This window comes from Lemur catta, chromosome 9, assembly GCF_020740605.2.
Source record: "Lemur catta isolate mLemCat1 chromosome 9, mLemCat1.pri, whole genome shotgun sequence".
In the NCBI taxonomy this organism is placed as follows: domain Eukaryota; kingdom Metazoa; phylum Chordata; class Mammalia; order Primates; family Lemuridae; genus Lemur; species Lemur catta.
In genome coordinates this window covers 263051-331912 of record NC_059136.1, presented here as the reverse complement: position 1 = coordinate 331912, position 68862 = coordinate 263051, and the positions used below count along the sequence as shown (strand labels likewise).

Sequence of the window (68862 nt, the reverse complement as noted above, 5' to 3'; positions counted from 1 at the left end):
CCACTGTGCCCGGCTCAGGGAGGTTTTTCTTGATAATCAGTCATATCGATCTCCCCAGCTCCATTATGCTTACAGAAATTATTACACAAACCACATATTTCTGGCCCTGGGCCACACCCAAATTAGTATTTTATATACAGATGTCCCCTGCCCTTCATTTACTATGAAGAGGGGCCAGACCTCTCTCAGAATCAAAAAATTTGCAGACATTTGATATTTACCTTCCAATGCTGAATACTACAGACAAATACGGTCTCTCTCCAACATTTCTTTTTCAAAATTCTTGCAATTCTTTGATTATATCAGGTGCTAAGCTATTTTTAAAGTCTTAACACTCTAGTTTCTTAAATCAATGGAAAACTGTCCCTGCTGTATCTGCAGCAAGAGTCACAGTGCTTGAATATGGTGGATGCTCAAAATATTTGCTAAATACGTGGACACTGCAAATCTCCCTTCGACCATGAAATAAGAGCGTCATCCCCCCCACACACACACACAGCAGGAGGGGACAAGGGCTTGGAGCGTTCGTTTAGCCAACAAGTATACACTGAGCATCTAACAGGTGCCTGGCATTCTTCTAAGGACTAAAACTACGGTGGTAAACTTATACAAAGAAAAATCTCTGCCCTTATGGAGTTTCTCCTCTAGCTGAACACAACATCAGATGCTCAAAGACGAGAGCAGGAAACAAAACCATCTTGAACCTCCTGTCGGCTCAGGGCTTCCCGTGCTGCCTGGTGGGTTACTGCTTATCGGATTATCTCAAAAACTGCAGCCTCCAGGGACCCTCTCAGCTTCTCGCCCCTGGGAAGGCCTCACACATACAAGTGCGGGGTGTTTACCGCGCTACGCAGAGGATTTGACAGAACACTAGCTAGAAGCACCACTTTCTCCAGTTCACCATTTCCATAGTGCGTTCACTCCGTGAAGGCAAACAAAACCTAGCTGAGGACTGCTCTGATAGGATTTAGGCAAACACCCACTCGAAATGTCCCTACCGCATAAATTCTCTCTACTATCAGAACCAAAATTTCCTAATCAAAACTCCTTCCCCTCCCCCAATCTGAGTCATTCCTATAATATCAGAGTTCTTTTCCTTCTTTGAGGGGGAAGAGGTCCCTGTTTCTATTCTGCTCTGACTGGAGGTGGGCAGTCCGCAGCCCAGGGGCCGATGGGAAAGGCGTCTGACTGCAGGGGCCTGTCCACCCCCCTCAAGAGCCTCAGGGAGGGGCGGGTTGGTGCATCTCCACCCCGAATGCACCTGACCCCTCCCTCCGTTTCTCCGGAAATACAACAGTCACCCCCACAGGGGAAGGAAACCGTCCGTGCTCACAGGAGGAAAGCCAGTGCAGCACGGGGTAAGTCAACAAGGTTAAGGCAGCCGTAAGGTAAGGCCGGGCGCGGCGGCTCACGCCTGTAATCCCAGCACTCTGGGAGGCAGAGGTGGGAGGTCTTGAGGTCAGGCGTCCCAGACCAGCCAGAGCAAGAGTGAGACCCTGTTTCTATAAAAAAATAGAAAAATTAGCCGGGCATGGTGGCGTTTGCCTGTAGTCCCAGCTACTCGGGAGGATGAGGCAGGAGGATCGCTTGAGCCCAGGAACTTGAGGTTGCTGTGAGCTCGGCTGACTCCACGGCACTCTTGGCCAGATGACAGAGCAAGACTTCGTCTCAAATAAACTAAGGTAGCCATCAGGAATGCTTCAGGAAAGGAAGTCCACCAGGGTGAGGCAGGCCCCGGCCACACACAACCCCCAGAGCCAGCTTCAAAGACCAAAGCACGGCCCACTCAGAAACAATGGTGCTCCAGAAGCAACTGGCTGAGATATCTTCAACTTTGCACTCATCTTATTTTTAGACCTGTTTGCAGGTACGCAACATATAAATGCTTCAACCCTTCATGCGCACGCAAGACAATCCTCCCACATAGTTAAATGAAAATACTAGGCAAGACCAAACCATCGGCGCTGTGGTCCGAATGTTGTGTGTCCTGCCAAAATTCATACGTTCAAACCTAATCCCCAATGTGACAGTATCAAGAGGCGAAGCCTCCTGGGAGGTGATTAAGTCACGAGGGCAGAGCCCTCAGAAATGACATCAGTGTCCTTACAGAAGGCAGACAAAGCCTGTGTCCCTTCTCCCAGGTGAGGGCACAGCTGGACAGCACCGTCTCTGAAGCGGAGAGTGAGACCTCACCAGACATCGAGCCTGCTGGCACCTTCATCCTGGACTTCCCAGCCTCCAGAACTGTAAGAAATAAATCTCTGTTGTTTACAATCTACCCAGTCTACGGTATTTTGTTATAGCGGCCCGGACAGACTAAGATAATCAGTTTGGGAGGGGAAAAACAACTATTAGTCAAGCCCTGCTTACAACTCTTCACTGACTCTACAGCTCTTAAGACAAAGATCAAAACCCTGCCCTGGCCCTAAGGCCTGCCCCTTCCAAAGTCCAGGCCCCCTTCACCCCTAGCCGCTACCTGGCGCCCCCTGAGTCCCACATCAACCTGCCGTCCCATCTAAGGGCTCTGCCTACCCCATTTCCTCTGCACCCCCCACGTAACACCACCTCCTCCGTCACGTCTCAGCTCAGACGTCACTTCCTCAGGGAAGTCTCTCCCCTTCCCCCAACTGGATCCAAATCCCCGTCACGTCGGGTGGCATCTCCTCCCTGCCACACTTCCCGGCGCTGGCCTGTCTCCCCACTGCACAGAGAGCTCCACGAGGACAGGAACTGTGTTTGTCCTGCTCAGTCGCAAGCTCGGTGCCTCGGCACACACAGTGAGCGAATGAGGGAAGTTCCTGAGTCCTTCCTAAAACACCGGAGTCAGTGAGCTACAGTGCGGGGGTCACGTGTAGCCCACCGCCCAGTTCCGTACAGCCTACAAGCCAAGAATAGTTCTAACACTTTCAAAGGCTTGAAAAAAATCAAAAGAAAAATATTTCGTGAAATGTGAGAATGACACGAAATTCAAACTTCAGAGTCCATATATAGAAATTAGAACACAGCTATGCTAACTCTGTGATTGTTTCTCTACTGTAACCGCAGAGCAACGACAGGGAGGCTCGGCCTGCAAAACCTAAAACGTTTACGTTACGCCTCTTTACGTTAAGAGCTCGCCCTGCTGCGGCAGCATCCTCAGATCCCGACCGTGGCATGAAGTAAAAGACCTGAAAATGCAGGGGCTGCCGGTAATCCCCTCCTCTAGGGAAGGGGGCGTCACAGCCCCCCTTCTGGATTCCTGACACCTGTCATGTTCGGTGGGCACTCACTGAATGGCTGCCAGCTCCGTGCCATGCGGCAAGAAGGACATTTACAATAACATATCTGTGTATTCAGGAGTCCTGGCCGACCACTTCTGAAGGGCCGGAGCTCACACCCAAACCAACGCCTACTTGGTGACCTCCTATTTATTCATCCAACAAACGTCTAGCCGGGTGCCTTGTCCGAGCTCAGGCTGCTGTAACAAAAATACCACAGACCAGGCGGCTCAAGCACAGAAATTCACTCCTCGGTTCTGAAGGCTGAGCCATCCGAAATCCAGGTGCCGCCGATTCCTGTCAAGGGCCCCTTCCTGGTCTGCAGGGAGAGGCTTTCGCTGCGTCCTCAGAGGTGAAGAGACAGAGACCGTCTCTCTGGGGCCTCTTTTCATGAGGGCACTAACCCCACTCCTGACCCTGTACCCTCATGACCCAGTTCTTTCCCGAAGGCCCCCGCTCCCAAACACCACCACGCTGGGAGCAAGAGCCCCAACATACGAATCCTGCAGGGACACGAACGTTCTGTCCACGGCGCCTACTCTGTGCCAGACGCTGTTCTGGGAGCTGAGGACGCAAAGAGGAGCCCTCGGGGAGCTCACCCCCGGGCAGGCAGCGGAGCCAAGACCCCCCTGTGACGAAGACAGTGTGAGAGGCAGTGACAGCCACCGTGACACCACGAGCAGGACACCGCGCTTGGCTTTGAAGAACTTACTAACTGGGACGCCAGGGAACAGTTACGCCCCCATAACGTAAAGAGCGAACAAGGCCTCAAGACTCCTGAGCAGATGCCGCAGGGCGGGATGGTCTGGCAGAGCCGGGCAGCAGGGCAGGCTGGCTCTCCCCATCTGTTTTGTCATGCACGCATGTGATTGCCCAAGCTGGCAAACGTGTGTCACACAGCTAAGGGCAGCCTCAGCACCAGAGAATGTGCATCCTTCCCACAAACGCGGGCTAAGAATAGGGATGCAGAGCTGTTCAGCTATGTGTGCCAACACGCGTGTCCATTTGCGTGCCACATGCCTACAAGCGCGGGAGTGGAGAGAGGGGATTCGTGTGCTCACAATCAGTGATGCTCCTTGCTCCGGAGACCGCAGAGATCTGGAAGAACAGGGTTGTGCAAGCCTCGCCCTCGGCCAGTCACATGCTCTCCTCCCCCTTAGGGCCTCAGATTCCAGCAAAGCTCTAGAGGAGCCTTCAGCACCCCCACCCCCGCCACGCACACACACACACACACACACACACACACACACACACACACACACACACGCCAAGCATCAGCCTCTGCCAGATCCTCGTGGCAGTTTCCAGATGTCGAGTGAAATGTACTATACGCCGACCTGTCAGAACAGACAACACAAGCTACATACTTCTTGCTGCGCACACTCACTGTTCCCACCACCTCTGCTTGCAAAGAGGGTCTCAGACTAGCTCACGCTCTCAGGCAAATCACAGCCCCTCTCTGGCCTCTCTAGTCCCTCCCCTGGCAAATAAGGCACTAGACCAGATCCTGAGTTTATCTAGGATAGAGTTTACCAAGAAATTCCAGTATCAGCTTTCATTAAGACTCAAGCAGTAAAACATTTTGGAAAAGCCCAACAAAACCACAGCTTCTCCAGAGAAGGCTGAAAGATGTTTTAAAATAAGAAACATATGATGATAGAATAAGCAAATTGCTCATTTTTCTTTACTTTTTAACCCATCTGTCAGAAGAAATGGTATCTGTAAAATTATATCCAACTGTCTGAAGTCTGCACAGGGCTCAATCCTCACTAACCCCATCACAGAATCACTGGAAATAGGGGCTCCCCTATGGCCGGGCACCCCAAAGTGAAGCATTAAAGCTTACGGGAATCAGTTCTTGGATTGCAAAGGTGAAAAGGAAGATAAATTGCTAATTTCTACTTTTACCACCCTAAAATTTTTACTTTTATAGCTCAAAAGGAATTACTGTACACTGAAATTTACCCCTGAAAGTACAGCCTTACTCCTGAAGCCCTGCGCCCCTGAACTCACTGCCTGTGCCCCCGCTGTTCCACACAGCCAACACTTGGCCCGGCCTGTCTCATTCTGTAGCCAATTTAAGTTTACATACCAAGATATTCCTGCATAGTCAGTAACACACAGGAAAATGTATTTTAAAGAAATATTGTGCACTCTGGGAGGCCGAGACAGGTGGATCATTTGAGCTCAGGAGTTCAAGACCAGCCTGAACAAGAGCGAGACCCCGTCTCTACTAAAAATAGAAAGAAACTAGTTGGACAACTAAAAAAACACAGAAAAAATTAGCCGGGCACGGTGGCGCATGCCTGTAGTCCCAGATACTCGGGAGGCTGAGGCAGGAGGATCGCTTGAGCCCAGGAGGTTGAGGTTGCTGTGAGCTAGGCTGACGCCACAACACTCTAGCCCGGGCAACAGAGTGAGACTCTGTCTCAAAAAAAAAGAAAAAAAAAAGAAAAGAAAAGAAAAAGAAGTATTGAGAATATACAAAAAGATGCATAGCATAACATAACGTTGACGCACCTATCACCAAGTTCAGGAAAGAAAACACTGGAAAACAGTGGCAGCCCCCAAGGAGCCCATTCCCAGCCACATCCGCTGTCTTCCCACCAGCGGGACGCAGGGCTCTTCGCCCGGTGCAGCTCTCCCTCCCTACACGGCCCTCGTCCTCACGCTCTGTAGTCCTGTTTCGCATGATCTTCTCAATCTCCACATACATGGGATCATTCTGAACATAATCATTCTGTGACGTTTTACGTTTGTGAGAGTAATCCACATTGACACAGACAGGGCTCGTTCCTTCATGTTCACTACTGCGTAATATTCCATTACCTGATTATATCCCACACGTGGCCAAAGACACTGCTTGATGTTTTATGTGGCTGCCATGTGGTGCCATTTCCCATAACATCTTCCAGAATCCTCACAGCCACCCAATGAGGAAGGTAAGATTCCCACCAGACCACACAGGAAACTGAGGCAGAGAAGAGGTGTAACTTGCCCCACACATGCGAGCAGCAGGCTCTCGCTGCAAGTTCAAGTCCACCCAAGTCTAAAGCCGCATTCCTGACATTACACCACATAGCCCCACTTATGCAGACACCTCCACTACTCAAAAAAATTTTTAATGAAAAAACTGATAGAGTGCTCTAAAGTCATCCGAAAAAACCTGAAACAGGACACCCTATTTTCTTTGTTAACAAACAGTTCCGCAGGAAATTCATCTGACATAGGGACAGCCCACGTGGACACTGAGGACAAACCTCTGCCGTTGGCAAGAGTCCCTCACTGGGGTCATTCCCAGGTTGATACAGACACTCCAAGGAATCCCGAGCGGAGCTTCCACCCTGCTTGGCTTCCTTTGGAGAAACGGGCCGGCTGCACCCACTCAGAGATGGAATCAGACCCTGCTCGAATTGGCAAAAGCTGCGTCCACAGGGTTCCGAGGATCACTCCGGGGAGCAGCTTCAGCTGCCATGGGGTCTGGAGGTCTCTGGGAACAGGCCTGAGCCCACAGGGCAGGCGCCTGCCCACCCTGCTCCCACTCAGCCAGCGCTGAACGTGCTTCGTGCATCCCAGCCCTGCGGCTCTGGAGAAAGCCCAGCTCGCAACGCGGAAGAGAAGTGAGAAGAAGGAGGGTGGAGACTCACAGGGACCAGGCAGGGGGCAGAGCCTGCAGGGGGGCAGCCAGCTCCAGGCCTGGCCCGGACCCCCCAGGTGCTCTGGGCAGCAGGGCTCCTTGGAGACGGTGGGGTCTGGCTCCCCCCACAGTCCCAGGTACAGGGGAGGCCTCTGCACCCCAGCTCTCCTGACTCCGCCCCCACGTTTCTGCATGTGTCGCCCACACTGTGAGTCTCTGCTGGAAGATTCTGGAGCCTCCGGTGAGTGAGGCGTAACTACTGGAGCCTCGCTCCCACCTCTCCCAGCCGAAACAAAAGCAAGAAAACAGGCTCTGCCACTTACTGGCTGTGTGACCCTGGCTGAGGCACCCTGCCCACTCTGGTGGGGACCACAGGGGATTCTCCCTGAGAACCCCGCCAGTCTGGCTCTTCCTATCTACAGCGTTAAAAGCACCCACATTTACCGAGCAGTTCAGAGTATCCGTCATCTCCTGCCAACCCGCCTAGGAGGCGGCTACTGCTACACCCATTTTACAGGAAAAGCAGCGGACGCACAGAAAGGTTAAATAACCAACCCAAGGTCACAGGCAGAGTTAGAAGGAGGCCCCGGGGGCGGAAGCCCAGGGCAGTGCGTGCCCGGAGGGCTGCGCCGCACCCCCGCGCGGTGGAACGGGCGGGGGACACGAGAGGGGCCGAGACGGTGGGGGGACACGAGAGGGGCCGAGACGGTGGGGGGACACGAGAGGGGCCCAGAGGGTGGGGGGACACGAGAGGGGCCCAGAGGGCCGGGGGACACGAGAGGGGCCCAGAGGGCAGGGGACACGAGAGGGGCCCAGAGGGCCGGGGGACACGAGAGGGGCCGAGAGGGCCGGGGGACACGAGAGGGGCCGAGACGGTGGGGGGACACGAGAGGGGCCCAGAGGGCGGGGGGGACACGAGAGGGGCCCAGAGGGCGGGGGGGACACGAGAGGGGCCCAGAGGGTGGGGGGACACGAGAGGGGTCGAGAGGGGCCGAGACGGTGGGGGAGTCGAGAGGGGCCGACAGGGCGGGGGGACACGAGAGGGGCCGAGAGGGCGGGGGGACACGAGAGGGGCCGACAGGGCGGGGGACACGAGAGGGACACGAGAGGGGCCGAGGGCAGCGCAGGGCGAGGCTGAGGGTCACAGTGCGGGGCAGGGGGACGACAGCGGCGGCGCCAGCCACGCCGGCCCACACCCGGGTAAAGGGCGCGAGACCGGAGGGGACGGGCCGGGGAGGACGTGAGGAGGCCCCGGGGACGCGGGCGGGTGGGCGAGTCCGCGGGCTCGGCGAGGGGACCCAGCGGGGGCGGGCGCGGTCCCACCTTGAGCACCGTCACGGCGCCCGCGCTGTGCACCTGGAAGTGCGCGGGCGGCTCGGCGCCCGGCTCGGCCGCCTCGTCGGGGCCCTGGTAGCTGAAGCAGGCGTCCGCGATGTCCAGGTGGCCGAGCGGCAGCGCGTCCTGCGGGCTCTTGAAGTAGTAGAGGTAGCAGCGGCGCGCATCGAACACGAACCAGCGGCTGCGGTAGCCGCGCAGCGGGCCCTTGCCCGACAGCTTCTGCAGGTACCCGCACAGCCGCGCCGGCTCCCGCCCGGGGCCCGCCCCCGGCGCCGCGCCCTCGCCGCCGCCGCCCTCCTCCGCGCGGGCCCCGGGCCCCGGCATCGTCCGCCCGCGCCCGGCCCGCGCCCGGCCCCGGCCCCGCGGCCCGCGCGCGCCCGCCCCCGCGCCCGCCCCCGCCGCACGGCCCGCGGGCCGCAAGGCAGCCTGGGACTTGTAGTCCCGCCCCCGCGCCCGCCCCGAGCCCGGGTTGCCGCCGCCTCGGTGGCCTTCGGGCGCCGGGTCCGGTGCGCGCCCTGCCGGGGGAGGCCGGGCACGGTGGCGCGTGCGTCCCCCAGACCCGCCGGAGCCCCGGAACTGCGAGTCTCTCTCGCACTCGCGCCTCAGTGGGGAACCGGAGTGCAGATCCCCGCGCCGCCGCTGCGGGCCGCGCTGCCGACACGGAACCGCGCGCTGCCGGCACCGAGCGGGCGCCCGGCGAGCATGGCCGCCCTCGGGACGGGGCCGGCGTCCCCCGCGGAACGCGGCGCGTGTGCCGGGCGCCTGGGCGTGCCGGGCCGGTGGGTGCGGCCGTTTCCCGCCCTCCTGGAGGTTGTGGTCCGCTGGGCTGCTGCGAAAAGTAATTCCGGCTTCGGACCGTGAGTTAAATCATAACCAGCCCCAAACACATCTTTATTAATAAAAATAGGCACCATTACAATCAACATATTTTGCCCACGAGAAATAAGTTTGTTTATTCCCGTGACGTAAAACCCGTGTTGCGGGTCCACAGGCTCTTGGGAAGCGTTTTCCGCGTCCTGCGGGGCGCGGGAGCATCTTCCCCGCACGGAGTTGCCGACATGCTCGCGGAAGTGGCGGTCGGTGGCGGGAGGTCGGGGAACGTGGCGGTCGGTGGCGGGAGGTCGGGGAACGTGGCGGTCGGTGGCGGGAGGCCGGGGAACGTGGAGGTCGGTGGCGGGAGGTCGGGGAACGTGGCGGTCGGTGGCGGGAGGTCGGGGAACGTGGCGGTCGGTGGCGGGAGGTCGGGGAACGTGGAGGTCGGTGGCGGGAGGTCGGGGAACGTGGCGGTCGGTGGCGGGAGGTCGGGGAACGTGGCGGTCGGTGGCGGGAGGCGGGGGAACGTGGCGGTCGGTGGCGGGAGGTCGGGGAACGTGGAGGTCGGTGGCGGGAGGCCGGGGAACGTGGAGGTCGGTGGCGGGAGGCCGGGGAACGTGGAGGTCGGTGGCGGGAGGTCGGGGAACTTGGAGGTCGGTGGCGGGAGGTCGGGGAACGTGGCGGTCGGTGGCGGGAGGTCGGGGGAACGTGGCGGTCGGTGGCGGGAGGTCGGGGAACGTGGAGGTCGGTGGCGGGCGGTCGGGGAACGTGGCGGATGAGGCAAAACTTCCTGGCCCAATTCGTCCACCTTGGGAAGCCTCGGCTGTGCCACGTGCGGTCGGGCGCCGTGGAGAAGAACTGGGCCCTTTCTGCTGAGCGTCGCCGGCTGCAGGCGTTGCGGTTTTCGGTGCATCTCATCGGTTTGCCGAGCAGACTTCTCAGATGTGACGGTTTCGCAGTGATTCAGAAAGCTGCAGTGGATCAGAGCAGCGGCAGACCCCCAAACAGTGACCGTGACCTTTTCTGGTGCAAGTTTGGCTTTGGGAAGGGCTTTGGAGCTTCTTCCCGGTCCAGCCACTGAGCTGGTCATCACTGGTTGTCGTCTAAAATCCACTTTTCCTCACAATCCCATTGAGAAATGGTTCGTTGTCACGTAGAAGAAGACACTTCAAAATGACGAATTTTTTTATTTTCAGTCAGCTCATGAGGCACCCACTTATCAAGCTTTTTCCCCTTTCCAGTTTGCGTCAAATGCCGAACAATCTGTAGAATGGTCGATGTTGAATTCTCTGGCAACTTCTCCTGTAGTTGTAAGAGGATCAGCTTCGATGACGGCTCTCAACTGGTCATTGTCACCTTCCAGTGGCCAGCCACTGCGCTCCTCGTCTTCAAGGCTCTCGTCTCCTTTGCAAAACTTCTTGAACCACCGCTGCACTGTGCGTTCCTTAGCAGTTCCTGGGCCAAATGCGCTGCTGATGTTGCCAGTTGTCTCCGCTGCTTTACAACCCATTTTAAACTCGAATAAGAAAATCGCTCCAATTTGCTTTTTGTCTAACATCGTTTCCATAGTCCAAAATACGTATAAATAAACAGCAAGTAATGTCATTAGCAAAAAAAATAGTGAGAAATGCACATTAAAATCATGTACAACATACCCACATTTACTTAAGAACGTGTTCCAATAGCAAACGGCAAATGTCAACAATGCTAAAACCACAATTACTTTTGCACCAGCCTTCATAGCAAGGGAGGGAGGTGATACATACACAGAAGCAGATGAATATAATACACGCTACGCGGTACAAGTGCTGTGGTGGCATTTAAACGATTGCCACTCAAGGTCGCGCGTATAACTTACCAGTGCTTTATAGATTAACTCACGTGAACTCTCACAACAACCTCGAAAGGCAAATACTACTGTTTTGTGACAAAGTGCGGCAAGAGGATGCCATGATGGAGGGGAGAGCTGGCTGTCAGGGAGGCTGGTCTGAGCCTGTGACGTCGCGCAGAGACCTGGGGCCTGTGGGGGACAGGGGCCACCAGAGACTGGGGCAGAGCTTTCCAGGCAGAAGGAACAGAGAGGGCAAAACTCGCTTTATTCAAAGAAAAAAGACCCAAGTAGGAAACCACGCTTTCTGGGCTGGACAGGGACACCAGTGAGACTGCGTGTCGGAGGACGGGGCCTGGTGGCCACAGCCGGGGCCGCCCACCTCAGCCCTGCTGGGCTCTCTCTGAGCACGATCAACACAGTGTTAAGGACGGAGGATGGAGCTCTGAAGTCAGACGGTCAAAATCCACCTCCCAGCTCTGCTGCTTACCAGAGGCGTGACCTTGGGCAAGTCATTTAAACTCTGAGCTTCAGTCCCCTCATGTCTAAAATGAGGGCAGTGCAAGTGGCTGTCCTGTGCTGCTGTCACTGTAAGGGCCACATGAGATGTGCACTCGAAAGTGCTCAGCACGGTGCCTCACACGTAGTAAGCACTCAATGTGCATCAGCTTTTATTATGATTCTTGTACAATTGACACTGATGTCGTCCTTGTCTGTCCGCAGACTCTGCGAGGCACATGTGGCAGGCAGGCCAGCCCCCATCAAGAGAGGCCAAGGCGGTGCTGCTGCAGGAGTAGGGCAGGCTGTCCTTGGGGGTGAGGGGACCGGGTTCAGTGTGGGCCTAGCGGTGTGGGTCAGAGGGGCTGTGAGTAATTGGCTTGTGGAGGGTATGACCTTGAAATACCGTGGAAAGGGGAAGCGTGGGAGAGCCGGGTCTGTACGGCTGCGGCCCCGGGAGCCCGTGGGGCAGGGCAGGGCGGCCCGTCTCTCCCCAGCTCCGTCGGTAAGTGGTGAGGACATGGGGAGGCCGTGGCCTTTGGGCCCAGAGGGCAGCTGTCCCGTGAGGGCAGATGTCTGATAGGCGCAGGGGGCGTCCTGCCCAGGCAGAGGGAGTGAGCCCCTTCCCTGGAGTCCAGTCTGGGCTGGCTGGCCAGGTGCAGCAGGTGGTGCGAGATCCGACAGCCCCTCCCAGAGCTGGTGTCTGTGCTCAGTGGGCAGGTTGACCCCCAGCCCACAGCTGAGACTCTCCCGCACCCGAGACTCTCCCACACTTGAGACTCTCCTACACATACCCGAGACTCTCCCGCACCCGAGACTCTCCTACACCGGAGCCCCCGTTCCCTCCCTGCCCATCCACCACAGAGGGTCTGGGGCCGCCGGAAAGTGCTTGCCCGCCCTGCCCTCTTCCTTGAGGAGGACACACCTCACGCCCTAGCAGACATATTGAGATCCCTCCACATCCCATGGGAAACATACATAATTTTTGCTATAAAAATGATGGAAGGAATATCCATAATTATGTCCTTGATATCATCGGACTGTGAGTTATTCATTTTAGTTTATGATTGGCTGTGATTTCTTGGCTATCATCATGTCTATGTGAGGAAAACCCACTCTCCAAATTGTTTCTAAGGATAATGTCATTTTTAGGATGACCATGAAGCTGACAAAATGTTACACTTGTAGACATTTAATGAACTGTGTATTAATTTTGATTTTGTTCTTTTTCTTGGGTTTTGGAGTCAGTCAATACATTTTCCTTAGGCCACAGGTATTTCGTAGGTTCCTTGGAAGCAGGCAAGTCCAGGCGCTGCGTCTGTTGGTTCCCAGGAGCCAGGCCCGGAACGTGCCCTCCGAGGAGGAGGCTGAGCAGCCTCAGGCCCTGAGTCCCCAATAAAAGTGGTAACGTATGGAGGCCGCAAAGCCGAAGCCAACAGAAATGTCTCAGGGGGCCCTGGAGGGCCCTGAGTCTCTGCCTGCCCGGGTGAGCCTGGGGAGTGGCTCCCCAGAGCTTTCAGAATCGACCCCAACACCCTCTTGACCCTCCGGGCCTCCCCCAGGCCTGTGTATCCCGCCAGCTCTCCCCAGGCCACTCCGAGATGCTGGTTATTTCACGAACAGACCTCTCCCCTTCCCAGGGCCGTAGGTGAAGGGAGCCAGGCCACGGGGCTGTAGCTCATTTCTCCTAGCTCCACCCCATCTTCAATCTGGACACTTTTCATAGTTTGTGGAAGTAAATGCAGGTTCAGTTCCCCCCAGGCCCTCCTACGTGGGTGGAACTTTCGGAGCAGTCACTGGAGGCTCCTAATTCCTTAGAACCCTTCTTAAATGGCTTGTTGACATTTGCCGTCCCTGAGGCCTCTTAGATTAAACATTAACGTCCCGTGGTCGGGGCCAGCGTCACACAGCCCGTGCACCTCCCCTGTGTCTAGGGCGGGCATGCCGGTGTCGGGGGTCTGCCCGGCGTGCCCACATAACCCCCTGCCGCCTCAGGCCTTCCAGGAACCCAGTGACCAGAGGGAAGTGGCCATTCCGGGAGGAAGTAGCCACTGTTTACTGAAAAGGGGAAATTTGGGCAGTGACCCTGCTCCCACATGGCCAGCCTCTGGGCAAACCCCGGGGGACACAGGGCCAGTGACTCACCCTGAGCCAGTTTCCCCGGAGGGGGCAGGGTGTGCTCAGAGGCCTCTGAAGGGGCACCCGCCACACGCTGCTTTGCGTCTGGCCGGCCCAGGGACGCAGAGCAGGCCAAGAAGCCGACCTGCCACAGGAGGAGCTCACAGTCCTACCACCTACGTGCTGTGTGACCTTGGCCGTGTCCCCGCCCTCTCTGGGCTGCCGTTTCCCTCATACGACAAGGGGGTGGGTGCTAAGTGGTTGCCTGCTCTGAAGCATTAGCAGTGGCGTGAGACGTGGCTGCGAAAGGCGAGTGGTCGTTCTGTCCACGGCTCCCCAGGCCGTGCAGGATCTGCCCCTCCAGGCTTCCGTGCTCAAAGCCCCTGGATTTTCCAGCCACCACAACCAAGCTGTCCCTTCCCTTCGGGGCCTGCTCCGTCTGTGGGACTGGCTGCCCAGTGTCCTGAGCGTGAGAATGGCCCTTCGGGGTGGCATTTTGCATCATCCCTGGGCCCTGGCGGAGAAGCTGCCCCATCCACCACTGCCATCGTGAGGCAGAAATGGAGGCCTGTCCCCGAGGCAGAGAGGACAGGGGTGGCTCGCTGACTTGGGGGCAGGAAACACAAGGCCGAGCTTGCTTCAGCCGAGCACATCCGGAGGAAGTGGGCCTGGAGGGGAGGGTTTGGAGCTGGGGGGGAGGAGGTTGGAGGCTGGAGCAAGGTGGTCCTCAGAGCCAGGCTGCTTTGCCCAGAGGGAGCGGCTCCCACAGGGAGACCCCAGACGAGGGAGGGGGCTTTCCGTGCATGGCCACTGAGAAGGGGGCACTGCCCCACCCAGCCTCCTGCCCTGGGGGGTGGTAGGGCACTGGTCAGGGCAGGGAGGGGGGGGAGTTTTAAAAAAAAGAAGGGGCTGTGTGACCTTGGGCTGACCACCCAGCTGCCCTGGGCCTCAGCTTCCTCATCTGTACAGTGGGGCGTAGTGCCAGCATCTACCTCCCAGAGCTGTTGGCCCCCATGAGCTAATAAATGCAAAACACTTGGCACAGTCCGGGACACACGGTGAGTCTCAGTGTCGCTAATTCATCCCGGGGACATCGCAGCGTCTGCTCTTTGCCTCTCGCTGGTGTCGGGGGTGCGAGAGCCCAGGGCCGGACCAGGCCTGCTACAGGAGCTCTCAGACTCGCCGGGTGGGGGGTTCAGAGCGCAGAGCCCACCAGGGGAGCGTGGGGCCCCCGGACCCTCTCGGACCTGGACTCTGGGTTCCAGGGCGCCTCATTTCCCTACCAAATTCACAAGCAAATCTGCACACCTCGCGAAGGGAAGGCATGTGGGGGGCTGGCCTGGCTCCCAGCCCCGGGGCGGGGTGGGGGGGGGGACAGGGATGGGACGGGGAGGGGCCTGGGTGTCCCTGGGAGCTGACATGGAGGGGCCTGGGTGTCCCTAGGAGGGGCCTGGGTGTCCCCTGGGAGCTGACAGAGGGCGGAGGGTGGCCAGGGGCTGGACGCTAGGCAGGCAGGGCCAGCACAGGAGCCAGGCAGAGCCACCTGCCCAGGGGGCAACGCGGACTGGACCCCAGGGAAGAAATGGGCCGTGGCTGCTGAGGCGCCATGCCCTCCCTGCTCAGTGCCCTGTTTCCAGAGCCCAACACCACGCCTGGGACTCCAGGGTCCCCTCTGCCTTCACCTCTGCCCCCTTCCTGGAGGCCTCACGCTGCCCCTTCCCTGCACCCCACGCTCAACCAAACCGATCTCAGATTCTTCCTCCCTTCTTGCATGAGTGCCAGGGCCTGAAGCCCCTTTGAGGCCCAGTTGGGGAGCCAGAGGCATTTTCACTGAAAGCTTGAGGGGGTGCTGTTCTGACGGTGGAAGTTCAGGCATCCTTCTGGTTGAGGGAAGGGGTTTCCTTTTGTAGAAAAGGAATTTCTCTGCAAGATAACGGGCAAAGAAAAGGCCCAGAGGGAGCAGATACTTGGGTGGGGGGAGTGTTTTTATTTTTTATTTATTTTTTAATGTTTTTTGATACAAGGTCTCACTCTGTTGCCCGGGCTAGAGTGCCGTGGCGCCAGCCTAGCTCACAGCAACCTCAAACTCCTGAGCTCAAGCAATCCTCCTGCCTCAGCCTCCGGAGTAGCTGGGACTACAGGCGCCACCATGCCCGGCTAATTTTATATTTTTATATATATATATATATATATATATATATATACTTTTTTTTTTAGTTGTCCATATAATTTCTTTCTATTTTTAGTAGAGACGGGGTCTCGCTCTTGCTCAGGCTGGTCTCGAACTCCTGACCTCGAGCGATCCTCCCACTTTGGCCTCCCAGAGTGCTGGATGCCCAGCCTGTACCCTACCTTTAATGTAAGAAAGGGTGGCCCGGGCGCGGTGGCTCACGCCTTAATCCCAGCACTCTGGGAGGCCAAAGTGGGAGGATCGCTCGAGCTCAGGAGTTCGAGACCAGCCTGAGCAAGAGCGAGACCCCGTCTCTACTAAAAATAGGAAAACTAGCCAGGTGTTGTGGTGCACACCTGTAGTCCCAGATGGCTTGAGCCCAGGAGTTTGAGATTGCAGAACTGTGATGATAGCTCACTGCACTCTACCTGGGGTGACAGAGCAAGACTCTGTCTCAAAAAACAAATAAATACATAAATAAAGGGTAGAAAATAAGAATATATTATAACACATATTTATCTGGATGTACAGAAAGAAACCCAGGAAGGACATTCAAGATACAAGTAATGGTGGTTACCTGTGGGAGTGAGCCGGGGTTGGGACCTGGGTGGATGGGGCTTAATGCTTGGAGGGACAATATTTTTACTGATAACTGTTTGTATTTTGTCTCCATAAAAACCATGTGGGTGTATCATCTATTTGGATAATAATTTAAAATATGCCCACTGGGCATCCACATGGGCCAAGCACTGTTCTAGGCACAGCACACAGTGGAAAACAAGGCAGATACTTTGAGAAAAAAGCAATGGGATTGTCCATTCTGCACTCCCCAGTACCGCGGAACAAATCCGTGCCTGCAGATGGAGTAACTTAGCGCTACGAGAGCGTCGCGTTCACAGGCTAAAGCAAGCACACGACGGGCACCTACTGAGAAGTCCACCTGGGCATCCACCTGCAGGGCCAGCTGAGGCCCGGCCGCCCCTGCACAGGCTCGGAAAGCAGACGTCACAGTCAGTCCCAGGTCTGGCCGCGCTCAGTGGGCCTCAGTCGGAATGGCTGGAGAGACGCCGTCTCTGAGCATGTTCCCGGGGGACGGCAGCCTGCGTCCTGGGAGGGCAGGCCCGGCTGAGCTCCTTCAGGGGAAAGCAGTTTGCCGGATAACCCACTGTCACCTGGTTGTCCTATAGGACGAGCAGGACCTTGAGAGAGGAGAACCCAGGACAGGGAAGTTTTGATAGGGTTGGGGACATCGAAGTCTGGGGACTTCCTAGTCTGGGGATGACTCGCTGCTGGGCGTGAGTCACGATTGCCAGCTAACGCTGGGTGGCGTGTGCTCCAGCCGCTGCCCTGTGCGGGTGAGCTCAGAGAACCGGCACCCCCTCCCAGGTAGGTACTGTCCCTCCCTTTTATTTCATAAGTGAAGACACCAAGACACAGTGAAGCCACCGAGCCAGCAGATGGGGAGCTCCAGACCCTGCAGCCTTTTCATCTCTCTCTACACCTCCGGGCCCCCCGGGTTGAAAAGGGGGCAGGACTCCCCCAGTGTCCTCTCTGCACCCAGCGCCCAGTGCCCAGCGGGTGACCACGGTACTAAACCGAGCCATGGCCTGCAGAGCCCTGTCGGAATATTTTCCTACCCCCAGGTCTTCACGGAGCCCCCCCGCCCCTAAACCTGGCCCTTGCCCTGCTCAGCACCACGTTTTCTGAGTACAAGTAGAAACCCCCTTATTTGCCTGACTCCGGAACCTTCACCTCTGGCCTGCAGCCATCCCGGGCTCTGCCTCCTCTTGTACACAAAGCCTTTGTCTCCTTACGAAAATGACCAGGTTCTGCCCATAAAAGTATCCAGCCTCAAAGGGAGGTGGAGAGAGAATGCCTCATGGAAAATCATAGAGACGTATTTCTTTGTATTTGAATACTTCCAGGACCTCACTCTGGCAGCAAACCAACTCTGGCTGGGACCCCGGCATCCTCAGCCTTTTTGCGCCAGGGACCTTTTTGGTATCTGATGAAGCCTGTGAACTTCTCAGAATATATTTTTTAAGTGCACAAAACAAAATGCATAGAAGCGCAATGGAAATAAATTATATTAAAAAAGGTTTATCAAAGTATGTGTGATGTAGTAACACAATGTGCTTCTTTACTGGCATGTTAAATAACAAGATCGAGCATTGGGTCTAATCACCATAATTTTTTTTGTTTTTTTTGAGACAGAGTCTCGCTCTGTTGCCGGGGCTAGAGTGCCGTGGTGTCAGACTCGCTCACAGCAACCTCAAACTCCTGGGCTCAAGCAATCCTCCTGCCTCAGCCTCCCGAGTAGCTGGGACTACAGGCATGCACCACCATGCCCGGCTAATTTTTCCTATATATATATTTTTAGCTGTCCATATAGTTTCTTTTCTTTTCTTTTTTTTTTTTTTTTCAGTAGAGACGGGGTCTCACTCTTGCTCGGGCTGGTCTCAAACTCCTGAGCTCAAATGATCCACCCGCCTCAGCCTCCCACAGTGCTAGGATTACAGGCATGAGCCACTGCACCCGGCCCAAAGCTGTTTTTTTAAGTAAACTACTTTATCAAAAACGGTGTGTAAACCGTGAGTGCAGAGGCCAGTGGATTCTCATGTGGTGAGTACCGTCATCAACCCTCAACCCAGATCAAGAAAGAGAACGTCGTCAGCACCCAGCGGCTCCTCACCCTGTCTCAGTCCCCGAGGTCACTGCCATCCTAACTTTTATCACCTTCGATTAGTTCTGCCTGTTTTTGAATGTATATAATAATAAATGTTTCCTCATTCGTAACCATTTGCTATCTCACTTAGTTCTCATGATGACACAGAGTCTACAAAGTAGCATCTTGTTATTCTCACTCTACAGGCAAGGAACTTGAGGCATATGCAACAACTTAGCAATGTCCCCGAGGCCCCGAGCAGGATTCCAACCCAGATTCGTGGGGCTGGCTGTGGGCAACGTCTGCTCCCTCCCTGTCGCGCATCCTGGATGTCTGCAGGGAAACGTGGACGCCCATTAGAGATTCAGGGATGTTTGGATGAACGAATGGTCCCATTGCCCTAACTGATCCACAGCTTCCCAGCTGAGGTCTATCCTGGGCCTTCTGGGGCTGTGGTCCCCCAGCCCCCGGCCGCTGACCAGCACCGGTCCGTGGCCTGTTGGGAACCGGGCTGCACAGCAGGAGGTGAGGGAGTGAAGTTTCACCTGGATCGACAGCTGCTCGCACCTCCTGTCAGCTCAGTGGGGGGATTAGATCCTCACAGGAGCACGAACCCTACCTACTGCAAATTGTGCATGGAGGGATCCAGGTTGTGGCTCCTTATAAGAATCTAATGCCTGATTTGGGTGGAGCTGAGGCGGTGGAGCCTGGGGAGCAGCTGCAAATACAGATTGTCTGTAGCAGAGGTTTGACTGCAGAGACCATCATAAATCAATTGCTTGCAGACTCAGAGCAACACCCAATCAGTGAGTGGCAAGTGACAATTAAGCTGCATCTGGTGGCAGCTTTGTGTCAGAATCTGACAGTTATTTTAGGCCACTCGGGGGCTGCGCATTATTTTATTCACCACGTCTGTCCATGTCTCTTTCCCGCACCGAGCACTTGTCTCAGTCACGGTCTTGGTAAGCCCACAGCCAACCCCAGCAACGATGAGTAAAAAACAAACGTTGCCGGAGAGCTTCTTTGAACAGGGGGAAAGACCCAATGAGGAGACAGCAGAAGAGGCTAAGACTGCCAACAAAATGAAAGCTGCATTTAAAAGAAAATATCAAGAGTCCTCCTTAAACTACGGGTTCATTGCCACAGGTGATTCACATTCTCCAAGCTGCTTTGTATGATACGTGGCGACCGGCTACCCAAGGAAGCCATGGAAACTTCAAAACTGCTTCGCCACATGGAGACCAAGCACCCTGCAGTGAAAGAAAAGCCTGTAGGGTTTTTCAAAAGAAAAAAAATGTGAACACGAAGGACAGAAGCAATTATTGAAGGCCACCCCTTCATCAAATGTGTCTGCACTGACAGGGCGTCATTCTTAGCGGCCAACACGTTGCTAGAGCCGAGAAGGCCTTTACTAGCGGGGAAGAGCGGATCCTGCTGCTGCTGAGGACGTTTGCCGGGAACCTTAGGGGAGGCTGCAGTTCAAAAGGCGGCCCGTGTTCCTCTCTCGGCCAGCACCACAACTACACGAATCGATGGAACGGCAGAGGATACTGAGGCACGATCATTAGGGTTAATGAGTCACCGTGGAACGCAATCCAGGTTGATGAGTCTACTGATGACAACAAGCAACAATGCTTGTTTCTGTGGGATACATTTTTCAGGAGAATGTGCATGACGATATGTTACGTGCACTTCTGTTGCCAACCAACACCACAGCTGCAGAACTATGCAAGTCTTTGGACGATCACATATCAGGAAAACTGAACTGGTCATTTTGTGTCACTATATGCACGGACTGGACAGAGTGGCTGCCATGACTGGATGGCTTTCTGGTTTCACTACTTGGGTCAAGGAGGTCACTTCTGAACGTGAGTCTACACGGTGTGTCATCCATAGAGAAACGCTGGCTGAAAAATGTCACCTGAACTAAACAACGTTTTGCAGGATGTGATTAAAATTATCAACCACGGCCGGGCGCGGTGGCTCACGCCTGTAATCCTAGCCCTCTGGGAGGCCGAGGTGGGTGGATCGCTCGAGGTCAGGAGTTCGAGACCAGCCTGAGCGAGACCCCGTCTCTACTGAAAATAGAAATAAATTATCTGGACAGCTAAAAATATATGTAGAAAAAATTAGCCGGGCATGGTGGCGCATGCCTGCAGTCCCAGCTACTCGGGAGGCTGAGGCAGGAGGATTGCTTGAGCCCAGGAGTCTGAGGTTGCTGTGAGCTAGGCTGACGCCACAGCACTCACTCTAGCCTGGGCAACAGAGTGAGACTCTGTCTCAAAAACAAAATTATCAACCACATTAAAGCACATGCCCTTAACTCACGTCTGTTCACACGGCTCTGTGAGGAGACAGAGGCAGAGCACACACGTCCTCTGTCATACGAGAAGTGAGAGACTTTCTACAGGTAGGTCACTGGCCAGAGTTTCTGAGTTATGAGAGCTGCTCCAGAGATTTCTTTTAGAAAAACAGTCACCGCTGGCAGCACATTTCAGCAACACAGAATGGGTCGCAAAACTTGCTCACTTGTGTGACATATTCAACCCGCTCAACAAACTCAGTCTGTCACTTGGGGGGAGAACAACCGTGTTCGTGAGTCGGCAGATAAAGTGGCTGCGTTCAAAGCCAAACTGGAATTATGGGGAAGACGAGTGAACATTGGGATTTTTGACATGTTTCAAACTTAGCAGAGGTTTTGAAAGAGACCAGGCCAGGGCCTTCTTTCTCCCAGCTGGTGCATGATCACCCATGTCAGCTTTCAAAAGAGTTTGAGCTTTACTTCCCAAGCACAAAGACCCCCGAACTGGAAAGGAATGGATCTGTGACCCATTTGTGAATAAGCCAGGTGAATCGACTTCGCTTCTGATAGATAGAAGAGGGTCAATTGCTTGAGATCACAAATGACGGTGGCCTTAGAAGTATGTTTGAGACAACTTCAAATCTCCGTACATTCTGGATTAAAGCGAAGGTGGACTATCCTGAGATTACCCCCAAAGCACTGAAAAGCCAGGTTCCGTTTCCAGCGTCCTGTCTTTGTGAAGCAGGGTTTTCTGCAGTGACAGCGACCAAAGCGAGATTGCGGAGTAGATCGGGCATAAGCAACACACTTTGGGTGTCACTGTCTCCATCACCCCCAGATGGGACCGTCTAGTTGCAGGAAAACAACCCCAGGGCTCCACTGATTGCGCGTTATGGTGAGTTGTATAATTATTTCATTATTATTACAATGTAACACTAGTAATAGAAATAAAGTGCACAATAAATGTTATGCACTTGAATCATCCCGAAACCATCCCTCCACCCCCGGTCTGTGGAAAAATTGTCTTCCATGAAACCGGTCCCTGGTGCCAAAAAGGTTGGGGACAGCTGTCCTAGGGGCCCGTCTACTCCACGGTCCCCTTCTGTTGCTCCCACAGGAACTTCTGGTCCTGCCTGTGGTCTTGCTCTCCCCTCTGCTGCTAGCCTCTGTGCCCCCAGGCCCCTGCTTGGCTCCCTCTTCCATCGTCCCCTGTCCCTCGCGGGCCAGGCTGACCCAACCCCACCCTCTCTCTGAATAATGCTGCCCACGTGCTATCTTCCTCCTCTCCCCTGTTCTTGGAGTGTTTGTTGCAATGGACGCTCTTGTCCACACGTTTGTTTCTTGTCTGTCTCCCTCCCTGGAATGTATGTGCCCTGAGGGCAAAGTTGCTGCTTTACGCCCAGGGCCTGGATTTACACGGCCTGTGGTGGGCACGAAATACCCCTTGAGTGTCAGGGGGTGTTAGTCGGCACCGGGCTTCTCCACCAAAACACAAATAGCATCGAAGAGGGAAGGATGTGCAGAATTTCAATCCACTGCTTTACTGATGGGTGGTGTCGTGGACGTTAGCCAGGGTCTGGTCTTAGCTGTGACAAAGACGGGGCGTCGGGGGGAAAGAGGCCAAACCCAGGGGGGCAGCTCATCTGCTGGTGGGAAGCCAGGGAGGACCTTCGCTGCCCCTCTCAGGCTGCCGTGGTGACCCCCCCACAATGTCCCCCGCCAGCCAAGGTGCCCAGCCCAAGCAGCAGAGAGGAGGACAAGCTACCTTGGACACCCGGCTGTCCACGGACCATGAAAGGTGACCTGGGCAGACGTACATTTTGCAAGACCCTTCAGGAAGCCTAGGGAGAGAGGCTGGAGGTCGGAGGCTGCAGGTGTGGGGCCACGGGGACCCGTGCAGCTGGCTGGAGGTGAGATGAGGGGGTCTGGCCTAGGGCAGGGCAGTGGGACAGAGAGGAGGAGACAAGGTGACCGAGACCAAGGTGGAGATGATGGCAGATGCCACTTGGAGAGCAGGCTGCGGGGGTTGGGCAGGGCACAGGCTTAGGCAAATGAGCCGGAGCACCCACATATAGAGGCTGGCTGGGCTCCCGCTTCAGTGCCCGAGGGATGGAGGGCAGCCTGGGGCCGGGGCCGGCAGGGGTGGGGCACAGCCATGCCCTGGCGGAGCTCCAGGAGCTGGCCCTGGCGTGGTTCGTGGAGACGCAGGCCCCCTTCATTCTGCAGAACGGCGCATTGCCCCCCTGGTTTCACGGATTCATCACCCGCAAGTAAGGCTGCCCCGTCCACATGCCCTGCGTGGCCCGTGGCCCCTGGGGGTTGAGAACATGGCCTGGGGACTGTAAATCTGACCGATCACTGCCCTTTCCCTGAGCTAAGCGGGGCCCCTGGAGGTGGCGGAGGGGGAACAGACTGAGGAGTGCTGTGTCCTCTGGTGGTGGCTTCTAAAGGGGGGGCCGGGTGGGGGAGGGTGCGGCCCCCACTCTGATACCAGTCAAGGGTGGATGGGGCTGCCAGCCCCCCAGAGGACAGAGGGGGCTCGGCCCTGACTTGATGAGCAACGTGGGGACTGTACCATTTATCGTGCAAACTGGAACACTGTTAATAACTGCAGGCCGTCCCTGGCAAACCTGGACAGAGAGTTATCCTAGGAATAAAGGCCCAGAGACGGGATTAGCTTTCTGATTGGGCTGGATCTGCAAGCTGCCAAAGCGGTAGATGAAGGAATGACAAATCCAGCCAGTGATCTCGCCCTGGCACAGCACCTGCTCAGAGCCAGGGCCGGCTTTGTGAGCACCGACGTGTGCAGCTGCACAGGGCCCTGCGTTCGGAAGGGCCTCCCGCTTGGCGTATTGCTCTGCGATCACTGCCTTGGAAGTCCCGATCATTTCTGAACAAGGGTCCCCACGATTTTGTTTAGCACCAGGCCCTGCAGATTATGTAACTGGTCTTGCACACAGCAGGCACTCGGTAAATACGTGGCAAGTGAGCTGGGGAGGGAACACGTGTCTGGGCTGTGTACTGCCAAACCAGAAGACAGCTGGAATTTTCCAACATGGCTCCAAATACTTGGCACCATGTGGAAAGACCCACAGCTGCCTATGGTCGGAAGGGACCGGAGGTGGAGCGAGTCCCTGTGAGCTGCTGCTGCCACCAGGCTTCAGACACAGCAGCACCTCTTCCCTGCAGAAACCTTTGTTCAGTGTAGATCCTGCACAACTGTACGCAGTGGTCCTGAGGGACGTGTCCCCCACCAAAGAATCTCCAGCTGTGCGGATTTGCTACACGGCCGCCCAGATGGAGAGCGGGTGGCCAGAGTTGGTGGCCGGCGTGCCTGCTGGTGGGGCTGCTGTGGGGAGTGGGGGCTGCTTGTGGCCTTAGGACCCCAACTCAGCCCCAGACTGAGTCTTGAACTTGCTCATTTGGGCCCGGACAGACCACAGACCCAGCCAAACGGCTGTGAGCGTTTTCTGTGAAGGGCTGGGGGTCTGGGACCCCAGGGCACGGCCCGCCGATTCTGGGGCAGCCTGAGGCTGGTCGTGCGGTCGGGCCCCAACTGACAGCACGTCCTGTGCCCAGGCAGACAGAGCAGCCACTCGGGGACAAAGCTCTCGGTTCCTTCCTCATCCGCCTCAGTGACCGGGCCGTTGGCTACATCTTGTCCTACCGGTAAGAGGGGAGCCCTCTGTGAGGGGGCAAGCCGGCTCGGGCCCCCAGAACCCAGCCTTGCAGGTTAGCTAGAGCTGCCCCAGACCACCTGGCTTCCCAGGGCCCCGACTCCCTCTCTGCCACACTCGTCTGCCCCGCGCTCAGCACGCACAGCCCGGGCGGCACTGGCCATCTGCCAGAGACGAAGCCGCAGCCTTCAAAGGGGTTGAGTGGGGCCAGGGGAGAACATCCCCCCAATGGGAAGCTGGGGAAGACTTCACAGAGGCGAACTTTGAGCCCAGGAGACTGAGGTTACGGTGAGCTGTGACGATGCCAAGGCACTCTAGCCCAGATTATAGAGTGTGACCCTGTCTCACCAAAAAAAAAACCCCAAAACAAACACGATTAAGAGATGGAGAGGTCAAGGCACAGTCTTAGAGAAGTTGTGTACAGCTATACATGTATCTGACGAAAGACTGGCTTCCAGAATACGTGAAGAACTCCTGCAAATAAATAAGACAAAACAGTTTGATAAATAAAAGCAAAAGACTTGAGCAGGCACTTCACCAAAAAGAAATATTCAAAACACCCATAAGCATATGAAAATGTGTTCAGCATCATTAGTTATCACAGAAACACAAACTCAAGCCACAGTGAGTGGCTAAAACGGAAACAGATGACACCAAGTGTTTGTTAAGGATGTGGAGCAACTGTGGCTCTCATCCATTGCAACAGTTTTAGAAAACCATTCGGCATAATCCACTAACACAAACAGGTGTGCCCTTGACCCATCGGTTCTATTTCCGTTATCTTCTCAACAGGAAGGAGGACGTACATTCACCAAAAGTCATGCGTAAGAATGTTCACGGCAGCTTTATTCATAACAGCTCAAACCCAGAAATAATCTAAATGTCCATCAACAGAAAAAATTGTAGATGTTTCATTAAATGAAATACTACGTACAAATGAGAGAAAGTGAAACTAATCATATGTGGACATGACTCAATCTCAAAGACGCAATGTCGAGTCAAAGAAGCTGGACACAAAAGAGAAACAGTATATACTTTCATTGACATAAAGTCCCCTGATGGGCAAAACTGGTCTATGGTGACGGGGACAGGAGTGGTGGGTTCCTTTGCAGGGTATGGACGGGAAGGGGCACAAGGTGGTCTTCTGGGGGCTGGAAGGTTTCGTATCTTGCTCTGAGTGGTGCTTACGTGGAAGGGCTCACATGTGGGAATTCACCAAGCTGCACACTTATGGTGTGTGCACTTCACGGTGTATGAGTTATTCTTACAGGAAAAGGGAAAATGCAAAGGTGGGACCTTACAGGCTGAAGTGGGGGTGGGAGCTGGAACACCATTGTTTCAGCAGGGTGGGGATTAGGGTGAGGCCGTTGTAAAGGTGCAGGGTTGAATCCCATTTTTATTTAAAACGTTGATATTTTGTTCATCATGGGTTTTTCTGTGTTCATGTTAATTTTCTGAAATGTCACATTATTAGTCATCTTGATGTCTTTTTTGGGGCCCCTTTAAATTTCACGCCCAAGAGGAGCGCCCCCCCTGCCTCCCCCTAGGCCTGGCCCAGCCCTCCCTGACGCCACCAGAGCCGGCTTAGAAACTTCCCACCACCTCAGGGTCCCTTGGTTTGAAAAACTGTCCCCGAGCTTCCTGAGGAACACACCGTGGCTCCAGGTGGGACATGGTGGCCCCAGGTGACGTGAGTCTGTAGGGGATCTGGAGCTGAGACCCCTTTCTATGCCCAGGCACTGAGCTTGGACCCTGGGCCAGGCCGGGCTGCTGGTGACAGCAGCTCCAGACCACAGGGGCTTGTGTTGCAGGGCCCGTGACTGCTGCCGGCATTTTGTCATCAACCAGCACCCAAACCGGCGCTACTTCGTCTCCGGGGACACGCGCACCCACGGCTCTCTGGCGGAGCTCGTGTGCCATTACCAGGAGAGGCAGCTGGAGCCCTTCGGGGAGACGCTGGCTACTGCCTGCCCCCGGGTAGGCACCTCCCTGCCCCGGGGAGGGGGTGGGGCAGGGTGCCCGGGCCTGGGTGTCCATCCCTTGGCACACGCCTCTTCTTGCCTTCCCTGTTTACTCTCACCCCGAGGCACTCAGTGTGGGGTCATGGTCCCTATGTGAAAGGGGAACCGGGGCAGCATCTTGCCCGAGGTCAGGGACCTGCTGGGAGTGTTTCAGTCCCCTGCCAGCAGTCTCTGGCAGGCGGCTGGAGGCCGTCTGGGGGGGTGTGACCACGTGCCTGCCGTGTCCCACCACGCCAGCCAGAGGACGATGATGTGTATGATGCTATCACCCTGGGCCTCCACCAGACCATCCTGGGCCTGGAAACTCCAGCTGCCACGGCGTCCCCTGCAGTGGCCTCAGACAAGGCCGCCAGCCCCCACCGCTCTCCAAAGCCCCAGGTCTCCTTCCTCCACGCACAGAAGGGCCTGCATGTGGGTCCCCGGAACTCTGAGGACGGAGGTGTGGAGGTGAGGATGATTCTGGACGAGTGGTGCGGCTGCCGCGCCGTGGCCAGGCCCTGGGAGGCCGTGCTGGCCACGCCCTTCAGGCTGCAGGGGCTGAGCCAGGCCTGGGATCGCCCTGCGGTTCAGCCGTGCCACAGCCTGCCTGTGGTCAGCTGGGTTTGGTGCAAGCCTTGGCCTGGCCATTTTCTAGCCACGCGGCTTTGGCACAGTCATGTAATCTCTCTGAGCCTCGGCTGACCCTTCCTGAGCATTTGTGAGCACTGAATGAGAAAATGGATATGAAATGCCTGAAAATCCCTTAGTAAACTATAGGGTGGGTGTCTGTTGAGTCAATACTTTATCTTTCCCACAGCACCCTGTGGGAAGGACTCGAGAGATTTTTCTTAGTATATATATGTTGGATCGCAGCATACCAAAGGCTTCTCCTCATATTTAGAATAAAATCTAAAATCTTCACCAGGGTCCACGAGAGCCTCACCAGTTGCCTGCTACCTGTCTGTCCCCTCCCTCACTCCTCTCTGGCCTCGTTGGCCTTCTCCTCCTTGAACACAGCAAGCTCGTTCCCACCTCAGGGCCTTTGCACTGGCTGCACCCCTGCCTGCCGTGCGTGGCTCACACCCTCTCTTCCCAAGCGTCACCCCTCAGAAAGGCCCCTACACTATAGAAACCCCCTTCCCACCTGTCGTCCTCTCATCCCAGCACCGTGTTGTTCTTCGCAGCCCTGACACCACACTATTTTGTGGCGCAGTAGTAACAGTATACCCTACAGTACGTCAAACCGTGCCACGAGATGCAGCAGGGCGGTGTGGCGCCACCTCCTAGCTCAGAACAGGAACTCCCACGGGTGGGTCTTGCTCACGGCTGGCACACAGTGCTCCCTGAGCATCTGGTGAATGAATACACAAGTGAGGGACTTGGGGGTGGCCACTCTGAAAGGGGTGGGAGGAGTAGGGCAGGGTGAGCTTGGTGGGAGGTAGGGCTGGTGACCCAAGGCCTTGAATGCCAAGGTAAGGATCGCACTCAGAGTCCTCGAGCAGGAGCGTTGGTGGGGACCCTGAATGTCATGTATCCAACCCTTGCATGTGCAGTAGGTAAACCGTGGCCAAGCCAGGGGACCTCAGCTCATCTCAGAGAGCTCAGTTGACCTGGGGGCATCTTAGCGATCGAGTGTCCATCAAGGGCTGCTCTTTGTCCCTGTCCCTCCAGGCCCCCATCACAGTGCCCCCCCCTCCCTGAGAGGAAGGCCTCCCTCTTGGACGAGTCTCTCCGAGGCCCCGGGGACATCGTTTACGCAGACCTGAGGAAGATGAAGCAGGCACGGCTAGGCCTGGGCACAGAGGTGGCCGCCAGGCCCGGGCCCGTGCCAGCTGGCGGCCAGGCAGCGAGGCCCAGAGGAGACTCTCAGACGGAGACCAGAACAGGCCTGATGGCCCAGGGCCTGTCCTCTCTGGAGTCGGCCCAGACCGGGGCCCTCCTGGTTCTCTCACTTCCGGGGGGCTCCTTGAGCCCCGCAATTCTGATGCCCTGAGATCCCCGACTGTTGCTGGGAGGCAGGGGTTTCCGAAGCCGAGCCAAGGGGCTCAGCCCTGCCCGTATGAACTGGTCAGGACAGCAGGGCTCCTACCGGAGGCCGGGGATGCACCAGACCAAGGAGGCAGCACCTATGAGCAGATCCCAGTCTGCTGGGGGGGCCCAAGCAGGCCCCCACATCCTGGGGCCAGTCCCACGTGCAGCAAACTGTCAGGGCCCAAGGACTGTGGCTAGGAGAGGATCTTGGGGACCGCAGGGCTCCCAGAGCCTGGGAACACTTACGAGCAGATCCCAGCAGCCAAGAGCAAGCAGCCGGCACGGACACACAAGGTGAGCTCCATGGGTGTGGGGGGTGGCTGCCAGCCCTGGGGGGCACCTAGTGGCAGGAGGGGACCTGTGGCTCTCAGGCACGGGCAGGTCAGGTCACCGGCACTGCCTAGAAGTGCCCAGAAACTTCCAGCCCTCACATGCCGGGAGGTGGTGGTGGAGGCAGAGGCAGCTGCTGGATCCGGGTGGAAGACGGGCTCCACCCCCTCCCAGGGCCTCTGCAGCAGCCCCGGCTCCTCCCCTTCCTCTCAGCACTGCAGGGGTCGCAGGGCCCCGAGAGGTGGAGGGGGACCCTCAGCCCTAGTTACGGCTGAGCCGCTCCCTGGCCCTGTGACTCTGGGCAAGACAGTTTCCTCCCAGTTTCCCTGACAACTAGGGCTGCCAGATTTAGAAGCTAAAATATAGGACGTCTAAAGAACTTTGAATTTCAGATAAACAACAGATACTTTTTAGTGTGTCTCAAATACTGAAATTATTCCTTGTTTATCTGAAATTCAAGTTTAACTGGGCATCTATATTCTTATTTGGTACCTCAACCCGGGACCCCCACTTCCTCACGTGTAAAATGGGGGGACTGCCTGGCTGTGTCCAGGGAGGGCTGCCCAGAGGATAAGGCCAGATGTCCTCTCATGCTCGGGACACAGCCCAGAGATGGCTGTAGGTGAACAGAGCTGTCATTTCTGAGGATTTCTGATGAGGAGGGAGAAGAGGCCATGAGGGTGGCAGCGGGGGCTGGTACGGAGTGGGGCTGGCCCCAGGTCCCTGGGGAGGCAGAGGACCCCTGCTGAGCCCTCAGTCCCAGCCACACTCTGCCTACGCCCGGCATAGGGGAGGCCAGACAGTCCCCTCCCAGCGGGCACAGCCCATCTCGGCACACTTGGACCTCGTCCTCGGCCGGCACAGCGGCCCCTCTCGAGCTCCCGGCCTCCCCAGGAGGCGCAGCCAGCTCCTCCCCAGGGCAGGGCCGTGCCCACACCCCAAGCGCAGCAGCCTCCCAGATCCCGACTGTCCCAGGACCACAGACAAGGGCAGGGGACAGTCCTGAGAACCTCAGAAGACATGTCTGGTCCTCCCTGGCTGCTGCCCCACGACCTCTCCCGTCCTGGCGCTGTGGCCCCACACCCACCCTGCCTCGGACGCCCGTGCATCCTGAGGCCCCAGCCGGGGGTGGGGGGGCCAGGGCACCCCGGGGAGGTGAGGTGGGCTCGTCTGCACCGTCCACCCGTTCTACACTCCTCCTTCCCTTTCCTCTTCTCGGCTGGAAGAGGGCAAACCCTTCAGCCAAACTTGGAGGGCTGAAGGTGGAACTTCAGGTGTGTGGGAGCAACACTCAGTATTCCGGCCTGGCCTCATTTCTCAGGCTTGGGCTCCCAACCCCAGATCAACGAAGGGCCCTGTGAGCCTGGGTCTCACCTTCCCTGTCCAGGGACACCAGACCCCAGTGTCTTCTCCCTCCTTGCAGCATGACAAGCTCCGGAGGCTCTTCTTCACAGACAAGAAGCACAAATTCTGAGGAGGGCCTGGTGCCCAGCAGCCCACCAGCGGCTTTCCTGGTACCCAGGCCGTGGCAGGGGTTACTGCGAAGCCTGAAGGCAGCCTTGGACCATCACCCAACCAGCCTGCCATGGAGCCAGACTGAGACACAGTCTGGGCGCCTGCCTGGAGGTGACCTCCCAACCACCTGTAGCTCCTGGCTGTGTCCTGCCTCCCCGATGCCTCCCATCCTTGCAGACGAGAAAATCAAGGCTGGAGAGGAGAGGGGACTGGCCGAAGGCAGGGGTCAGCACCCCCACTTCCCAGATGAGCATGCTGAGGCCCAGGCTGACTGAACACTCACTGAGCAGGCGGGAGGCCTTGTGCTAGGACAGACATTTTCCGAATGACACAGTGACATCATGCAATTGCTACTGAGAACAAAACCAGACTCTCTCCTTGTGTCCTCATCAGCGGAAAGGAGGGCGGACCAGGAGCGACCTCCGCTGCTTCTGCCCTGTGGGGACTGCAGTGAGAAGCCTGGAAGTGGCAGCGAAGGCCCAGCCTCAGAGACGATGGCTGTGACCCTGGGGCAGGCGGGGCTCCCAGGGACTGGCCCCTCAGCTCCTCTCTGCCCCCAGCCTTCCTCCCGGCCTCACTGTGCAAGCTGGGAGATCCTGAGGGGTGTCCAGCCCAGCCCTCTTACGCTGCAGAAGAGGAAACTGAGGCCCAGAGAGGAGCAGCAACTTGTCTGGGGCCACACAGCTGGTCAGGGCCTGAGCAGACACCCTCAGTGAGGCAGGCTTAGGCCAGGCTGGCCGCCTGGGGTGGCTGCTGGGCCCTCTCTGGAGCCAGCCAGGGGGCACGTGGTGGCCGTCCCTATGTGACCAGGTCACTCTCATCTGCCTTTTGCCTCTGGCTGGCCCTGACCTTTAGGGGCGGCTCTCAGACCCTGTCCACGAGACCCAGCCCCAACCCGGTACGGCCCTGCCCTCCAAGAGCCCTCGGGGGCTTGCCCAGGCCCTGGCTTTGGACGCAGGCGCTCGGGCCTCTGCTCCCGCCCCGCAGGCCACGTGGCTCCTCCCAGCCTCCTTCCCTCAGGACCTCACTGTCTTCACCCACAGGACCCCAGCCCCCCCGGGGGAGCAGCCGGCCTGCGGCCCCACTGCCCAGCACCCCGGGCACGGGTGGCGGGACACAGAACGGACCACCCCAGAGAGATGCCCCTCCCTGCCCGGCTCCGGCAGGGTTGGCTCAGGTCACATCGGTGTGACCTACCCTCTCGGCCACCCGGCTATACAGCGTCTGAAACATGGGCCGCCCAGTCCCGCCCACCTCAGGGCTGTAGGGACTGAGAAGCGCACCGAGCCCTGGCCTGGCGTGCGGCCGGCACCTTGTAAGCGCCGACCTGAACTACTGTGGTGATGGGGACGGAAGCAGCTCCCGCCCAGCGTCCCCTGTGGGGCGGGACGTGTCTTCCTCCAAAGACACCAGCACTGAAATCGAAGTTAGTGCCTGAAGTGGGACAGCAGTGCTTGACCCCAGGAGGTGACACACCGATGGTGGGATTTCAACACCAGGAGCACAGGTCCCAACGGCGAACACTTTCTAACACTGGCAGACACAGAGAGTGCGGGAGCACGAATGTGTTTTACTACCGGGAGTTCACAGATCTGTGGACAGCACGCACCAGTGAAGACTGCACAGCACCGCGGAGGGTGGGCGGGTGATGCTCGTGACCGCGGTGCAGAGCCAGGGACAGAGCCCTTGTATCCCACAGCTTCACGTCATGAAGGGGTGGGGACAGGGAAATAGGCGGGGGTGGGCGCAGTCCAGCCTGGAGTTCCGGGAGAAGACTGTATAGCGTGTTAGAACTCTGACCTCTTCTTTCCCACCCTGCCCTGGTGACCATGTGTCTGCCCAGCATCCGGCACGTCAGGTCCCACCACCTCCCGTTACGCTTTCTGCCTTCCCCTCCAGGGGCGCATTTCTGGATGGGGACAGGACCAGGTCTGGGGGCGGCTGGGAGGGCCTGCAGAAGAGCTGTGGTCCTGGGGCTGGACCCCAGGGAGCCCTGAGAAGGGTCCTGCTCTCACACACCCCTTCCCCGGTTAAGGGTTTTTGCTGAAAGGGCCCCGGAAACGTGGCCCTGAGGCCACAGCTCCTTTCCTGGAGAGCCGGGAGGCCACGCCCATGTGGACAGCAGGGGCTGGATGCGTGGTGGGTTTCCAGGGCCCTGCAGCCTCAGCCGTGTCCTCAGATCCGGATGTGGAATGTGCTGCAAAGAGAGAAAGGGCAAGAGAGGGTGAGAGGCCCTGGGCTGGGCAGGTGAAGTCTCCCAGGGAAAGCCAACCAGGCCCCTGGCCCGGCCCTGGACGGTCCCTTAGGGAACCCTGCAGAGGGTGCAGTTAGTCACCACAGAGGGAAGGAACACTTGGAGGGGCAGCTGTCTCCAGGGCGTCCAGCCCCCCAGGCATTACCTAAGGGCCCCCCATGAGACTCTGGCCCTGCAGGGTACAGGGCCAGTCACACACCGAAGGGGGCTGGGCCTTGCACGTGACCTGCCTGCTGGCCTACACACCACTGCTCCTGAACAGGGAGTGACAGGGCCTTGGCCCCACGGGGGCCCCACAAGGCCAGACACCGAGCTGCAGCCCTGCCCAGGCCCGGCCCCCGCGTGGCGGCACCTGAGAAAGTCAGGGGCCTTGGCAATCATGTCCTCAAAGTCCGCGAAGCCCAGCTTGCCGTCACCATCCAGGTCAGCCTCCTCGATGACCTTGTCGCACACGAGCACCACCTCGTCCTCGTCCAGCTCCGACTTGGTGAGCTTGGCCAGGGTCAGCTCCAGGTCCTCCTTGCAGATGAAGTTGTCGGTGTTGAAGTCTGTGGGCGGGAGGGTGGCCGTGTTCGAGCTGGCGCTGGGTCCGCCCGGGGGTCCCGAGCTATGTTACCTCTCCCACCCAGCTGGTCGCATGGATACGTCCACCAGCCTCTGACACCCCAAAGCATCTCTGCGCACATTCTGGGGACACTGGATCCTTGTCCCCAGCTGAAAGGGACCACGTAGGCTCACCCACAGGCATAGCTTAAACACCCACATTCACGGCACCCACAAAAACCCACAATGACTGTGTGCCCATAACAACGTCCTCAAACAGTTCAAACAGTCCACATCCGAGGCTCCCTGGGAACTTTGGGCTCAGGTCAAATGGCCCTTCTGGCCTTACCCACGGTGGACCCTGTGTTCCCTCTAGACGTTTAGAGCTAAGGGAGCCAAAGCCAGAAAGGCCATGTGATTGAATCGAGCTGCGGGGACTCTGGTTAGGGCCTATTTGACTCTGAGACCTGCATCTTCTGAACTGCACCACGTTGCCTCAAGCAGGCTGAGTCAGACGCGAGGGGGCAGGAGGCTCAGAAGCCCCTTAGAGAGACCCCACCGCCAGCCTTTGTGCGTCTGGAGCAGAAAACATGGTCTGGTTCCACCTGGCAAAAGCACCACTGCCCCAAAGCACAGCAAAACAGTCCTGAGGACTGAGCCACGTGTACCCAGTCTCATCACGGTCAACTCTAACTCTCCTCTTACCATTTTCAACCCAACCACCAGATGTCTGCACGCGCTGTTTCTTCCCCCTGGGGTGCCCTTCCCAGCAAACCCCTGGTCACCCTTTAAGTCTCAGCTCAAACGTCCCTTCCCAGCAGGGGGCCTTCTAGACATAAGCGTCCCCCTCACTGAGCTCCTCCTGCCCACTAGGCAAACTCTGACAGTAACCGTAGCGACAAAGACCAGAGCTGCCAATGTGAACATTACGTGCTTTTTCTCATTTAAATTTCAAAACAAGCCTATGAGGTAGGTACAGCCAGGATTCCCACTATACACATGGAGAAACACAGAGGTGGCAAGGACGAGTAACCTGCCTGAGGTCACATCCCTGGGCAGTGCTGGACACTGGAGCCCAAGCTCTTGGCCTGATGCTGCCCATCTCTGCACTCGCCTGGGAGTGAGTCCAGGCAGGCACCAGGTGGGCCTGTCTCTGCCCTTGAGTGGGACGCAGTGGGCACTCCAGAAAGATGCGCTGGCTGGCTGGACTCCTCTGATCATTTTATACGAGGAAACTGACACCCAGAGGGGGGTGATCCTTGCTACAGATGAGACCCTGAGACCCCAGGGCAGGAAGGGAGCCACAATTACCCCGTCTCGTGCTCCTGAGCCTGACCAGTCCCCGTGCTCTGAAAGTCCCCCTCACACAGACAACAGCCTCCCCAGGAGCAACGCCGCAGGCCCTGAGACTGGTGGGATGTGGGTGGAATTTGAGCAGCTTTTTACGTGAACCACATGGACATAGAGTGTGGAGAGTAGACAGCCAGGTGCTGTCTTTCTGATACGCAAGGACACGTGGGTGCACGGCTGCAAAGCACAGTCCTCTGAAATAAACGCGACACCTAGAAAGGGAAAAGGCCCCCACAGGCCCTGCCGCCTTGGGATCCACCGGCTGACGGAAGGTGCTGCGGACAGGAGGCTTGCCCTCGACTTCTCTCGTCCAGAATGGTTCCCAGCCCTTTCCTGGGCCTCAGTGTCCCCAGGTGGGGACCGTCTGAGGATCTGACACCAGTGCCCAGGGCCTGTCAGGCCAGCACAGTGGGTGGAGCTCTGAGGGTGTGACGATCACAAGTCCTGTCCTGGTTCGTGAGCGCCTGCTCCCTCTGGTGGCAGCTGAGACGGCGGGACCAAGGGCTGGGCTGGGGGAAACAGGGCGGGGAGCCGGCCTCCCAGCCCACCCCACCATCACGCCCGCATCCTCCTCTCTGTCTCCTCCATTTCACACCTCAAAGCTACCGAGGGATCCTTCTAGAACACAGAGCCGCCCTTCCCCACCTGAAACCCTGCAGTGGCCCCTGATACCCTGAGCTCTTTGGTGGGTTCCTCACAGCCTGGCCCTGTCCAGACGCAAACGGCCCCAGCCCCACCACGTCCAAATCCCTCCCAGCTCATCCAGCCGGGTACTTCCTCACCGCCGCCCCCAGGCCCCGCCCACCTCCAGGTCCGCCCGCCCGCCCACAGCTCCAACCCGCCAGCCTGCGCCATCCCCAGGCCCCGCCCCCTGCCCGGTCCGCCCGCCCACAGCTCCAACCCGCCAGCCCGCGCCGTCCCCCAGGCCCCGCCCACTTCCTGGTCCGCCCGCCCACAGCTCCAACCCGCCAGCCCGCGCCGTCCCCAGGCCCCGCCCCCTGCCCGCCCACAGCTCCAACCCGCCAGCCCGCGGCGTCCCCCAAGCCCCGCCCCCTGCCCAGTCCGCCCGCCCACAGCTCCAACCCGCCAGCCTGCGCCGTCCCCCAAGCCCCGCCCCCTGCCCGGTCCGCCCGCCCACAGCTCCAACCCGCCAGCCCGCGCCGTCCCCCAGGCCCCACCCACTTCCTGGTCCGCCCGCCCACAGCTCCAACCCGCCAGCCCGCGCCGTCCCCAGGCCCCGCCCCCTGCCCGCCCACAGCTCCAACCCGCCAGCCCGCGCCGTCCCCAGGCCCCGCCCAGATGTCCCCGCCTGCGGATCCCCCCACGCGGACCACCCCATCCCTCCTCTGCTCTCAGGGCCCCGCAGACGCCCCGCAGGCACTCTTCAGAGACAGGTCGGCCTTGTTGTTCTCGTGTCCCCAGCGTCCCCCAGGCCCTCGGCGTCAGGCCCCGCCCCGCCCGGTACCGTAGATCTTGAAGGCGTAGTTGGCTTTGAGCTCCCGCGGGGCCGACTCGCACAGCACGGAAAACATGTCCACGAAGTCGTTGAAGGTGAGGTTTCCCTCGCCATCCTCAGAAAAAGCCTCCACGATCCTTTCTTTGAAGGGATTCTCCTGCAGAAACAGCCGCAGCAATCACCACGGGTGTGGGGTACACAGGAGGACCCCAGAGCCAGGCTGCGGGCAGCTCACGTGACCTTGGACGAGGGGCCTAATCTCTCTGAGCCTCTGTTTCCCCATCTGTAAAATGGGAATAACAGCACCTACTTAATCGGGCCGTTAGAGGACTAAATGAGTGACAGTACGGAAGGTGGTGGCACACGCCAGAGCTCAGCAAGTATTCTGCTGGGTCACGTCACGCGGCTGACACGGGCACAGCAAGGTGAGCACAGCCACCATGTGCTGCCTTGTCCAGGCAGGAGCATGGATTGGTTCCACTGTCCAGAGGAGCCCACAGAGGCGCTGCCTCGATGTGGCTGTGTAGGCCTCTGTCCCCAACAAGAAGAGACAACATCCCAGGGCCTGGGCAACCCTCGGCTCAGGCCGCATCAGGCCAGGGTCGTGGCAGGTGGAGGGAGGGCCCCAAAGGGAGGGATGAGTGGACTAAGAAACGGCAAGAGCTGTCCAGGCCCCAGGCCTGCTATCATTCTGCTCCTATGCATTCCCCAATTCTACTAGACTTCTTGGGTGCTGCCTCCCACTGACTCTTTCCTCTGGCCCCACACCTTGGGGGCCACCTCTCCTGCAGGCCCCTCACCCCAGCTGACTGGCACTTGGCCGGCCCCACTCCGAGCCCTCTCCAGGCCAGGCTGGCTGCTTGTCCATGGCTGAGCCCGGGGCTCCCTGTCTCTCAGGACTGAGGCCACAACCAGGGTGCAGGCCTCAAGCGGATGCCATGCGGCACTCTGACCCCACCTTCCAGCCACACACCCCTCCACCTTCCAGCCACACACCCCTGGTCTGGCGACGGGCTATTTGCAAAGTCCCGCAGCAATCGGGAGTTGCACACCAAATACCTTCTTGATGTTCGAGCGCACTTTACATATTACGGGTGAGGAACTCATGCAATGAAACATTCAAATACATATGTGCTCTGGGGACCAGCAGCACCGGCCTCCCCTGGAGGCTTGTTAGAAAAACAATCTTGACCCTACCTAAGACACGCTGCACCTGAATCAGCATTCTGACAAGATCTGCGGGGGAGTCATGTGTATGCAGCAGTCTCAGAATCAATGCTCTGAACGCTGACTCAGTGAGAAGCCACGGGCAGACAAGGGGGAGATGGAACAATCACTTGAGAAGCGGACACAGGGCTGTCAAGGGCAGCAGGTGGAGGCCACTTACAAGGACAAGCAGGAGAGCATGGCCAGCAGCTGGGCAGACGGGCACTGATGTACCACACCCTTACGGAGCCCCCCACACGCAGCTCATTTATTCATAGAGTGCAGATGAGGAAACTGAGGCACAAAGAGGTTCAACGATCTGCCCAGGGCTGGACAGCCACACAGGGTGGAGCCAGGCTCAGCCCAGATCCAGGAGCCTCTGCTACTTGTCCAGAGGTACAGACCCCCCGGCCCCTGGCCCCCAGCCACCGCCCTGCCCACTGCAGAGGCCTCCACGCACCCGAAGCTCCGGCATCTGGATGATGAGGCTCATCGGCACGTGAACAATAGGGCTCTTCCGGTAGTCCATGGGGACGAGGTTGGGGGCCAGCTCGTAGAAGCGTGCGTGGAGCCTACAAGGGAAGCAGAGGAAAAGCACTGGAAGGGCACCACCCCTGAGCCCTGGCAGACCGATGCCATCCTGCCTGGGCCTCTGTCTCTGCAGACCCACCCACGCCAGGGCCGGCTGAGGGCCCACGGGAGGCCATCTGCTCTGCCCACAGGGGTGGGTCTTGGGAGGGCTGTGCGATCTGCCCAGACCCCTGTGCTGATGACCTGATTGTGTCCAGGCCGTCCCTGTGTCCACCACTCTCTCACACACACACACACACACACACACACACACACACACACACACACACACACACTACCACCCTCCTCTGTCCCCACCCCTGGGGCCTGTGTTCAGAGCATTTTATTCTTGTCCCTTTGGGCTGTCACGGGGTCTTTCATGCTCCAGGCACTGTGCTAAGCACCTTATTTAATCCTCTCCCATCACCATGCAGAGAGAAGCCTCAGGACCCCCGTTTACAGTTCAGCAAACTGAGGCTGAAGAGATTTCGAGTGCTGTGTCCAAGGTCACACACCAGGAAGTGCTGAGGGCCACGTCTGGAACCAGGCCAGGCCGTCCAGAGCAGAAACTCTCAGCCACCCTCCTGTTCCACTCCTGGGGTCCATCAAAGCCCGGCCCCACCACCCCCAGCTTAGGCCGAGGATGGGGCCTCTGGAAGTGCTCTCTGCAGCCCTCACATCCCCGGGAAGCCCCTGTGAACAGGCCACCCACCTCTCTCTAGCTGGAGGCCATCGGGAGGGACCCAGCCTGCTGCCTGGGCATGGCCCTCCTCGCTGATGGGTCAGGTCCCCAGCTCCTGTCCCATCCTCCTGACACAGCCCCGTCTCAACGTGCTGCAGGATCCTCAACGGTGTGAGGCATCCTGACGTCTCATTTGGACACCCCCTCCCCCTCCCCATTATTCAGTCCTCCTTTGTCCTGTGTCCCCACATCCAGGTCCTGCCATCCCAGAGAATAGCTCTCCATCCCAAGACAGGCACAGAGTGTGCTCAGATGAAACTGTGTCCAAAAAGTGCTGCCGGAGGAGAGCGACAAGCGTAAGGTGCCTTGCCTAGGGGTCAGGGCAGGTTAGCTGCCTGAGGGGAGGCCCAGGATGCTAGGGACTGGGTCACGGTTGATCCCGCATCTTCTGGGCCCAGGCCTGCCCTCCCACCCCGAAAGCCGGTGTCTCCCTCTAAGTGGCCAGCCCCAGTGACAACCCCCCAAGCCTCCTGCAGGTCCCCTGCGTTCCTGGGGTCCTGCTGCCTAGCCCTCCCCACAGGACACCTGGCTACTCACCCGGCTCACACAGGTAACAGCACCAGCACCTGGTTAGCAAGTGCTCACTCTGCCAGGCCCTGGGCTAATCCTCTGTGTGGATTACTTTACTCACTTTAACCCCCAAACCACCCTGAGAGGTAGATACTAGTCTCCCATTTTTCAGGTGGGGAAACTGAGGCTCAAGGGTTAAGTGCCTGCCCCAGCTTATGTAGCCAGTAAGTGGTGGGCACAGGACTTGAACCCAGGACCTCGGGATTCTAACTGCGTGGCTCCTCCCTACAGGTCAAGCCCCCCTGGTGAGCGTATCATCGCCTGGTTCAGAGCCCGCCCAGGGCAAGTGAAAAGCAACGTGCCACAGGACCCTTCCCAGTCACACGTCCCTGTGAGAGGCCTGAGATCACAAGGATCGCCGTGGCCTGGAGACACAGACAGAGGGAAAATCCCCAAACCTGTCTTTTGGAGAGGAGGGAGCGGCAGATGGCAGGATCAAGCTGGGACTCTCCACAAGAGGTCACTCGGGGACTTTCTTTGCTCCTATTTCCTATGTTGAGGAAAAATTTGCCCTTTTTTACACTTTCTCTAAATACGGAACCATGACTTATGTTTCACAATTCGTGCATCTATCTGGTTACCTGTACTTTTGACAGATCCACTGTGTTTCCGACTCTTGCATTTCCCAGTAACCTTGACCCCCCACTCCACCTGTTGGGTGTGATGTTGGGGTGCTGCTGGGGTTAGCTTGTACCTCCAAAGTTATATGGTGTAGCTGCAGCAGGAGCCTGAAGCTGTAATAAGTACAGCAGTACAGAACAGACACCGGCATTGACAAGGAAGGCTAGTGGAAGAGGCAGACCCAGACATAGACGAGAATTAGCCCATGATAAACAGCATTTAAATCAGTGGGGAAGGCCGGGTGCGGTGGCTCACGCCTGTAATCCCTGCACTCTGGGAGGCCGAAGCAGGAGGATCGCTTGAGCTGAGGAGTTCATGCCCAGCCTAAGCAAGAGGGAGACCCCATCTCTACAAAATAGAAAAATTAGTCGGGTGACATGGTGTGTGCCTGCAATCCCAGCTACTCGGGAGGCTGAGGCAGGAGGATCACTTGAGCCCAGGAGTTGGAGGTTGCTGTGAGCTGGGCTGACACCACGGCACTCTACTCAGGGCAACAGAGTGAGACTCTGTCTCAAAAACATAAAGAAATAAATTTAAAAAAAATAATAAATACAGTTAGTGGGGAAAAAATGGATTCTCCTGAAAGACACAAACCAGTGGGCCACATTCATGCCTGGCTTTCACATAGTATTTTTAAATAATTAAATTAAATTAATTAAAATTTAGCTTTTACTTGCCAGCATTTACAAATTAAAAGATTTTACATTATAAACTTGGATTTCCTGATCAAGCTGGGCCTGGATTCCCCAAGGCAACAAGCAGCTGGGGCTGAGGAGCAGCCGTGTCTGCAGGTCCCCGGGCTATAGAGCGGCCCCCGGACCAGACAGCTCCATTTCTCTGCAGTGCATTTGGGCCCTGCAGGCAGCTGAGTCTCGGACCCATGGGTCATTATAAGAGCAATGGGGGCAAAAATCAAAAGTCTTCAAAATGTCCATGCCTTTGATCTGGAAATCTCTTAGAAATCTACGCTAAAGAAATAATCCCAGATGCGTGCAGTTATGTGACAGTGCCACAAGCATGTCCACCGCAGGACTAATTAAAATGGTGAAAAGTTGGAGACCTAAACGTCCAACTAAATGAATTAGGGCACATCCGCTAAATGCAGCCACATAAAATATTACAGAATGTCTATCAATATTGAAAGTTGTCACAGTGTAAGTGAAAAAAGCAGAATGCACGGTATGATCCCACTTTTAAAAAGCTTGGGGACATTTATCCACCTAAGACTGAAAGGAAGGCTGGTCACTAAAATGTTACTAGGTGATTATCTTGGGTGGTGAGATAGTAGTAAGACAACTTTTTTTCTTTTTTCTATTTTGTTTTTCTTTAATTTTTAAAAGTTGACCAGCTGAGCGCAGTGACTCATACCTATAATCCCAGCAGTTTGGGAGGCTGAGGCGGAGGATTGGTTGAGCCCAGGAGTTCAAGACCAGTCTGGCAATATAGCGAGACTCCATCTCTATAAAAAAAATCGTTGTGATAAAATGTATCATCTTGGGCCGGGCACGGTGGCTCATGCCTGTAATCCTATCCCTCTGGGAGGCTGAGGCGGGTGGATGGCTCGAGGTCAGGAGTTCGAGACCAGCCTGAGTGAGACCCCGTCTCTACTAGAAATAGAAATAAAAATTATCTGGACAACTAAAAATATATATAGAAAAAAAATTAGCCGGGCGTGGTGGCGCATGCCTGTAGTCCCAGCTACTCGGGAGGCTGAGGCAGGAGGATCGCTTAAGCCCAGGAGTCTGAGGTTGCTGAGCTAGGCTGACACCACAGCACTCACTCTAGCCAAGGCAACAGAGCGAGACTCTGTCTCAAAAAAAAAAAAAAAAAAAGTATCATCTTAACCGTTGAAAGTTTTTTAAAATTGTGGTAAAATGCACATGACATAAAATTCACCGTCCTAACCATTTTTCTTTTCTTTTTTTGAGACAGAGTCTTGCTCTGTTACCCGGGCTAGACTACCGTGGGGTCAGCCTAGCTCACAGCAGCCTCCAACTCCTGGGCTCAAATGATCCTCCTGCCTCAGCCTCCCGAGTAGCTGGGACTACAGACATGCGCCACCATGCCCAGCTAATTTTTTCTATATATATTTTTTTAGTTGTCCATATAATTTCTTTCTATTTTTAGTAGAGACAGGGTCTCGCTCTTGCTCAGGCTGGTCTCGAACTCCTGAGCTCGAGCGATCCACCCGCCTCGGCCTCCCAGAGTGCTGGGATTACAGGTGTGAGCCACTGCGCCTGGCCTGACTTTTTTGATAAACACATACAAAAGAAAAATACTGGCACAACATACACCAACAGATTAACAGTCGTTATTTCTTGATGGTCAGGATTATAGGTTAATTTTTTTTGTCTTCTCTTAACTGGATTCATTTCTAATTTTTCTACACTCATCATGTATATAACAAAAAGTTAAAAGTAATTAAAATAGATTACACACAGTTTTTAAACGGTTAGGAAAATGAACAATAAAGTAACAAATAGGCAAACAAACACCTTGGGGCGCTGGCTGCCGGCTGGGCGAGCCTCTCTGTGCTGAGGGACAAGGACTCCCGCCAATTTATCTAGGAGACACCCTAACGGGGCGAAGGGAGCTGAAGTCTGAGCACGGACCCACAGAAAGCGGGTGGCTGGCGGGTGGGGCTCACCGGGACTGAGTGCAGCGCAAGAGCACCCTCTGGGAGCAGCTGGACCTGCCTGGGCGGGCAGGGTGGAGGGAAGGAGGGGAGAACTGAAGGGGGTTATCGGCGACTTGGTTTCACTTCCCCAAGGCTGCCAGAGAGCTGGGCCCCGAGCTGCAAGGAAAACCTCCTGCTCAAGTTTCCTCCTCGCCATCCGGGGGTGGGGAGCAGCACTGAAGGACCGCCGGGAGGACGGCAGAGCAGCAGGGCCTGGGTCCGGCCAGCCTGGCTCTGCTGCAGACCTGCCCTCTCTGGGCTGTGGCCTCAGGTGTGTGGGCTGGACCTGAGGCGTGAACGGTGCAGAGGGCTCACCTGGCAGGGGCAGTCAGCCACGCCGGCCTCCCCTGGAGCCCGGAGAGAAGGCTGCAGAAAAGCGAAGGGGCTGAAACTGGAATCGTGCTACTGTGGCTACGCTTGGTCCCTCCAGGGACAGGCGGTCCCACACCCTGCCTTGTCTCATACCCTCCCTGAGGGTGGATGGGGCAACAAAACTCTAAGCAGCCCTGTGTTGTGCTTACCAAGACAGTCCCCCGGCCCTCCCAGTCACAGTGAGCACTGTCATTCCCACGCTGCAGATGTGGCACGAGACAGAGAAGTTGCTGCACCACGGGGACCAGACCCCAGCGAGACTCTGTCCTCTGCCCCTCCCCACAGGACCACTTGGCAGAAAAAGCCCGAGGTCCAGTCCCCTGGGTCCCCAGTGAGCGCTAACCCAGGGACGGGGCCTGAATGGCCAGTAGCGGAACAGGTAGAAGGAGCTTGACAAGGGGTATCCAGCTCCCTGGAGGGTCCTTTACCCCTCGTGGGAGCTCAGGCCTGGCCTCTGCTCTGGTGTTGAGCTGCAGAGCCTGGTGCCAAAGGCCAGGGCTGCAGGGAGCCAGGGAACCCCTCCCCAGTCCTCTCACCTGCCTGGAGTCCCTCGTTTGCCAAGGGGTCAGGGACACTCCCAAAGGCCTATCACATCAGACCCAAGTCCTGGCCTGGCCTTTGAGCCACTCTCCCCTCGTCCCCTGGCTGGTGACCTTGCTGCTCTCAGCAAGAACACGGGAGGCTGGAGCTGAGGGGACGCAGGCCTGTGTCCTTGTCCCTGCTGCTCCCAGCCTGGAATGTTCTCCCCTGGCCAACCCCACCTGTCCTTCACCCACACATTCTGCAAGCACTCACTGGCGGCTGACAGGTACATGCCCGATGTCCGTCCCCCCTGAGGGCAGGTCCAGTGGGGAGCCACGCACCTAAGCCCACGAGCCCACAGAGCCGAACCACCTGTCAGAGCAGCCGCTGAGCACTGGCGTGGCAGGAGTTGGGGGGCCACAAAGGAGATGACCCCGGAGCTGGGTCTGGAAGGATGCACAGCAGTGCCGGGCAGAGGAGGGGACGAAGGGCACTCCGGGCAGTGGGGACAGCCAGCCCCAAGGCGGGGGGCAAGGGGCCCTTTTGCCAGGATGGAAATAGTCGTGGGCCTCAGAAGACAAGCAGCCTGGGCTCGGTATCTGCAAAGCCGGGGTACGGGGTGTGTGGAGCTCCCTGGCGAGGCTCAAATGAGGACTCGCGCCAAGAACTGTGAACGGTGAGAGGTGCGCAAGACGCCAGGGCTGATGGCTGTGTTGGCGCCGTTCTGAGAGCTGCCCTGTCCAAACGAGGACCTCACCTGCCAGTTCTCCCTAGCCACGGACCAAATCTCACTCACCAAACACCACCCCTGCTGTTAGTGCCGCTCAGCAATGCTATGAGGGCAGGTGTCACTGTCCCCATCTTACAGAGGACCGTGAGGCTCGGGGACAGTCCAACACGCGCCCAAGGCCACAGAGCTGGGAAGGGGGAGCCCAGCCCAGACCACTAACAACAGCCTCTCTGAGTGGTGGGGTGCGGTGTTCGCTGCCCACTTGGAGGACAGGTGGCTGTGGCAGCCGGGGCAGAGGAAAGGCCGAGGGGCACTGCCTGTCCCAGCAGAGTGGTCTGGGTGGTGACAAAGTGCCTCACAGATCTGGTCCCGGCCTGGCCATCGATCTCCAGGGAAAGTGATCCCAAGACTTTGCCGGCTTTTAGTGCCACCCGATAGCCCAGGCAGAGGGGCCGGCAAGGCCCGTGGGGCAGGTTTCCTGGCATCCTGTGCTTCCTGCTCACCGTCTGGCCCTGGGGATCCGAGACCACCAGAGCCCTTTGTCTTCCTCATCCATGTCCACCCCCCAGCTCCCCCAGGAGAGGGGCTGTCCTGGGAAGGAAGGAGACCCCAGGGAACAGGGCGGGGGGTGGGCATGGCCTGACTTGCAGGCGTCCAGGAGTGGAAGGACAGCAAAGCTGGAGCCAGACGGCCCTGAGGGGCCCCCAGTGTAACAGGCGGGGACTCTGTTGTGGCAGCCCCAGGACGCAGTGAAACAGCAAGGGACCTGCAGCCAGCGGTCGGGGCTTCGACCCTGGGGTGTGTGACTTCGGCCAAGTTGCTAAGCCACACAGGGCTTTAAAATGGGGTTAAAAGGATTCTCTCGTCACAAGGTCACAGTGAGGACCTAAACACGTGCCCGAAACCACCCACCCCAGAGTCCACCATGCAGTGAAGAAATGCTCCGTCCCTGGCAGAAGGGTCCAGGCCCCGGGAGGGGTGGGAAGCTCTCAAGTCTGCACAGCAGCCCGGGGGGGGGGGGGGAAGCCGAGGCCCCAACGTGGCCCCTGACGAGGCCGAGGCTCTTCCCTGGCTCTGCCAGCACAGCAGCCCTCGCGGGGGACCCAGCCCAGTGGGGCGAACAGGAAGCCACACTTACTTGAGGATGTCCTTCTTATTGAAGAAGGTGCAGTCCTGTTGAGGGAAAGCACACACAGTTGGCTGTGCAGGTCGGGGCTCCTTCCTTCCTCAGAGCCCTCGATGCCACGGGGCCTTGCGGGCGCAGCCCTGGATGGGGGCAGGAGAGGCCCTGCTGCCCCTCCCCACCCCGCTGGCTGGGGCTGGACGACGCCAGTGGGCCCAGAAAATGCAGCCCGGAGGCTGTGTCCGTGCCGCGCTGGCCTGGGGAGCTGAGTGCATGGGCAGAGGTGCGCACTGGGCGCACGCTTGGGAGGGAGGCGGAGAGCTCACAGGCCGACGTGGCTGACTGGAGGGCCAGGGGCACACCCTGTGGGATGGCAGGGGAGGTGGCTGGGAGACAACTCCGGAGGGAGGACCCACAGGGCCCCGCACCAGGCAGCTGCAAGAGGCACCGTCCACACTGCAGCCCTGAGAACGGTGGTCGTGGAGTTGTGCGGTGTGTGTCCCAGGAGGCCGCGGGCTGCAGCCCCGTGCTCAGCGGCTGCAAGTGCCATGCACAGAGACCAGGGAAGCAACGGCGTGTACCTGGTGTCTGAGCCACAGGAACAGATGAGGCCACACACGGAAGGGAGTGACGAGGCCCCTGGTGCCTGGGCAGGGAAGGGCAGTGGTGTGAGGACAGAGGTAAGGGTGGAGGTTGCCAGGGGGCCCCAGGTGGGCATTCCTCGGGGAGGGGCGGCACTGGGCTCCTTCCTGACTTCTCATCTCAGGGGTCCTGTCTGCTGTGGCTTGGCCTGCCAAGGTGCCAAGCCCCGAGGCCGTGACGACGGCTGCTGCGCCAGGCCTCGGCGAGAAGCATGAAGCACGGAGGTGGAGAGGACCCAGGGCTCAGCAGACGCTCAGCTGTGAGGGGCTTTTGTGCTTCCCCCCGCTGTTCAGCCGCCCCACCTTTGCCCGTCAGCCCGGCACAGAGGAAGAAGCCTCATAGGCTCTGCGGAGCCCAGAGCCCAGAGCCCGTGGGGCCGTGGGGCCGAATGCTGACCAGAGCTGCCGCTGACGAGGGCGATGGCCACAGCCAGGCCTGCCCTGGGCGAGACCTGAAGCTGCCGGCCACCAGCACAGCTGGACTGCGTGCTGAGGAGGGCCAAGGACAGGATGCCCACAGGCTGCACACGGCATCCAGGCTCTCCGGTGGGCAGAGTGGGAGAGCTGAAGTGGGGAGAGCTGGTTGGAGTTTCCGGGCCCCATTTGGCCCGACAAGTCTGTGCCCTAAGTCACCGGCTGCTCTCTGGGAGTTAGACGAAGGACCCCAGGCTGCCTTGCCCTTCTTGGAAACGCAGGGGCTTCTCCTGGGGGGCCAGACTTTGCTGTTGACAGTGGCTCCTCTGCAGGAGCCAGGAAAGGCCTAGGCTGGGGAAGTGGCCCTCCACTCCCCACCCAGCGTGGAGAGAAAACCCCTGCCCAGGACTCAGACAGGCTGGGGACCACGCAGGGTGACTCCTCAGCAGACCCCGGAAACCTGGCGCAGGCGGCGAAGGCAGGTGCAGACCTCCCTCCTGTCCAGGGCCGTTGCCACGGTCCGAGGGCCCCGTAGAAGGGTCGGGCTCTCCCAACTAGCTTAGAGGGGGCTGCCAACAGAACTGGGGATGAGGAGGGGTCCTTGCTCCTGCTCTCTTCTCTCCAGTCTGTCCTTTCCCCCCTCCCTCTCCTCTCTCCTATCTCCTGGGTTGGAAAGGAAGTACCCAGGCCCTGACCTGAGGGTTCTACCTGCAGAGGATGCAAAAGCTTCCCACGTGGCCCGGCTCCCATATCACGGTTACCTACAGCTCTGCATCAGCGGTGTTTGTGGTGTGGCTCCCGGCCCGGCAGCACCGGCCTCACTGGGAACTTGGTGGCAATGCAGATTCTCAGGCTCTACTCCAGATCCACTGAATTGTTATAGGAACTCTAGGGGTGGGGCCCAGGAATGTGCATTTTAAAAAGCCCTCCCAGTGATGCTGATACACGCTGAAGTGTGAGGATGTCTGCTCCAGAGCAGAATCACCAGGAGCTGTTTTAAATACCCCTGGTCCCCCGCTCCGCAGACCCCTGACCCATCAAACAGGAATCCCTGAGGATGGATCCGAGCATCAGGGGCTTTCAAAGCCACTCAGGGCCAGGCACAGCGGCTCACGCCTGTAATCCCAGCACTTCGGGAGGCTAAGGCGGGAGATCACTTGAACCTAGGAGTTTGAGACCAGCCTGGGCAACACAGTGAGATCCTGTCTCTACAAAAAATGTAAAACTTCGCAAGGCCTGCTGGCACACACTTGTAGTCCCAGTTACTTGGGAGGCTGAGGCAGGAGGACTGCTTGAGCCCAGGAATTCAAGGTTACCGTGAGCTATGATCATGCCATTGCAGTGTAGCCTGGGCAACAAGGCAAGACTCCGTCTCTAAAAAAATTAAAAATTTAAACTATTTTTTTTAAAAAGCCACTCAAGTGGTTCTAATGTGCAGTCCAGGCTGAGAACCACATCATAGCCACTATATGATCACCACCCACGTGGCACTTGGGGCTCTGAATATCCAGTTTTATTTAATCCTCATAACTAGCCTATGGGGCAGGCATTATCTCCCCATTCCATAGATGGGAAAACTGAGACTCAGCAAAGTTTAATAGCTTGCCCTACGCTGTGCATGCAGCCCAGGAGGGCTGGGAGTGGAACCCAGGTCTGTGAGCTTCTTGACCCTGCCTGTGACAACAGAGCGGTAGTCTCCCTGTGACCGCTGTGCACCAACTCCATGTCCCGCACCTGCTGTGTGACCCTATACCTGGCACTGCGGCATGAGTGGCGTTTTATATGCACCTTCCACGGCAGCTACTTCATCCTCTCGGTGCCTGCAGACTGTCTCACTGAGGGCATCGCCTCTGCTTGGCCTAACCTTTCTCCTCTTTCCAAACACTGAGTAACGGCTGTTTCTTGGTGTCAGCATTACTGATGAAGCTGCATGAACCTGCTCGTCCACTGACGTTTTGCTTTTCCTTTGCTGACTTGTTTCCCTGGGACTCGGCCTGGGAGGCAGCTCACAGGGGATGAACATGGCAGGTTCCCTAAAAGCTTCTCAGGGCGGCCTGGCACTGAGACAGGGAAAAGGTCTGGTGGTCAGATTCAAATCCAGTCTTGCTTCAGACCCTCAGGCACGTCATTCTCCTTTCTGAGCCTCAGTTTCTGCATCTATAAAATGGGATTTGGGGACAGTGTGAGGAGCCAGTGAGATCAGGTACAGGAAGTCCATGTGCCACAGCTGGTAGCAGTTCTCTCCCCGCTTAGTGCAAGAGCTCCACCCACGGCCCCACGGCCCAGAGGCATCTCCCCAGAGTCTGCAGCTGCCCCCACTCTGCAGTCGCCCAACGAGGAGCCCGCCCACCCTACACACTCGGCTGCCCAGGGAGCTACAGCCACACGTCTGCAGGAATCCTTCCTTGTACTCCTCTGAGGGCAAACGACCCCACCGCTGCTTGGCGCCTGCCAGTCCACAGGGACACAAGGACAGGCGTTCAGGCAAAGGTCCCAGCTCGGGTCAGGGGCCTGAGGAGTGGGAGGGAGGGAGGGGACCTAGCCCAGGAGAGGCGGGCCCTGAGGACTTCGGCAGCAGAAAACAGGACAGGCTGGGCCTTTACAGGAGCCCAGATGTCCTTCCAGTTAAGGCTTGAGGTCTGCCTCCAGGCCTAGACTGCAGCCATTCTCCCACCTGGAGTGCCCCCCCCCCAGCAGGCCCAAGTCCTTTCCACCCTCCAAAGCTCAACTCAAGGGCTACGGCTCCAGGCGGCCTCCCTGCTTCCCCTTGTCTGCCTGTGCCGGCGTCAGGAGCCGAGCCACAGCCCTCGCAGGGGGAGCAGCAGCAGCTCTCCATCCAGCTCTGCCGGCTCAGGCCTCGGCACTGCCCAGCTGCCCACCCCACGGCTCGCGGTCAGGTGCCAGAGTGATCTCAGCAGACCCCCACAGGAGCCCTAAGACATGAGCACAGCTGGGTTAGGGTTATTCCCATTGTAGAGGTGGAGACGTTGAGGCCCAGAAGGGGACAGTTGCTTGCTAAGGCCCACAGCCTCAAGTGCCCAGCTGACTTGAATCAGGACTTCAGAATCCTGTCTGGCATTCTTTACCCTGACGGAGCCATGCAAGTATCTGTCCACCCATTCATCTGACACTGTCCTCCAAGTGCCTCTGCTGTGCCAGGGCAGGGGCCACACAGGAAGGGACGGAGTGTACAGAGTGGCATGCCCAGGGGGACGAGGGACGTGTGTGTGCCGTGGGCCCACTGAGGACTCCCAGCTGAATGGACTTGGGGAAAGAGTCAGGGAGCCCTTGCCAAAGCGGTGAGGCCTCGCCTGGGCAGAGAGATGGGCCAGGCCAGGCTCGCGAGCAGGTGAGGGGCAGGCACCCGGAGAACAAGGCCAGGGGTGAGGGTGTGCCTGGCTAGCAGCCCTTCAGTGTGCTTGGAATTTGGGGTGCAAAAGGGGAAGGAGTGAGAAATGAGGCTGGAGGCTGGTTGAGCCCAGACTAGGCTGGGGTGAGCCTGGACTCCACTCAGGCCGTTATCCCAAGACCCCACGGAATTACCGGGAGAGCAGGGGGTCATACCTGTGTGTTAGAAAGTTCTGTCCTATCCTTTGACCCCAGGGCCCATATCTTATGGACAACTGCCTAGCGCCTCCCACTGCAATAGGGGATTGGGCCGCTCTTTGTCCATGGATTATTCTTACAGAGAAAAACTTGTTTTGCAATAGTGATGAATATTGTGTCTGTAGAAATAAACGGAAGGAAGGAAGGAAGGGAGGGAGGAAGAAAAGGAAGGAAGGAAAGAAGGAAGGAAGGAAGGGAGGGAGGAAGGAAGGGAGGAAGGAAGAGAAGGAGGAAAGAAGGGGAAAGAAGGAACAGAGAGGAAGAGTGAGACCGAGGGGCTGTGGCAGAAGAGTGTGGGTGGCTGGAGGGGACAGAACGGAGGGCGAGGAAGGAGGCAGTAAGACCTGCAGTGCCCAGGAGACTGAGGGGGCCTGGCCTGGGGCCCTGGCTGTGGGGACAGAGGACGGGATCTCCAGGTGAGACACAAAAGGTTCAGTCACAGGACGTGTTGTTAACTGAACACGGGCTGAGGGTGAGCAGAGAGCTGGGGAGGCTGCAGGAGCAGCGGTGGGCTCTGGGGAGAGCTGGAGAGGCTGGAGGAGCAGCGGTGGGCTCCGGGGAGAGCTGGAGAGGCAGGAGGAGCAGCGGCGGGCTCTGGGGCGAGCTGGAGAGGCTGCAGGAGCAGCGGTGGGCTCCGGGGAAGGCTGTGCGCCCTGGCTGGGTGGAGAGGGCCTGGGGGTGGATGTGCGATGCAGAGGAGTGTTCTGGGCGGAAGGTTGAACTCTGAGAGTCACCAGCATCTGTGGATGCCCTGCCTTGGGAAGGGAAGACTACTAGGCTGGGAAGTCCCATGAAACCCCAAGGGTCACTTGGGGCAGGTGGTGCTGTAACTCAGGGTCACCCCTACCTGGCCCTGGTTGGTACCTGGCTGGCCGGAGAGCCAGAGCGAAGGAGATGTGGAGTTCTCAGGTTTCGCAGCTCTCATTTCTCCCACCCTGCCTGGCAGGGGCTAGCCGGGCTCCAGCAAAGGATCAGAGCCGAACACTGGGACTGGCTCCAACACGTAACCCAACGCCAGGCTGGTCTGAGAGGGAACCCAGGCTCCCCACCCCCACGGAGCTATCCTCACTTCTGGGCATGGTTTGCCTGCTTGTCTGCGCCCGCCTGCAAGCCTTTATCCAAGCTGTCCCCTCCACCTGGAATGCCTCCTTCTGGGCCCCGCTGGGCAAAATCCTACCTGTCTCCCAGGGGCCTGCTCAAGCACTGCGCTGTTTCTGCACCTCCCAGTCAAAGCAGAAGCACACGACCCCTCCCCGCTGGCCTCCCACTGCCCGCCGTGCCTGGCCCTAGAACACACTCCGCCACCGGCCTCTGTCAAGGGCCACACGGGGGGTGAGAGTCTGTCTCACTGGACCCTGCGTGTCTTGGTGAGACGGAGCACATACGCCCCAGCCCAGCCCACTCCTGACCAAAGGAGCGAGCCTTGTTTTCAAGATTCAAACTCCCGTGTGAGCCCTGATTGCTGAGAACACCAAATGGCTCCTTGGCCTCTGTTTGCTCTTCTGTAAAATGGGACCAATAATCCCCCTCACTACGATAATGACATGAGTTGATGTCTAGAGGGCGTGAACTACCGTGCCTGGAACACAGCACACGCTCCCTGCACATGCCTCCCCTCTTCCCTCCCAGGGCCCCACAGAGGGGTCTGAGCAATCCGTGTTATGGACGACCGGGGCTTCCAGGAGGAGAAGGGGCCCTTGCTTTACCCTCACGCACATCAGAGGACACACACCTCGGGCCTGCTGTGCTTCGCAGCCACAGCGAGTGCTCACAAAGGCCACTGGCATCCGCAGAGACCCTGCTGGTGTTCTCTCCCAGCCACACAGGTGACAGCGCGGTCCCGCCCCCCCCACGGGGGAAGTCAGGGAGGGGCGTCAGACTTGGGCCTTGAAGGATGAGAGAGATCACCTGGAGAGAGGGGGAGCGGCACCCCAGGTCCAGGCAACAGCATGGCAAAGGCAGGGAGGGAGGAAAGAGCCCGGGGGCAGGGACTGCAGACTGTTCGGAGGTGGCTGCAGGGCAGAGGGCAGGGCAGGGAGGACTGAGGCTGCAGAGGTGAGCTGGGCAGCTGGCCGGGCTGTGGGCAAGCGAGGGTGTTGGCCTTCATCCTGCACCACAGAGACGTTTTTACATGTGTGGGAGGCATCGGGACGCCAGATCTGGACAGCTGCTGCTTCTGGAAGCAGGAAACCTAGACGGTTCTAAGCGCGGCTGGGGAGGCCGGCAGGAGCTTGGAGAGGTGGCCATGTAAGGCTGGTACCCGACTTGCCTTGTTGCTCCAGTTAGTTGCATATTGGGGTCAGAGGGAGAGACCTCAACAAATAAGCAAGACACCCCAACTGAAGACTGCATTTGCAGTCGGATGCGCCCACTCCCTGCCCGGACAGGACTTCAGCTCTCTTTTCTGCTTTACCGAGACTCGCTCTCCTGGGCCATTTTCTGAGACTTGTCGGGTGGGGAGGAGGGAAGGGCGGTCCCGGCCCGGCCCAATTCACTGACTCTCCGTGCCGGGGCGGGTTTCGGCACGGGTGGGTCGGGGGAGGTTCGCGTCCGGTCCGGGGCGGGGAGTGAGAGGACGGGGCAGCTGGAGTGAGCTGCGCCTGGGAGAATCCTGCAAGTGGAAAGCGCTCTCATTCTCCGGGTGGGGAAACTGAGGCTTGGCGAGGGGGAGTCATCAGCCCAAGGTCACGCTGCGAGCTGGCGGCACAGTCAGGGTCTGACCCCGTGACCTCCTTTCCGGAGGCCTCGGCAAGAGACGGGAAAGAGCGCGCGGGGTGCAGGGGCGCCGCTCCGGGCCGGGCGCGCCAGCTCACCTGGTAGTTGTCCAGCTGCTCTTCGGTGAAGATGGTTTGCTTGTTCCCCATGGCGGCCGCCGCGCTCTCGCTCGCCCGCCCGGGCGCCGCCTCCCATCAGCGGCCGCCGGAGCCCGCGGCCCTCGCCACCCCGCGCCGGGCAGCGCCTCCCGGGCCGGTCCGCCGCCCCGCCCCGCCCGCTGCTCGCCCGGGGGCCGCGCCGAGGCTCGGGGGCGGGACGCGGACCCGCGCGCCGGCGACTCCGCCCCGGGGCGGGAGGAGGGCGGGCGCGTCGCGCGCGGGGCCCGCCGGGACTTCCGGCCGCGCGGGCGGGGGCTGCCGTGGGGCGCGCGCGGGGCCCGCCGGGACTTCCGGCCGCGCGGGCGGGGGCTGCCGTGGGGCGCGCGGCGCGGGCGTGGCGCCCTCGTCCCGGGGCGGCGGCGAGGAGCGGGCGGAGAGCCCGGACTGTGAGGGCGGCGGTCTGGCCAGGCCGGCTCTGCCGTCGTCTCCCGTCGCCACCGGGGCGACCTCTCCCCCTGGGCCCCTCCCTCCGGCAGCCCCCCCCGCCTGCCTGACCTTTGACCGCCCGCGCGGGGCGTCTCGGGCCCTCGGGGCTCCTCGGGGAGCGGACGGGCTTTGCTCGGCTTTGTTGGCGGCCTTGGATGCGGACGTGAGGTTTGAGAGCGTTTAGAGGACGTGGCTGTGTCTGGAGAGGGTGACGGAAGCCAGGACGTCTCTGCGCTTTCACGCACCTGCCGTTGTAAGGGAGGCTGAACTTGACCTCTGCCCTCTGAGGACTCCGGCCGGGCCGAGAGTTAATTTGGCGTGAGACAGATTAACACGAGAACAGCACCCAGGTTTGTCCAAAACAAGTTTCGCACGACACGGAAGCCCCCGAGGAAACGCAGACGCAAAGAACTGGCAAAACCTAAACACTCTCCTGGGTTGAGCAGAGAGGCAGGTGTGGAAAGGTAACTGAAGCACATGCGGAGGCTAAAGGGAGGTGAGAATGATCCTAACAAAGTCCGTCTGCGCAGAATTCTCTGGGTCTCGACCTCTTGTCCTGGGTGAGAAGACTGTTTCTTTTCTCCCGGCATAGGGATGGCAGCGCTCACAAAGGCATTTCGTCTCCTGTTTTTAAGGGGGAAAACGGGGATCGTTAGAGTGTCCTTTTTCCATCTGCTGTTTTCCGAGTGCCTTTAACTCAAAATAGTCACTATACCAGAGTAGCGTGCTTTGGGGTGGTGTGTTACGAACGCCCTCCCCGTCCAGCACTTGGAGCCAGTGGAGCCACCACTGAGTGCCTTTTAGGGGTCCAGCGTGCACAGGGGTTACTTCCAACCTCGGGACCGATTCCCTAGGTGTTAGCTCCGTTTTACAGGCGAGGAAACGTGCCCAGGGCTCCACAGCCGGAAAGGAGCAGAACCTGGGGGGGACCGAGGCACTGGCTCAACCCACCGTTCCACACCTGCCGGTGGACTTTGATGAGAAGGGCAGGACTTTATGCTTTAAACTATATGGTTTGTTTCTTGGGATTGTGGTTCTGAAACCACTGGGGAGGATGCATCCTCAGAGTTTCTGATTTAGTGGGTCTGGGGTGCCCAAGAAAGTGTCTAACAAGTTCCCAGGCAATGCTGGCACTGCCGGCCCTGGGACCACACTTTGAGAGTCGTTGCTTAGGCTGAAGGTTGTGGGTTCTGACAGGAGCAGGGGTCCAAGTTTGGCAGGTGATCCCTGGTGCTTTTATGACTACTTGGGGTTTTCCAACTTGATTTTGCCACCGTCTGGTGAGAACAGCAGCCAAACAGATATGCCACCAGCTAAACAGATACGCCACCCTGTTGAAATCACAAGGGTCCTCAGAGGCACAATCAGTTGCTATTGGTGGGCAGGAAGCATCTAATTAGCCGAGGGGATTGTTGATCAGCCTTCAGAGGCCACCTCACCATCTCTCATTCATTGTGGACACGTGAATGCGATGGGGGCCTCAGTATTGGGGGGAAATGGCTGGATACATCTTCAGAAATTCAGAGGATGTGGAATTTTAGAGCGGAGATAGGCACCTTTAAAAGATTTAGTCTGCACTTCCCCTTTCTCCCACGTTGGAGTTGGGAAAACTGAAGCCCTTTCCAAAGCACATAAACGCTCTTACAAAGGTTTACCTTCTTCCCATCTTGGGTTCTACGTTTCCCATGAACAGGCCAGAATCCTATGTGTCCCGATCCTGCTCTGGTACATTCTGATACAATTGCTAACATGCTGGTTGGTCTGGGTAGGGTGAGGGGGGTGACTTGGGTGTTAGAAGAGAAAGCATCTCTCTCCTCTGAGACTGAGAGCTTACGGCATGAATTATTTCTGGAGCTTCCTGGGGTCAGTTCTGCAGCAGAGAGAACTTGCCAGAGAATGAACATCATACCACATGTACTCACCATCAAATTGGTACTAACTGATCAACACCAAGGTGCTCACATGGTAGTAATATTCATTGGGCGCCGGTCAGGTGGGTGCGTGGGGGTAGGTAAACTCACAACTAATAGAGACAGAGAGCACTGTATGGAGGAAGAGCACACCTCTAACCCTGGCTTGGGTGAAGCGAAGGCATTACAGGTAACCAAAATGTTTGTACCCCCATAATATTCTGAAATTAAAAAAAAGAAAAAAAGTAGAGGATTGCTACTTAAATTATGTTACATCCATACAACAAAGCTGTATGCAGGCATCAAAATGATATTGTGGAATACTATTTAACAACCTAAAAAACATGTTAATAATTGGTTGTTAAGTGACAACAAGCTATAAAATAGTATGTATAGCAGTGTTCCTTAAAGGAAGGAAAAAGGAAAACAGGAAGGAAAAACATCAATGTTAATAGTAGTTTATGTTGGATAGTAGAAATTTGGGTGATTTTTAAAAATTTGCTTTGCTTTTTATAATTATCTGTATTTCTTACAACTGTAATTTTGTATTAACCATGTAATTTTGAAGCTATTTTTAAAGGAACAATAAATTGTCCAAGTATCTCAATCAATTAAAAAAAAAAAAGAAAGAAACAGAGCTAAGAGATAAAAAGAGAATGATTTCATTTGAGGTCCTGGATTCATCCATGCCTGAATGAAACCTTTAAATTTTTTGTTATATAAAGTAAAAATTTCTCTGCCTAGGCCAGGTTGCTCAAGTTGCAAATGGGAGAAAACTAACTCAAAATCCAGATAGATAAAATTCCTTCAAGCTACAGCTCAAGCTTCACCTCTCCCAGGAAGACTTCCCTGACTACTTTAACCTCAGGGTTCCTTATTTCTATTGAACTTAGATTGTGTGTTGTATCAGACAGAGTCAAGGCAGGAAACAAAAGTCACCCAAGATGGTTCAAACGTAGATAAAGGGCCAACCTATAAAGTTGTGGATAGGGCTTAAAAAAACCTAATAAGAAACGTGGCGCCCAGAGACTAGCAACAGGCTGTTCCATCCCTAGGGATGAAGACATAAGGGGAGGAATCACGTTCTTAGAGTGCAGTGAGAGCTTGAAACATCAGGGAGGGATTATACAATAGCAGCTGCGGTCCTGGAAGAAAACCGCTGAGAGAAACATGGATCTCAAGCAGGAATAGAGAATGGAAAAGAAAACCGTAACTTCTCTCTCCTGCCCCATATCTCCTGACAATGCATCTCGTTATTAAAACCACATAGAAAGGCAGAGGGAAGAAAGCCCGGGTGCTGCCGTCTGCAGTAACAGGTGTCTGAGCATAGAACAGGTTCTAACCTGTCCTGTGGAAGGGTGGAAACTGGATTCAGGGGTGTGGGGGTGACAAAGGACATCCACAGCACGTTGGGGTCTCACTTCCAGTTTGGTTGGGAATAATTAGTGTACTTCCCAAGGTCTTATAAGGCCAGTGATTTTGTACCAAAGATCGAATCTATGGTAGGAAGAACAGGCATTGCCCAGGGAGAAGTTTGCAAGGCACCTGGTGTCTCAGTTTCCCTATCCAGTGTGTAGGAAGAGTTACTTACATATTCTTGATAATGGACCCTCTTCAGATATATAATGTGCCTCTGCAGGTTGTCATCTTACTTTCTTGGTGGTGTGTTTGGATTCCCAGAAGTTTTTAATTTTGAGGAAATTTTTCATCACTTGCTGTGCTTGTAGTGTCAGATCTAAGAAACCATTGTTATCTCCATGTTTTCTTCTAGAGTTTATGTTTTTATCTCTAACATTTAGGGCTTTGGACCATTTTTAGTTAAATTTTTCTTTGTGATGTAAGGGTATAGTTTCCTTCCTGTGCATGTGGATAGTTCTCTAACGTCACTTGTTGAATTTAATGACCTCGGGCCTTGTTTACAATCAATTGACCGTAAAGGTATGGAATTATTTCTGGACTGTCAGTTCAGTTCCATTGATCTATATGTGTACCCTCATGCAGGTATCATCCTGTTTTGATTGCTGCTGCCTTGTAGTAAGGTTTAAGATTTAAAATTGAGAAGTGTGACCCTCCAAGTGTGTCTTTCTGTTTCAAGAAGATTTTGGTTATTTGTGTTCCCTTAAAATTCCATTTGAATGTTAGGATCAGTTTGCCCATTTCTGCCAAAAGGCCGTTTTGGGTTTTTGTAGGAATTGCATTGAATTTGAGATCACTTTGTGTAGTATGGCCATCTTCAAACACATTCAGTCTCCAGTCCATGAGCATGGACTGTCTTTACATTTATTTAGATATTCTTTAATTTTTTCAGTAGCATTTTGTAATTTTCCACATACAGGTTTGCACCTCGGTTAAGTTTTTTCCTAACTGGATTATTGTTGTTGATGTTATTCAAATGGAATTTATTTCTGAATTTTATTTCCCCGTTGTTGATTACTAGTGTAAAGAAATAAAATAGATTTCTGTGCATTGATATGTTGTTCTGTGACTAAGCTGTATTTGTTTGCTAGTTCAAATAATTTTTTTTAATTCCTTAGGATTTTCTATACTTAAGATCATGTGATTTGGAATCTGTGAATAGTTTTACTTTCCTTTCACATACGGATGCCTTTTATTTCCTGTTCTTATGTAAATGTTCTGGACAGAACTTTCAGTACAATGTTATTTTTTATTTCAAAATGCTAATTAAGGTGGTGCAGGTGTTTTTGTTACATGGATGTCTTGTGTGATGTTGAAGTCAGAGGTTTCGGTGTGTCCATCCCCAGAATAGTGTTCATTGTGGGCAAGTTTTTATCTTAACAATAACTCTCCCTCTCTCCCCCCTTATAGGTTTTTCATGTGCTTTATATCGCTTTGTGCCCATGTATATCCATCTAGTAGCTCCCACTTATTAGTGAGAACATATGGTTTTTGGTTTTTCATTCCTGAGATAGTTCACTTAGGATAATGGTTTCTAACCCTCCACATTGCTGCAAATGATATTACTTCAGTCCTTTTTTTTTTTTTTTTTTTAAAGAGATAGGGTCTTGCTCTGTTTCCTGGGATAGAAGGCAATGGCATGATCATAGCTCACTGCAACCTCACACTCTGGGGCTGAAGTGATCCTCCTGTCTCAGCCTCCTGAGTAGCTGGGACTACCAGGACATGACACCATGTCTGCCTTATTTTTCTTTTCTTTCTTTCTTTCTTTTTTTTTTTTTAGAGACTAGGTCTCACTCTTGCTCTGGCTGGTGTTTCCCTCCTTTTTATGGCTGAATAGTACTTCATGGTTTATATACATATATATACACACATTTTTGTCCCCTCATGAATTGAAGGGCACTTACATTGATTCCACATCTTTGCAGTTGTGAATTGTTCTGCTATAAACATTCGAGTGCAGGATAAAATGACTTCATTTCCCTTGAGTAGATACCCAGGAGTGGGATTGCTAGATCGAATGGTAGGTCTACATTTGTTTCTTTGAGGACTCTCCATTCTGTTTTCCATAGAGTTTCTACTAATTTTCAGTACCACCAGTGTATCAGCATTCCTTTCTCTCTGCATCTGTGGCAGCATCTATTGTTTTTTGACTTTTTAGTAATGGCTATTCTGATTGGGGTAAGGTGGTACGTTATTGTAATTTTTTTTTTTTTGAGACAGGGTCTCGCTCTGTTGCCTGGGCTAGAGTGAGTGCAGTGGCGTCAGCCTAGCTCACAGCAACCTCAAACCCCTGGGCTTAAGCGATCCTACTGCCTCAGCCTCCCGAGTAACTGGGACTACAGGCATGCGCCACCATGCCCAGTTAATTTTTTCTCTATATATATTTAGTTGGCCAGATAATTTCTTTTTTTTTTTTTTTTTTAGTTGTCCAGATAATTTTTATTTCTATTTTTAGTAGACACGGGGGTCTCGCTCAGGCTGGTCTCGAACTCCTGACCTCCAGTGATCCACCCGCCTCGGCCTCCCAGAGTGCTAGGATTACAGGCGTGAGCCACCACGCCCGGCCCGTTATTGTAATTTTAATTCACATTTCTCTGATGATTAGTGATGTTGAGCAGTTTTTCATATGTTTCTTGGCCATTTGTCTATCTTCTTTCCAAGAACGTCTGTTTCAGCCTTTTGCCCATTCTCGGATGAGCGGTGTTCATTTTGTTCTTGCTGATTTGTTTGAGTTCTTTGTAGATTCTGGATATGAGTCTTTTGTCAGATGTATAGTTTATGAGTGTTTCTCCCATTGTGTAGGTTGTCTATTCAGGGTGTTCGTTATTTCCTTTGCTGTGTAGAAGTTTTCTAATTTAATTAAGTCCCATTTCTTTATTTGTTGCTATATTTGTCTTTGGGGTCTTAGTCATAAATTCTTTCACTTGGCTGATGCCTAAAAAGTTTTTCCTACTTTTTCTCCAGAATTTTTATGGTTTCATGCTTTTCATTTAAGTCTTTAATCCATCTTGAATTGATTTTTGTGTATAGCGAGAGAGGTATCCTGTTTCCTTCCTTTGCATATGAATATCCAATTTTCCCAGCGCTGTTTATTGAATAGGGTTTTTTTTCCTCAGTGTGTGTTTTCTGCTTTATCAAAAATCAGTTAGTTGGTGCTAGGTAGATGGTTTTATGTCTGGGTTCTCTGTTTTGTTCCCTTGGATTAGTCTCAGTGTTTTACACCGGTACATGGTGTTTGGGTTCCTGTAGCCTTGTAGTATAATTTGATGTCACGTAATGTCATACCTCCAGGTTCGTTGTTCAGTATAATGTCGCATGCAGAGGTGAAAGTGAGCATCTCTGCTTTGTCCCTGATCTTAGTGGCAAAAGCTGTCGTTAGGGCATAGGGTTTTTAGAGTTAGGGTTAGTGTTAGAGTTGGGGTTGGGTCCTGTTAATAATTCAGTATCTAATGGTCATAAGGATTCTGTTTTGTTAGTCCTATGATCTATGTTTTTTTTTTTAAACATAGATACTTGCCACAGGAACAGGGTTTCCGGACCGGCCTCCCAGGCGGCGCCGCTCCCGCCGCGTGCGGACACCCCGACCGCGCTCGGCTCCTGCGGGGACGCGGCTCCCACCCGGGAGCTTCCCCGCCTGCGCGAGGGTGACGCTCCCGCTCCGAGCACTGTGGTGCTGCTGACCCCAGACGGGCATCCGAACGCTTGCCACGGTCACGCTCATTCCGGGACCTTTCTGTGGGCAGGGACCTCCCCAAATCTGCCTGTAGGAGAGGGGCTTCATTGCAAGCCCTGTGTCCAGATGTCCTGCGCCTGGCGCTGGCAGCGGCTCCCCCAGGCCTGGGGCATCGGGAGACGGGCGTGGGGAGGGCCCGCAGGGAGAGGCTGCAAGGGGCGTCCTTCGTCGCCCGGAAAGGCCAAAGCGCCACAGTAGGGCCCAATGACAAGCCTGTGCGCTGCTCCCGCCCGCGCCCCCAGCGCAGCCTCCCCGAGCAGGGCCGCGTGTCCCCGGCCCGCGGCGCAGGTGTCTGGCACAGCCCAGGGTGGGGACCGAGCCCCACGCGCGCTCACGTCGGAGATGCAGCGACCGCAGCGGCGGCGCCTCCGCGACTCGGCGCGCGATCCGGTGTCCCGCGGAGCTCGCGCCCGGCCGGCCCCGCCACCCCCTCCGCGGCAGCCGAGCCGCCTCTGCCTTACAGGGTCCGCTCCGCGCCGGGCGGGCGGGCGGCGGCGCCCGCACTTGTCCCTCCGAGGTCACCGGACGGCGGGACCTGGGTCTCCGCGCCCCGCAGGAAGCGCAGGCGCGGCCCCGGAGCGGGCGGGTGTGCGTGGGCGACCGTCCCCCGCGTCCTGCTGTCCCGGGGCCGCCGCCTCGGGGAGCGGCGGAGGGGGCGGCCGGGAGCAGGTCTGCGCTGCCCCGCCCGGCGCCCCGCAGCGGCCCCTCCCCGAGGCTGAAGGCCGTCGCTGCTGCGGCCTCTGCCACCTTTCCCCTCTCTCCTCTCTCGGGGACACCTGCTGCCCGTCCCCCCGGCCCGCCTGCCCGGCCTTTCACCGGGGGTTGCTCCGCAGGTGCTGGGCTGTGGTGACAGGCAGCTACCATGGTGTTGGTGCTGGAACCTGGGGCGCAGAGGGTCCCCTCCAGCCTCAGGCCCCCACCCTGGGGGAGGCTCCCCAGGCTGCTGGGGGGTGCAGCCCCTCCCCCGGGGCAAAGGTCGCCTTTAGGTCACTCCCAGCTTTGCTGCGGTTGTTCTGCTCCAGCTGACCCAAGTCCGCCCCAGGCGCTGCCCCTGTCTCCTGGCCGCAGGACCCCACCCCTGCCGGGAGTGCAGCCGGGCCAGGGAGCCCCACGAAGGCAGCAGAAGACATCGGATGCTGAGCCGGAAAAGAGGTGAGGGGTGCTGGCGTCCAACAGGCCCTGCCGCCTGCGAGGACCAGCACTGAGGCCTCGGGAACCCGGGGGCAGCGGGGCCCCCCCAGAGGCCGGGCCTCGGCTTCCTCTCAGCCCCTCGGGGGTCGCTTCTGCAGGAGCCGCCCAGACTGACCCTAACTCTTGCTGCTCTGAGAAGTCCCCTCCAGAGCACAGGCAAGGCACAGAGCAGGGGAGCGCGCGGGTGGGGTCACACCGGGCCAGTCCTGTGACTCAGTTTCTTTTTACGTCTGTTGTGGCTGGCTGCGCTTTCTTTGTGGCCCACGGAGCCCTGGGCACTTGCCTTCTGGAAGTTAGTACTGACAATGTAAACCAGGTAGTGGAAAGATCACCCTGGTTGTGTTCCTCTTACCATTTTAGTCAAAAGGTGACTAGTCCATTTTTCAAAACGAGTACAATCGCTCTTGACATAAATTCAGTGATTTTATCAATAGAATCACAGCTAGAGGTGGCCTCGGCTTTGGGAGCAGAATTATTCCAGGACAGGCAGGCAGGCAGTCGCCGTCCAGGGAGCTAAGCGAGTCCCCTGCCCAGAGGAGCACCAGGCCGGCCGTGCAGCACCACCGGAAAGCCTGGCCCCGCTCCCGGACAGGGCCCCAGTGCCACACCAGGAGCCAGCCAGCTCATGAAGACCATTCCTGACTGTCTGCGAATGGAATTGATTTTAGATGGCAGGTGTGTCATTTCCTAGCAGGCAGTCAGCTCAGTCTGCACTTAGAAAATCACTGAAAATAGTGGCATAGGGTCTTGCTCAGCTACGAAAATTAGATCCTGGTTTGGGAATTAGTGGCCCTTCACCAGCCATGGCCACCTGACCTTTGACCCTGCCCTGGGCTCTTGCTCCATTGACAAGACCTGGACAACTTCCACGGATTTACCTTCCAGTTTTTAAGGGCCGATTCGCCATCAGTGAATGAACTTCTTCACAGAAGTTGTGTTTGGAAAACCGGGTGGCTTAAACAACAGGAGCTTCCTGTCTTCCGGCCGGCAGGCCAGACGTCCAGGGCCATGTGCCCCCTGGAGGCTCCAGGGAAGGACCCTTCCTCGTCTCCAGCGTCTGGTGGCTCCCTGCATCCTGGGCTTGTGGCCGCCAGCTCCTCCTCTGCTCTGTCCTCATGGGGCCTCCTCCTGGGGTGTCTGTTTTAAGGACAGTTGTCACTGGATTTAGGGGCCCCCATCTCACGATCCTTAACTTAATTACTTCTACAAAGACCCTATTTTAAAATAAGTTCCTATTCTGAGGTTCCTGGTGGATGCGAATTTGGGGGGCGCTATCACAGCAGCTCTACCAGCGGCACGAGCAGTTGCCAGGGGTGTTCACCGGAGGGCCAGGTCCCCAGTGGCCCTGCTCAGCTCCCTGCCCAGGGATCCTGTGCACAGCTGGGAGCTCAGAGGTCCCCGCAGGAGGCCGGCTCTCGAGGATGCCCATTCCCCTGCCCTCTGCTCACGCCTGAGCTGTCTGGGCCATGCCCACTCCCTGCCTGTCAGGTTCTGGACTCTGTGGCTGGCCTTGCACCTCCTGAGAGAGAGAGACAAGAGAGTGAGGGAGACAGAGACAGAGAACAGGGGAGACAAAGAGGCGGAGATGGACACACGCAGAGGAGGGAGGGGGCAAGTAGGTGTGGCCACCTGGGCGGCACAGCGACACCACATAACATCTTGGGCGTGCCACCTGCCCTGGAGCTCCCTGGATGGAACTGACTCAGTTTTACCAAAGGATGGTCACGGAGCCCCACTGTCCTCCCCAACCATGTGAACCTGGTAGAAAGTCCCAGGGCCTTCCTGAACCAGCGGGATCTACACAGCCAGGTGTGGGGCAGGCTCTGGTGGAACAAAGCCTCCCAGGGAAGCCCAGAGAGGGGAGCTGGGGGACCTGTGTCCACACCTGTCCTACCCCTCTGTCCTCTGCAGCAGTGGGGAGGGGGCAGCTCTCCCTCCTGGAAGCCTCTGGCTGACCAGGCCCTGGGCTACTGCTTTGGGCCAGGAGGGTGTCAGGACGCTGACTTGGCAGCGGGGTGGGGTGTGGCTGTGGGGTGCAGAAGTCTCGGGGACACAGGGCTCCTGGGCAGCTCCCTGTGCCCAATCCACAGGTAGGGACTGTGCAGGGGCTAAGGGGCTTCTGCCTGCCCCCTGGGCCCTGCAGGCCCCTCTCTGTCCCTCCTGCATGGTCTGACTCCTCTCTCAGCGTTCACCCCCCTCCTCCACTGGGGGGCTCCGGGGCTTGGCGTTTCATTCAAGGTGGCCTGGGGCTGCTGGCAGTGGGCGGTCGGTCATCCTTGGCCACAGCAACTCCTGGACGTCTGTTCAGCCTCTCCCTGGAGAGGCAGCACCGTTCACTCCCTCCCCCTCCGCAGAGCCAAGGCAGGACCAGCCCCGTCAGACGCCACCCAGCCCACAGCACACCTGGCCCCTGGCCCTGGGGTTTGGCTGCCCGCAGCCTCGGGCCTGCTGGGCCCCTCCCAGAGACCTGGCCCAGGGCAGGCTCTGTCCTCAAGCGGCAGTGCCAGGGCCCTCACTGGAGCCACGTGGGGATCGAGCAGCCGGATGCCAGAACGGGCCTCTCGACCTGGTTCCTGTTTTGGGCACAGAACCACCCAGCTGAGCGCCTCACCTGCCTGGTCCCAGCCCTGTCTGTGTTCTTGGGCCTCCCCAACATGCCCCATCATTTTGTTTGGAGTGGGCAGCTGCTGGGGGTCGGGGGGCTGAGGCAATATGGCAGCGATCAAAGCTCCTGCTTGTGAGCACCTTGCGAAGCACCTCAAAATCCACCAGGGACACAAAAGCCAAACTCGGGAGATGCTTGAGACACACGTGGGGGCCTCTGACCCTGGCAGGCGGGGACTTCGTGGGAATTGGCTGGCCGCAGGGCAGACAGCTGACCCTCGACATCAGAAGGCGCCGAGTACAAGCAGCGGGCTCACAGTAGGACAACAGCCCCCCATGTGCCCGGCCTGCGAGCTGGCCCGACGCCTGCCAGCCTCAAAATGCCCAGGCCCCTGGAGAGGAAGGTACCTATGCTAGGGCGCCGGCCTGGCCAAGCAGGGTCCTGGCGGGAAGCAGCAGAGGTGTTGGGGAACAAGGGGAAGTGGCCACTGGGACGTTCCAAAGTCCAGCCAAGGACACTGGCAGTGGGCAGCTGTGCGGGTTGCAGGCAGGGGCGCCACGTGGCAGAGGAAGCTGGCACAGCTGGTAGGTTTCAAGCTGCATCACAAAAGGCCACCAGCAGCGGTCCCAGTGGGGACTCAGGGTCCCTGGCCTTCAGCAAGGATTCTCAGCGGTGGCTCCCCAGTGTCCTAGGCGGCCGGAGGATGGGTCCTTTGATGCGCGGGAGCTGGGCAGCCTCTGCCGGGCACCGCGACCATGCAGCCCGCAGCCGAGCGAGCGATGTCCGTGCCCTCGGGGCTCCAGTAGCTCCCGTGCAGCCCAGGCAGGGATGAGGTGCAGCCTGAGCGGGAGGTCTGGGGAGGGGGCAGGGCAGGGCAGGGCTGGGCGGGCTGGTGGGTATGGACAGCTGGGGGAAGGTCTGCTGGACGCACGCATGCCGGGAACAGAAGTTCTCTAAAAAGGAGTCTGAAGGAAAGAGACTCATTCAAAAGATCCCGCCTTCCGAGTGGTAGGGTGGCCGTTCCAGAGAGCACAGGGAAGGTTCAGGTCACACAGCGGAAGTTCCTGCCCAGGCTCCGGTAACGTTCATTATACAAATGAGGGATTCACTGGCTTGCTCTGATTGGTCAGTGTGGCTGAGTCCTGCTTGGTAAATACAGATGAGTCTGATTGGTCACTGGCTTACTTCTAATTGCTCCATGCAGCTGAGTCTGATTGGTCAATGCAGCCGAGTGTGATTGGTTAGTGTGGCTGGGTCCTGATTGGTCAATGCAGCTGAGTCTGATTGGACAGTGAGGCTGAGTCCTGATTGGCCAGTGCAGCTGAGTCCTGATTGGTGAGTGTGGCTGAGTCTGATTGGTCAGTGTGGCTTAGTCCTGATTGGTCAGTGAGGCTGAGTCCTGATTGGTCAGTGAGGCTGAGTCTGATTGGGCAATGAGGTTGAGTCCTGATTGGTCAGTGCGGCTCAGTCCTGATTGGCCAGTGCAGCTGAGTTTGATTGGTCAGTGAGGCTACTTCCTGATTAGTCAATGCGGCTGAGTCTGATTGCTCAGTGCAGCTGAGTCAGGATTGGTCAATGCAGCTGAATCTGATTGTTCGGTGCGACTGAGTCCTGTCTGGTCAGTGCAGCCGGGTCCTGATTGCTCTGTGTGGCTGTGTCCTGCTTGGTCAGTGCGGCTGACTGTGATTGGTCAGTGCAACTGAGTCCTGATTGGTCAGTGTGGCTAAGTCCTGATTGGACAGTGCAGCTGAGTCCTGATTGGTCAGTGGAGGTGAGTCCTCTTGGTCAGTGGAGCTGAGGCCTGAATGGTCAGTGCAGCTGAGTCCCTATTGGTTAGTGCAGCTGAGTCCTGATTGGTCAGTGCAGCTCAGTCCCGATTGGTCAGTGCAGTTGAGTCCCGATTGGTCAGTGCAACTGAGTCCTGATTGGTCAAGGCAGCTGAGTCCTGATTGGTCAGTGCAGCTGACTCCAGATTGGTCAGTGCGGCTGAGTCCTGATTGGTCAGTGCAGCAGAGTCCTGATTGGTCAGTGAGGCTGAGTCCTGATTGGTAAGTGCGGCTGACTCCGATTGCTCACTGAGACTGAGTTCTGAATCGTAAGTGCGGCTGAGTCCTGATTGGTCAGTGCAGCTGAGTCCTGATAGGTCAGTGACGCTGAGTCGTGATTGGTCACTGGGGCTGAGTCCTGATTGGTCAATGCAGCTCAGTCCTTATTGGTCAGTGCAGTTGTGTTCGGATTGGTCAGTTCGGCTGAGTTACAATTGGTCAATACGGTTGAGTCCTGATTGGTCAGTGAGGCTGAGTTCTGATTGGTCAATGCAGCTCAGTCCTGAGTGGTCAGTGCAGCTGAGTCCTGATTGGTCAGTGCAGTTGTGTCCTGATTGGTCTGTGTGACTGAATTCTGATTGGTCAGTGCAGCTGAGTCCTGATTGGTCAGTGCAATTGTGTCCTGATTGGTCAGTGAGGCTGAGTTCTGATTGGTCAGTGCAGGTGAGTCCTGATTGGTCAGTAAGGCTGAATTCTGATTGGTCAGTGCTGTTGCGTCCTGATTGGTCAATACGGTTGAGTCTGATTGGTCAATGCAGCTGAGTTCTGATTGGTCAGGGCAGCTGAGTCCTGATTGGTCCCTGGGGTTGTGTCCTGATTGGTCAGTGCGGCTGAGTTCTGTTTGGTCAGTGCAGCTGGGGAAACATACTGTCCTAGCCAGGCAGGGACCTGGCCAGAGCCACAGCCGTGTCCTGCCATCCTGCCCCTTCTCTCCCGGGGCAGGGCCTGCCCCAAGGCTAAAACCCGGGTCCGAGATGTGGGTGACCTTGAGGTCTGCTGAGGGACTTGGGAAGCCTCGCTCTGCAGAGGGAAACCTTCATCCTTTGTCGAGAGAAGAGAAGATTCTACCTGTTGGGCTGGCCTGAACCGCACAGGTGTGTGTGCTGAGTCATAGCGGGGAGGGGGCTGCTCCTGCCGTTGCGGGGTTGGCTCAGATGGAGACGCCGTGCCAGCCCGACGGGGCCCCCCCTGCTTACGGGGCACTGGGGGAGACACCGGGTTGCATCCCTCACCGGGCGTGCACTGGGCAGACAGGCTGGAGACGGTGCCCAGGAAGGAGCCTACGTCCCCGCCCTCTCACCAGCCAGTGCAGTGTGGCAGCAGCTGCCCTCATCCTGGGGTAGGTTTGGGAATGTGCCCTGAGCCACGGACCTAGCGGGGTGGGGGCTGGGCAGACAGCAGCCCACCCGTCTGCACCCGGCCAGGCGCTGGGGTGGGGCCTGGCGCGCGCTGGGCCTGGGAGGAGCACCTGGTGCCCGGCAGGGGCCACCACACCCACCTCCTCCGCCCTGCACGGCCCGCCAGGCCACAGGGCCACCTGAAGCCTTAAACGCGGAGGAGGGAAAGGCCCCGCCTCCCACTTTCCGGCGCTGCCTGGGCTTTCCCAGGTGGGCCCGGCGCCCCCAGCTGCACGGCCGGCTCTGGGACCCTCTGCCCGCGGCCCGGGGCGCGGCAGCCTTGGCAGGAGCTCCCGAGAGCCCGCACCCCTTCCAGGGGGCCGTGGGGCCCAGCGCACCCCCAGCCCTGGCAGGGAAATGCCGCGGGGCTGAAGGCTCCGCTCCCGGTGACCCCTCAGGCCTTCTCCCCATGTTTCGCCCGAGGCCCGACCTCCTGGGCCCGCCTCCCGCCCCATCCTCCACCTGCCCGTCCACCCCCCACCCCTCCCATCCCCCATCTGCCCCGCCACACGCCAGACCCCCGCCTCCCCGGCGCCGCCTTCCCCGCCCCTCTCCGTCCTCTCCCCATCCCGGTCCTCCCGCCCCGCCCCGCCCTCGCCCGCTGTCCGGCTGCGCCCCCGTGTGGCCGCGGGGGGACGAGCGGAGCCGCGGCGCGGGGCTGGGGGGTGGGCGCGGACGGGAGGGGCGGGGCCGGGGCGGACAGGGGAGAGGAGTGGGGTCGGGGTCGGGGCCGGGGCACCCCGCGGTCCCGGGCGGGCCAAGCCTGACACTCCCCGCCAACAGCATCGTGACGGTCGTTGTCATGAGTCGCTGAACGTGGCTGGCGGAAACAGATCGTGCAGCGCGTGCTCGTGGTCCGCGGGGACAGCGCTAACACGCACTAGCTATTCTGGGCGTCCTCGTGGGGAAACTGAGACACACAAACCAGTGAAAAGGCCAAAGCGGGCCTGGGACTCAAACCCTGGACAGCACAAACCAGAGCTGGGCCCGAGCCCTCACCCAGCCCTCGCCAGACCCTCGCCTGGCCTGAATGTCAGCTTAGACCCACCTAAATGTGACACAGCAGTAACTACTCTTGACGACTGAACTGACGGACGCTTTGAATGTCAAAGTCTCAGGTAAGAGTAAAGGCAGACACGTTTTTCAATGCAATTACTATTAGTTTAGCCAACGTCGAGGGGACTCAAAGTGGTGGTGAGCAAGTTCCTGATTTTAGGTAAATTTCCTAGTGACGGGGGCTCAGCCTGCTCAGGGTCAGCCAAGTCCACCCAGAGCTTGAGACTGAGCCCGGGCTTTGGGTGCCTTGGACGGGTCTGGCGAGAGCTTCGATCACAGCTTCTGTCGCTGCTGGGGACAAGAGCCAGTGCAGCCCTAAATGGCCACGTGTGTGCCCGTTGCAGGGCTGGAGTCAGGGCCAGGTTGGTACCCCTGTACCCTGGGGATGGGATCCGTGCTGGCCCTGCGGTCCTTCAGGTGGGGAGTCAGGCCCTGGCCTGGGACAGTGCCCTCTCCTCCCGGGAACATGCAGCCCTCCCTGGTTGGCAGAGGCTGCTCCATCTGCAGCGTTCGGTGAGGTGACAGAGGCCAAATAAGTCCTTGCGGGCAGCGGGGTGGGCAGAGCTTTGGCCTGATCCCTGCCACAGGCTGGCTGGAGGTCCCTTGCCTAAGAGAACTGAGGGTCACACCCCCTGGGCCAGAGGCCTGGCTGCAGAGGAGGTGCAGGGATTTCCTTCCCCGGGCTGCTTGGGGCCCGGAGACTTTGCACCTCTGTGCAGGAGACCAACAGGGGCTGGGACTCGGGCGCCCGCGGCCTGCTTCCCCGGTCTTGGAGCAGCGTCTCCATCTGTTATGGCAACTGTCCCAGTTTGCCCGGGACCTTTGCTGCTAAACTGGGGGCTTTCCCCTC

General features: G+C 57.3%; 3 protein-coding genes and 1 long non-coding RNA gene across 14 annotated transcripts in view; 2 read left to right on the top strand and 2 right to left on the bottom strand.

Annotated features, from left to right (window-relative positions):
• TBC1D2B (TBC1 domain family member 2B) overlaps positions 1 to 8600 on the bottom strand; it is a 59039-nt gene extending 50439 nt beyond the window's left edge. Inside the window, exon 1 of one of the 4 annotated variants that reach the window (XM_045560485.1) lies at positions 8218 to 8600. In XM_045560485.1, coding sequence (XP_045416441.1) covers positions 8218 to 8556 — 339 coding nt within the window. In that variant the 5' untranslated portion in view covers positions 8557 to 8600. The remainder of the gene's footprint in view (positions 1 to 8217) is intronic. The other 3 variants (XM_045560486.1, XM_045560490.1, XM_045560488.1) reach the window with 3 other exon arrangements.
• A 13735-nt stretch (positions 8601 to 22335) lies between these two features.
• Positions 22336 to 30138, top strand: SH2D7 (SH2 domain containing 7). The gene is given in 8 exon segments (XM_045561523.1): positions 22336 to 22424; positions 22702 to 22896; positions 24206 to 24295; positions 26115 to 26280; positions 26562 to 26771; positions 27988 to 28138; positions 28141 to 28628; positions 30088 to 30138. Coding segments are annotated over 8 exon segments (1440 nt in total).
• Positions 30139 to 31729: 1591 nt separating this feature from the next.
• CIB2 (calcium and integrin binding family member 2) lies at positions 31730 to 53011 on the bottom strand. 8 transcript variants are annotated; one of them, XM_045560860.1, is made up of 8 exons: positions 47759 to 47828; positions 46732 to 46858; positions 45497 to 45561; positions 44931 to 44965; positions 37449 to 37560; positions 35792 to 35939; positions 32786 to 32981; positions 31730 to 32376 (listed from the first exon to the last, which is right to left on the bottom strand). In XM_045560860.1, exons 5-8 carry the CDS (start codon positions 37515 to 37517, stop codon positions 32355 to 32357), a joined length of 435 nt encoding a protein of 144 aa, XP_045416816.1. In that variant the 5' UTR covers positions 37518 to 37560; positions 44931 to 44965; positions 45497 to 45561; positions 46732 to 46858; positions 47759 to 47828; the 3' UTR covers positions 31730 to 32354. The 8 variants fall into 8 exon arrangements, with proteins under 8 accessions (XP_045416816.1, XP_045416812.1, XP_045416819.1 ...); XM_045560856.1 differs by lacking the exons at positions 45497 to 45561; positions 46732 to 46858 and adding an exon at positions 51309 to 51839 and having other exon boundaries at positions 47724 to 48127; XM_045560863.1 differs by lacking the exons at positions 45497 to 45561; positions 46732 to 46858; positions 47759 to 47828 and adding an exon at positions 52945 to 53011.
• LOC123644638 lies at positions 35688 to 39405 on the top strand. The gene is made up of 3 exons (XR_006737199.1): positions 35688 to 35720; positions 38496 to 38596; positions 39102 to 39405. It is a non-coding gene; the product is annotated as an uncharacterized LOC123644638 (long non-coding RNA).
• Positions 53012 to 68862: the final 15851 nt, after the last annotated feature.

What these genes read in the sequence shown, in the direction of transcription:
- CIB2 (XM_045560856.1), bottom strand. Translation starts at nt 47,993, where the DNA reads ATGTTCATCCCCTGTGAGCTGCCTCCCAGGCCGAGTCCCAGGGAAACA. An exon ending in CACTCATGCCGCAGTGCCAG is followed by an intron (nt 44,966 to 47,723) that starts GTATAGGGTCAC and finishes TTCCCTCAACAG; the next exon opens with GACTGCACCTTCTTCAATAA. An exon ending in CTACGCCTTCAAGATCTACG is followed by an intron (nt 32,982 to 35,791) that starts GTACCGGGCGGG and finishes TCCCGCCCACAG; the next exon opens with ACTTCAACACCGACAACTTC.